This window comes from Vitis riparia, unplaced genomic scaffold (assembly GCF_004353265.1).
Source record: "Vitis riparia cultivar Riparia Gloire de Montpellier isolate 1030 unplaced genomic scaffold, EGFV_Vit.rip_1.0 scaffold781_pilon_pilon, whole genome shotgun sequence".
Lineage (NCBI taxonomy): Eukaryota > Viridiplantae > Streptophyta > Magnoliopsida > Vitales > Vitaceae > Vitis > Vitis riparia.
The window spans coordinates 1-53,819 of record NW_023269779.1 but is presented as its reverse complement, the minus strand read 5'-3'; the positions used below and the strand labels follow the sequence as shown (position 1 = coordinate 53,819).

Sequence of the window (53,819 nt, the reverse complement as noted above, 5' to 3'; positions counted from 1 at the left end):
CACCTCTACCTCCATCTTTTTTTTTTTATTTATCTCCACCTCCCCTTCTCTTTGTCTTTCTCCAACACCGAGGCTTCCACCATCACCACCATCCCCGCTAGCCTCAGTTTTCGGCCATACTATAGGGCGCCGGAGAGGTACCTGCACTTTGCGCTCACCATGGGCCATCAGCTTCGCCGTCGACATCGGGTGAAGGTGGAATCCATGGCCGGAACTTGCGTGAGCCTCTGGGCAAACATGCCATCACCATCGCCGGGGCAGTCTCCTGGTCCAACTCCACCCCCCTCTGCAAATACCACTGCGCCCTCTCCATTCTCGCCGCCACTTCTTGTTTCAGTCTTCTGACAAGAGTCCATTCAGGCATATGCGTATAATATTATAAATTGGGTACCTGCCACTTTTTTTCCTTTTCTTTTAATGTTACACGTTCACAAGCAGTGGGCATGGGCGGCCAAATGAACGGAAGATTTGCCCTCCGGCTTATAATGGCCACGTGCCATCATTTTGTTTTTTTTTTTTTTTTTATCTTTTATCATTTTTTTTATTATTTTATTATTTTTAATGTTAAAAGTTTTGTTTCTTTGATTATTTTATTTATTCTTTTATATATATATATATATATATATATATATATATATATATATATATATATATATATATATATATATTCTCCATTAACTCTTTTAAAATTTCCTAAAATTTCAAAGTCCCAAATTTATTCATTTATTTATTATTTATTTATTTTAAAAATGCCATTCTCGAAATAATTTTCTAAAATTCTAATTTTAAATTTAATTTCTTAATAATCAAAATTTTAAATTTGATTTTCCGAAAATTCCTAATCCCGAAAATTTCCAGTATTCCCATTAATTTATTTAATCATTAGTATTTTATTTATTTATTCTAAAATTCCATTTTAAACAATTCATTTAAAACTTTCGATTTTCGAATTAAATTTCTATTCCTGAAAATTCCGATATTCACATTAATTTATTTAATTATTATTATTTTATTTATTTATTCTAAAATTCCATTTTAAACAATTCATTAAAATTTCCAACTTCCGATTTTAATTTCTAATTTCTGAAAATTCCGATATTCACATTAATCTATTTAATTATTATTATTTTAGTTATTTATTTTGAAATTCCATTTTAAACAATTCTTCAAAATTCCAATTTTTGAACTTAATTTCCGATTTCCAAAATTCTAATTTCTTTCAAATTTAATATCAAAAATTCCAATTCTTAAATTTAATTCTCAAGACTCTAGTCTTCAAATAATTTTTGAGACTTCAATTTCCAAATAAATCTCAAAAATCCAATTTTCTCTCGAATAGTTTTAATTCCACTCCGATTTTTAAATAATGTTTTATTTCTTTTAATTTTTACATAAGCAAGAATGATGAATCTTCATAATTCTGAAATAATGGGATTCGTGAGATTAATTCATGTAATATAAATCGGGCTTTGGTGGGGGCCCAACATATGTGATTTCCTTATGATTGATTGATTGTTTGTTTAATTTAATTGTCATGCATGATCGATTTTATTTTGCTCTATGACATGCTCGAAATTATTCCTTAATTGTGCGCTAACCTCACTTCTTGATAGCGCTTTATGGATCACTCCCCAGGTACGCATCCACACCCACTCGGGTCATTTTCTGTATGCATGTTTAGATTCTCACATGTGCATGATCACTTTGAGTATTCATTGATTCCCTCATCAATTTCCATTGATTGCTTCATTTTATTAGTAGAGACCCCACTTAAGGGACTTAAAGGGGTGCTACGGTCTTTACCGTACCTTCCCGATAAGTAACCTGACCCCCGAACCCAATCCGGTTTTTCACAAACCGTCTTTTCCAAAATAAGAAGTCACACTTAGAGTTTTTTCTTTCTTATTTTGTTTACCCTTTAAAAATAAAACAAAAATAAGTGGCGACTCTGAGTCATTTTTCTTAATCAAATAAAAATCAATTTTTCGAAATAAAAATCGAGCTCGTCATTGAGTGGGAAACACATGAGCCGAAATGCGGGGTCCACATACGTATTCCACATTTTATGTAATGGTGAAATAATATGAAATACATGAGATTTTTTACATAATAACATCCATTGATAGAACCCTTGGAAAAAAGACCACTATATTATGAAAAAAGTATCATTTGAGGATGTGCTATTTTTTCTTTGTGGCCCATGAAACTATATTATTTTTTTTCCTTGTGTATTTGAAAGGTATGTATTTTCAATATGCAAAAATTTTAATTACTAATAAAATTAAGAGAGAATTAATATAAATTATTAAATACAATATTTTTATGAAAAATATATTTTTTATTTTATTTTATATAAATAAAAATTTAAAATTTTAATCAAATAAAATGTTAGAACCATATTCAATTTTTTTACTTTATATTAATAAGAAAATTTTCGAAATAACTGAAAAAAAATATATATTTTATTTCCCTCAAAATTTTCTTAATAAAAATAGAATTTTTTAGATTAAATATACAAAAATTTTAAATAATTAAAAACTTAAATATTTTATTTCCCTTGACTTTTTTCTTAATAAAAAATTATTAATGATTACTAATTTTAGGTGTATTATATTATTTTTAAATAAATATTAAGAATGCAAAAAATGGCAAAGAGCTTATTTTATAGGCATGGAAGAAGTCATCTCTTTCTCCCTTCAAATTACATTACTTTTTACTTTTTCTTTTTTATCCTTTATAAGTAATAAAAAAACGTTTAATATAGAAATAATTGCTATTTTATTTTAAATTGATTAATAATTAAAAATTATTTCTCTTAATCTTGATTTTTTTAATTAAAAATTCATTAATATCAATTAATTATAAAATAAGAAATTAATTTATTTTTCTATATTTTTATTCTTTTGACGGTTACATTTTAAATTAAAGAATAATAATTTTAATTTTAAAGTTTATCTCATAAAATTAATTTAAAAATTAAAACAAAATAAAATTATTCATTAAAAAAAAATATTTAATACACTAAAAAAATATATAATAAATTTTTTTTTTTATAAAATGAAATAAAATAATATATATATATATATATATATAAAGCTCCAATAAAATAAAATTCATAATTTATTTTAAACGTTCTTATTTTTGTCAAGTTTTTGAACATTTTTGTAACAAGTTAAATATAATATAATTTAATTAAAGAAACTATTAATATGATCACCTATAAAAAAAATTTATTTTTTATAAGTAATAAATAAAGTTGAAAAATTCAAATATTTATTATTTATCATATAAATAATGAAAGAGGATAAAACTAAATTAGTTTGTATTTTTAATAATAAGTAATTAAATTAATTTAAAGAGAAAATTTGAGATAAAAATATTTTTTTTAATCAATATCTAATTTAATATAAAATAGGTCATTTTTGTCAACCTACTCTAACACATGCATGTGAAATCTATGTAACCATAGGCAGGGTGGCCTGCTATGTTGTCCTAAGGTGTGCTTTGAAGCTTTCAACACTTGAGACGATAATTACTAACTATATATAAAAATAAAAAATTAAATAAATTAACATAATAAACATGAAAATATATTGGGTGAAAAGTGTTCTTAAATTGCCAAAAATGTGAAACAACTTTTGTACAAGAAAGTATGATTTTAATCATGTCAATTTACTTAAAACATTTTGGTTTTAAATCATTTATCATAATAATAGAATAAACAAAAACATATATTAGTGATCAAAAATCAAACGTGTAGCTCTCCAACTTTCAAAGCAAATATAAAGCCTATTTGAAAAATATTTTCAAAAATAGTTTTTAAAAACAAGTTGTGAGAACCATTTTTTTTTAATATTTTATAAAATAAAAGTTTGTTTGAATGCTTGAAAAATGTTTTTAATCTATTTTTCATGTTTTAAAAATAACTTTTATTTATGATTTTTTATTTTAGTTATTTTCTATATTTGTATAATTATTTTTTAAAATCATGCTAAAAAAACAAGTAAAAACAATGGCTGAAAACACATTGTTTTCTAATTATAAAACCTATTTTCCTATATTTTTGTTTTAGAAAATAGAAAACTGTTTTAAAAAATAATTGACAACCAAGGACCAAGTTTTCTAACTCTTGGATGCCTTGCATTGGTAGAAGTACCAATCTTTTCTTTACACTATCTTCAAAGGTAATCTAACTATTAATTTGAATGTAATGCTAAATACCTCATAATATAGAAAAATGCCCCTATGATTCTTTGTTTGTTTTTTGTTTTGAAAATAACTACAATCATACCTTCTAAAGGAGAGAATTGTTCACGTTGTTTGGCGTTTTCCTAAATTTCTGCATCAACCAGAATACTAAGGTCAATGATTCTAGTCCATTGATGGGTTGACATCATATCAACTAGTGCTTCTATACATATATTTCATGCACACATATAACCTCAACTCGACCGGAAGGGAATTCAAGCAGCAACGGAATCCATTTCTAGTCTGCATAATTGTGTTTTTGCACACATGTGACTGACCTTCACAGGCCACCAACTACAAACCAACCCCAACATGACCTCAAATGGTATGTCCATTGTGTAAACTAATAAACATAGATCCTTTAGAGAATTTACCAGTCATGAGTTCAGGACGTAGTGCCAATGCAGTCTGGTATCAGCACAATACACCCAGAAGTTTTCCGACTCACGAGGTCTGCATGTGCCTGTGCAGCTTGTGACAAGGGGTATGTGTGATTTACACGAACCCGTAAGACACCTGAAGCAACATTAGCAAACACCTCTCCAGCTGCTTCCAGTAGCTCATCTCGGGTTGCAGTGTATTGCATGAGGGAAGGCCTTGTCAAGAAGAGGGACTTAGCACCCAGAGATGGTAATGGTACTGGATCTGGTATACCTGATGACTGTCCAAAATTCACCATGAACCCACGAGCCCTTAAGCATGCCAATGATCCCTGGATATGATAACTTGACAATTAGAAACTTTTTACCACCAAATCTAAAGTAAAACTTGGAACTCCGGGAACTGAACTTGACCTACAAATTGGTCACCCTAGGTGGTTGTGAAATTGGCTTAATGTCACTCTGTTGGTTAAGAATCAGTTTTTATGACACTGGGTTAGTTTAACATTAAGGTTGACAATCTTCATTTAAATATAACATTCTAATTTATGTCTAAACTGAAAAAACCCCAAAAGTAAACACAGGCAGCACATGAACAAAGGGAGAAAAGAAAAAGAAAAAGAAAAAGGATAGAGTTAGCCATACGGCCAGTGGGAGCACATGAGAATAGAGCTAGCTTTCATGAGAATAGAGTTAACCTTGTGATAAACTGTAGTAACTAAAGATTTGTAGTTTCTTTTGATCATGATGATAGAATGGTCATTACCTGAAAGGTGTCTTTTCCTACAGAATCATAAACAACATGAACCCCATTGCCAGAAGTAATCTCATTGACCCGAGCAACAAAATCCTCTTCCTTATAAATTATGACATGGTGACAACCATCCTCCTTGGCTTGAACTGCCTTCTCATTTGTTGAAACAGTTCCAATTACAGTGGCGCCAAGGGCATTTGCCCACTGGCATAATAGAGACCCAACTCCACCAGCTGCTGCATGGACAAGGACTATGTGTCCAGGTTCAACCTGAAATGGCAAGAAATTTAGATCCTTAGAATGACTAAAGAGTGAATCTATGATGCAAATAATGCTATCTTCTAATTATTTCAGTAATGCAAATGTGGAGATGGAGACACAAATAACTAGCTTCTTCTTCCTTCGGTTGCTTCTCAAATGGTTCAGCCAGATACCTGACCACCAGATTCAATGGGTTGGCTCAGTTCGGTTCTACAGGGTATTCAATTCAGCCATTGCTTTGTCACATTCTGAACCCAAGAATGCAGGTTTTGGGTTCTGGGATGACCTGGGTAAACCAACCTAGACTGCAAACTGGGCCCTACATAACATGTAGTATTCTGTATAATGCATGTATGAACAGTTCCATTGTGCTATTCTCTTTTTCATGTCAAGTGCATCAGAATTTTGTAATGTAAGCCCTCCAACAGTTGTTGAATAGCATACAGAGAGAGGCTTGATTTAGCCCACGTCTTTTATTCAAGGGTTTGGCTGTCACCAAAAACTGAGAATCTTTTTGGGCTTATTTATATGGTTTTACCATACTAAGTTAACATGCTTTTTAAAGGTTTCTTGAAATGCTGAACATAAAGAACTGGATTTATTTTGGTTCTAGGATTTCTTAAGGGGTTTGTGTGTTAGAATCCTGATACTGCACAAAAGTCAGACTTTTAAGTACAACTCAAACTAAACAAACCAATCTGATCATTGTCCTGATTGGTTAGGCAAAACTGGATTTGGTTTATGGAACTCAACTAAGCAAGGTTAGTTCACTTCTAGGTTGGCTATAAACTAACCTGAACTGAGTTGCATAATAATATAAAGGATTTATTTTATTTTATCTTAGAGCAACACTTAGATTATCTGTGAAATACTTATTTTGTATTTTTTGACTTTTTTTTTTCTTTTTTGTTTGATTGAATGGACAACCTACTTACATTTTGAATAAGATAGCAGTTTTGAAATCACATTTGGCATTTCAAAACATTACCTCAGATATTAATTTCTGTAAAAATTTACAAACAGTTTTCCTTCGCTTTTATAGATTCCCTTGACTTAAAGAAATATATCAAATTGTCAAATTGCCCATGATCTTGACATGAGATTAATGTTAAATTCTTAAAATCATTAACAGAATCTTCATCATATAAGTAATAGACATGCCATAAAAAGATCTACATCATATGAAGAGTAGGATCTATATTATTATCTTAACCTGATATTTCCATACTCTTTTGGACCATTGTTGTTACCATATTTTGGTTAAAAGCAACTAAAGTTAAGTCATCCCTATGTTATATGGACTCGAGAGGTCAGCTGCTGTGCATGTGTCCCATTTGTTTAATTCACAGATCTTGTGACACAGGGACACAGAGATGAGGCTAAATAATCTAATGCAATTAAAGGTAACAAACAATTGACTCAAACCTATGTTACATTAACTCCAGTACAAGTGTCCATTGATGGTGTCTGTCTAAGCATCAAATTCGTCTAGGACACAAGGATTTGGCTAAATAATCTAATTACCCTTTTCTATCATACTAACCCATATTCAAATTGAAGTGCATTACTAAGGTCTCAAATTTCCAACATTAGCTTAAGGTTGCTTATGGTGTAATAGGGACTTGTTCTTTGTGTTTGTTGAACAACCTACTGAATATATATTCAAACTCTTGTCATGTCATGTCATGTCATGTCCAGCAAGGGCTTTACATATTTTGAAGCGTCCATGTAAAATAAACTCGTACAAATAGATAAAGTGGATTATCAAAACAAGGCCATGCAGCAAACCTGAAACAATTGAGAGAAAAAAATGGAACAATGACAATAATAGCAATAATTATCATACTTATTACTATGCAGTTATATGCACCTGCCTAAATAAAATATTTATATAATAACATGCACACGTTTGGGCTTGCATATTCTCAGAGGATTTCAATGAACACAGATTAGGATAACAAAATCAGAACTTCTTCCCATTCAAAACTTATGTCATACCCTAATTTTAATGAATTTTTGTGACCAACTCAAAATGCCATTGGATGAACATTTAACCTACCTTGAAGCAGCGGCGGACAAGAAAATGAGCTGTCATACCCTTAAGCATGATTGATGCTCCAACAGTAGGGTCAATAGAAGGAGGTACTGGCACCACCTTGTCTGCAGGAAGAATCTGCTCTTCACTATATGAGCCCATTGGGGTACCAGCATAAGCAACAACATCTCCAACTTTCCTGCCTGTTATACCAGGGCCCACAGCTGTCACCACTCCAACAGCCTCCATACCTGCAACAGAGGAAAACTCTTGAAAATTAGCTAGTTTCACTTTATAACCTAGAATCAAAATGGTAAATCCATTTCAAATTCCTGCACTAAGAAAAAATTCTTAAGATCTCCACATATATCATGACTTTTAAAGTCTCAAAAAATGAAAAAACCAATCTTCAAAAGATCCATTTGAGAGTTCAATGATCAATCCTTACAGCAAAACAGAAAATTACATTAGGATTCTAAGATCTTGCTTTCCACAATTCTTGCAAAAGCTCATGCAAAATGTCATGTGATTTGTTAAGCTAAAAATTCATGAGCCCATTTGTCTAATTTCTTTTTATTTATTTATTTTCATATAAGTTTCTGGTTTCACTTCATTGATAAAGAATGGCTCCATATTATATGGGGAACAGGTAGAAACAAACACCAAACTTATCTTGCAAAAAATAATAATTAAGGTACCAAATTTCAGTCTCCTCGTTGGCTGTCTTGCAAAAACAAAGTTATGGATAACAAGGATAATGGAAGGAGCAACTTTCCATGGAGGGAACAGTAGGACCAATATTGTGCAACTTTTTTTCCCTAATACATGAGGATTTATTGAAATAAAGAGAGGTACTAGGATGATACATCCTTTGAAACAGCAACAAAAGAAACAAAAAATATAAAACCAAGAGTGGTTGTGATGTGCAAGACTGCAAGACTAAATCATTTTTCCCAAACTGATGACTCATGGAAGCGACACTATCACAATAGTTTTACATTCAGGAAATAGTATATGCAGTTGGGCCACATTGTTCAAGGTCTAAAACAGTGATGCAAGTTCATGTTTTTGGATATTAAAAAAAACTCACCCAGGTTTTGTCACAGTTTGAAATGGGAGAAATGTGCTTAACCAGCTAGAAAGAGGATTTTATTTTTTTTTCCTTTTCGTTTTGTTTTGTTTTGTTTTGTGCCATGCAGGTTGAGAGAATCAGTAACTTTTCCAGCAGTAATGAAGGTGGATGGTCTGGCTATGGATGAGTTCAATTTAAATATAGATGAAATCAAGGTTCCTCAGTATTGACAGGAACCGCATATGGTAAATAGACATTTGATACCACAGTGCTTTGTGCAGCAAATAACAGTAAAGAACATAAATGCTAAAAGATGGATCAAAAAGGGCTCTTAATTGTCTCCTTTATAGCAGTAGGTTCAAATTGAAGAACAATTCTTAAAGTGTTAATGAGATTTGTTGGAGCATGATATATATTGTGGGGCAAGTCCTATGAAGCTTAAGCTTTTAGGAAAATTAGTTACTTAACATGGTATCAGAGTCCTAGTTATTCCATTTAATTATCTATGATCACAACTTTGTCACACACTAGTGTGTTCCCATGATGATAAGAACACTTGGGATTGCATAGGATATGAATTTTAATATGTCATTCTTTTTGTGGCTGGAATGTTTCATAATAGCTCTTATACCCTAAAAAATGCATCCTGAAGCACTTGACTGTTCTCCTGAAAAGAATATTCCTCGCGGTAAGATGTTTACCATCAGCAATTGTATCCTTATTTTACTCATCTTCATAAGCAATCATTTTATGTATCAGTCATAATACTTTCCTTTAGACAATTAAACATGGGAAGACAAAGCAATCAGAAAGTGATGCCCTGCTATATTTGAAATTTAGGCTTGCAAATGAAGCAATCACAAATGATATATGCCCTAACCAGGACGTTAGGAATCACTTAGTTGTATCTACTTATTCATCATTCTACTTTCAATCTTGATAGGAACGAGATTTTCTTCCTTAGTGAAGAAGAAGAAATAAAACAAACCTGGGGTAAATGGCATTGTAGCGGCCTTATAAACTCCTTTGCAGTAGTAGATATCAATGAAGTTAACCCCGATGGCCTGGTTCTTCACACAGATCTCACCCTCATTTGGCTCTCCTATTTCAACATCCTCCCACTTCAGGACCTATCATCATTTTGATCTTCTAATAAGTAAAAATGGGCAACAATAATGTTGGAAGCACATGCATATATGGTGCTCCAAAATTAGAGCTACTCCAATCAGAACATAATATATGGAAATTGTAGCAAATTGTAAATAAAAAGGTCAACAATTCAAATGAAATCATGATGCAGAACAGGGAAGTGAAATGCAAGGAGGGTAAATGTTTAGAATCACTTAAAGAACTCTAGGAATCACTCCTAGAAACCTTTAGGCTTCTAGCCGAAGTAATCTTTTTATCTCACAAAGAAAATAGTGGATGTTGGAAATTTTTATCATTCATTCTTTGATTCTCTAAGCAGATTGCATATCACAAGTTTTTTACTGATAAAATTGAAATTGATATAGTCCAAATTCATCCACCATATAATATCTGCGAGTTGTTACGACTAACCAAACTAAAGCATGACCCAACACCATTGCATTCCAAATACAACTAATGTTAATCATTAGGAATATATCAACGATCAACATAATCTTCCCAATTTGTCCATAATCAACATGAACCTTACAAGAAATGACCAACTAGCAGATAACCCAAACAAGGAAAAAAAAAAAAAAAAAGGGCATAACTTTTTCAAGACAAGAAACAGAGGAACTTCAATAGAAATGATGTAGCCCTGCTCTCGGTTGCTGAGAAAAACTGGGGAAAAGAAAGAAATTGTTAAAGATCTGGATTCTCAAAATCAACATCCACCTCGAGAGACCCCAGATCATAGACTGGGCTTGGTCAAGGGAAGGACTTTTTGTTTTCTCAGCAACCAAACAGAGCAAACAGGCAAAACATGAAATTGGGAATTACAGCACAGAATTGGGTTTGTTCCAAATGGATTTAATGAAGCAGGGTAACCGAGATTTTAGAAAAAAAGAGAGGGAGAAAGAGAAACAGACCTCAGGACCACCAAGTTCATGAACCCTGATGGCTTTTACCATGGTTGCAGCTGCTGAAGTGAAAAATGCCCTAGGCACTGGTTTGGCAGTGATTTTGGGTTGTAAGGAGGTGTTCCCCTTCTTACTGAGCAGTGTGTGGAGTAGAATTGGTAATGGCCTTTTCTGGTGACGGCCTGAAACAAATGGGTTTGGGAGTAGATGATCGTGATGTAATCCTTGACTTGTAAAACTCATTTTGTAAAATATTACTCATTTTGTAAACTCTTAAACCCTCCATTTTTTTACCTCATTTACCAAAATACCCTTTTTTTTTTAATAAAAAAACCAAAATTTTAAGCCTGAATACTTTAAATGATAAATGGTATTTAGGGTAAAAACAGATTATTTTTCAAATACAAATATAAGAAGTGTCAGATTCACAATTTTAGGGATTATTTTATTCTTTTAAATAATTAATTCTAAACAATAATCTTTAACTGTGTTTTTTTTTGCACAATGAAATATGTCAATGTTAATAACTGAATTGAATGAGTAATTTCATCATTTATTTTATGTCATTTTCAATCAAATATGAGATAAAGAGTATAAGTTTATTTGATAATTATTTTCAAAAACAATTTTGAAAAACAGTTTTTGAAAAAATTTCTAAAACATTTTGTATAACAAATATCTTCTAAGAAATTTGAATGTTTTTATTTTATTTTTTCCTATTTTTAAATACATTTTAAAAATATGTAGTAATTTATTTTTAATCATTTTTCATATTTTTAAAATAGTTTTCAAAAACATAAATGATAATAATTGAAAATAATTAAAAAATGTTATATAAAAACACTTTCTTTTTTTATTTTTTGGTTTTTAAATGTGTTTTTCTATTTTTTTTTCAAAGAACAAAAACTATTTTCGAACACAGTTATCAAAGTGACTTATACTATCTTATTTCCTTTTTATACATGTAATATAATAATCATATAATCATAAATTTACTATTCTTATTCATTTTCTTTATTTATTTTTATATTATTCCTTATAATAAACAAAAGGAAATTAATTAAAAATTTAAATTTATATGTAGTCTATATATAAAAAATTTTTACATTTAATCTCATCATATAATTTTTATTAATATTATGAATAAAAAAATACGTACTAATTTTAAATTATAAAATGATTTTCAAATAACACTAAACATGAGAGATTTGACATTTTTTTTAATAACAAATATTGTGATGTAGGATAAAATGATATGTTTTCATTATATTCTTTATTCTTTTTAAAAATGAAATATAAGCTTCATGCAATATATCTATTCATCAAGTATAATATTCCATTAAAAATGATATTTGGCATATCCATATACATCTAACCACATATAATGGAAGACTCGAGCAACATCCTTTTGTTCCCTTCCATAAGTTCCATAGGTTTGATCTAGTAGGTTCGGAGCCATTTTCTCATTTGAGTGAAGGGTACAAAATAAATTAGATTGATTTTTCAATCAAAATTACTATATGAAATCTTCGATTTCATTTTCGTTATATAAACGAAAATATTTAAGTATTAAATTTATTTTGGTAATGTTTTATAAAACAAAAAGTGTATCCATTGTTTAAATGATTCTTCAAAGATTTGTCACTTGCCTTATTTTTTTATCTCTCAAAATTATTTCCAACTTTAAGGGTCGGTTTGATGGTGTTTTTAAAAATTATTTTCAAAATAAAGAAAAAAAATAGTTTTCTAGAATTTTAAAAAACAAGAGTATTTGACAAAATTTTTTAAAAATAGTTTTTTAAAACAAAAAACAAAAGGCTTGTTTGAATGAAAGAATTTATAGTTTTCAAAACTATGTTTTACTTTTATTTTATAAAATTTTTATAAATTTAATTTATAATAATATGAAATCAAATTCAAGTTAAGTCTTATTAAAAAATAAAAAATAAATCTACAATTATGTATGAGTTAAAGATAAATAATTTTTTTTAATTGTCAAAACTATTTTTCTTGTTTGATCATGATTTCTTATGTTTTTTTTTTTTTTTTTTTTTGAGAAATTGTTTTTAAGTTAAAAAACCATTTTTTTTTTAATGTTTTATAAAAATAAGAATACTTGGTAAGTTGTTTTTATAAAGAGATTTTAAAAATAAAAAACAAAAAGTCTTGTTTAAACAAAAAGTCTTGTTTGGACAAATTGTTTTTTTTTTTTAAAAAAAAAAAAATTGTTTTGATTTTGTAAAAATATTTTAAATTCAATTTATATAATGTTAATTAATTAAATTTAATTGAAGCCTTATTGATTGAATTGTTGGGAAAAATGATTGAATGTTTGTATGTAAGTACCTTCAAGTTTCTAATATTCTCTCGATTTCTACATTTTCTTCATGCATAAAAAAGATGTTTGATATACTTACAAGTGATAGCATGTGTCGATCTTTTTATTTCCCTTTCGATTGCCCTTTTTTTTCTTACTATTGACATGGCTTAATTCCTCCGATCCTTCCTCTAACAGCTTCTTATGAAACACTTTCCCTTTTCTCTTATCTAGTTGCTAGCCAAATCCTCTTCTTTGCATATTTTGCATGTCCCCTGTCTTATTTTAAGCATATCACTTCCGGATAGTGTCATTCTCAAGTAGCCTATTTGTCAACTTTTTAATGGTCAAGAATGGTGAATTACAATCTATTCCTTAGCAACTGTCGCAAACAGCTTATTCGTTCTAACCTTACTTTATTCTTTTCGTGCACATGACATTGCCTTCTTCTTTTAATCCCGAACAGTAGGTCCATCTACAGCCTATGCGGATAAGATCAAAGTGGTCTTGCAAAAATCTTTTTCATTAAGTTTTTAGTATATGCCATTATGTTGATGCTAATGTCGAAGAATGTGCATTAAATTTCAATACTTGTCCTATTTCTTAGAACTAGATTATTGAATCTCTATTATTTTGTTGTTGTAAGGGACATGATTAAAAATTACTTGCAAATAATGCAATTAGATTGATAATGTTTATGTTTTCCTTATCTAAATTTTGATGATATTAGTTCATATGAAATGTAGGGGAAAATGATTGAATGTTTGCATGCTCAAGCCTTTGAATCCTTCACGTTATGATCAATACAAATGATTGTAGATGAAATTTGCTTTGATTATACTTGGTAGCAAGTCTGGTTATGTTTGAGGACTTGGTCATGGTGAGGTGGCTAACATCTTAACTCAATGCAACCATATAGAGCTTATAACAACTAAAAAGAGGCTTGACCAATTGCAAAATCAAGTTGAATATCAAGTTGGATGAACAAACTCGACAATTAGAGGTGCAAGATTGGTAATTGGAAGAGCAAACTAGATGGTTGGATAAGATTACCAATGAACATCAATGCATTGTGATATCATTGAGATCTGAGTTATCTAAGCTTAGCAAACTAATTTTGTAGGTCACAAAAGCAAAGATGCCATCATAGGTGGCCTATTCTTCATGGTAAATTGAATTTTTAATTGCATATCTTTCATAAATGTCACAAGTTAGTATTCTAGTAGTGCTTTAAGTTAGTGTTTAAGTTGTATTTATTTTGTTTCCTCCTTTCTTACATTATATATTTTATTATCTCAATGTTTTGAGTAATATATTTTGTTTGATTAACATGTGAATGCACATCTCAATATCTCATAAAATTTTTCTTTCTCTAGATGCATAATCACTTTAATGTGACCTCATTTTTCCCATATTCTTGAGCCATGACTGATATATCATGGAGAGGTAAAAGATTCCATAGGAGATTGAAAATTGTTTCTTGGTTATCCTTTCACCTGTTTTCTTTTTTACTTTTCTAAATATAGTAAGGGATGATGTTACTTGTAAATATAGAAAGTGCTTCCAAATATTAAGGAAGGCTTTTCATTTTTCTTTTTAAATTCGCTCCCAAACCAACTTTAAAGATAAGATAATTTGGCCTAACCACTTTCAGAGAAGGGATGGATATTAGTTTAAGTGATGAAAATAAAGTAGAAAATCCCCCAATTTTAGAAGACATTGTTTATAAAATCTAAGGAAAGCCCATTATTCATTCCATGAGAAAAGAAAACCTAATAATTACATTGTAGTATACATTTGCTAGTCACTTGAAAACCTAAACAATCACCAGTAAAGCATATATCATTGTACAACACACTTATTGGTAAAACAAGCTGTGCATCACATGAAGCTTGAGCCAGGGCTCAAAGGTAGTTGACCAAGGATCTATATGTCGAACCAGGCTTCCACCCATCTGGGATTACATTTTTTGCTACTAGGGTTTGTCCTGAGTACTGTGATGTCAACTGAATTGAGAAAGGAGGTTTTAATTCATAGCCAGCATCCAGCTTCCAAACAGCTCCCCATGATTGTTGCATGGCTCGCCATTTTCCCGAACCCTTTAAGGTCTCCTTTAGGGCAACACCAGCAAGGTCTCCATCCCCCTCTTCAAACTCAACCAGCACAGAGAAGGAGTTAGGGTTTGCGCCTAGGTCTACTTGGAATGCTATGGTTTTTCCTGAATAATCACAAGCAACTCTATGGACAGAAAAACAAAATGTTAGGGAATTAAGAGGAATGTGTTATTAGTATTTTGGCTCTTAAAAAATGTCGAATTTTTCATTATACCGTGCGTATCGAATTTCCAAGACTCCGGCATTGCGAAGTTTTTCTTCTTGACCGGGGATTGCCATGGCGCCAAATGCCGTGCCACTGAGGTCAAAGTGTGCAGATTGGGAGGCACAGGGACCTCCGGGGCAGAAGTCTGTTATGACCACTCTCACAGGACGGCCAGAACAGGATGGATGCATACGTTTGGTGCATTTCACCTAACAACAGTGGGCGGTGATCTTTATAATATATGAAGATGATCTAAGCATGAAAAGTTTTCTATCTTATCAACTAATATTGTATTTCATTGCTGTTTGATAAAGTCAATAATGATTGCATAAACTATTTGAATAACAAATTCGAATTACATTTTTTATTGTTGCTTTTCCTGAGCATATTGATGTAATAGTATATTGGGGTTTGTTTGATAACGTTTTTTTAAAATAGTACTTCTCAATTATTTTCAAAAACAAAACTCTATTTGAGAACTTAAACATGCATGGAAATAGTTTTCTAAGCTTATTCTAAATGAAATTACTAAGCAATTATGTATAGTATAAAAGTTTTTAATGTATTCTCCATATTATCCATTAATTGTTGCTCAAAATACTATAAAAAAAAGAAAAAAGAAAAAAAAAACAATTGAAAATATCTAAAATTTATTCTAGAAAATAGTCTACTTTTTATATAAAAAAAATTCTAAAGCTATTTTGGGTCATAAGTTAATCAAATGCATCTTTTGACTTAAAAAACAAACTTCAAGAAAAGTGTTCAAATAGTCTTAAAATTTTTTTGAGCATTTTTGATAACTATTTTCGAAAACAACTCTTTAAAATAGTTTTGAGAACAATTTTTGAAAACTATTCTTTAATTTTGTAAAAAAAAAGTTTGTTTGAAAATCTAAAATATTTTTAACCTATTTTTAAATATGTTTTAAAAATAATTTTTATATCTAGTATTTTATTTTTAATAATTATACATGTTTGTATAATTATTTCTTAAAATAACTCTCAGAAAACAAATGAAAACAAAATAAAACAATTAAAAGATATTCTTTAAAAATATTATATTTTCTGTTTTTAAGAACAAAAATAGACAATTGTTTTTGTTTGTCAAATGTGTCTTTTGTGTTTTTTGTTCTAAAAAATAGAAAACTATTTTAAAAAACAGTTTTCAAACTGACATTTGTTTCTTGTTATTATTTGCAATTGGAAACCATTGAGTTTTGACTTACTTTAATTAAGTCTTGGATCACTAATTTACCTTAAGCAATGCATCAAAGTCACCTTACTTCGGAAGGAAAAAAGAAGTCCAAAAAATCTCATTATTTATTATGAGTCTCACTTATTCATTTGATTCTTCAATTATATTTGTGTTAAATTCTTCAAATTATGAATGAGATGTATAGTTTCATCATCACGTTACATAAAATACTAAGCCTCATCCATAAATTCATTTAATTTGTTTCACCAACCTCTCATGACTTCAATGTGATATACACTTGAAAAATTTTGAGAGAATTTTAAAGCTCGATGAAGGGTACCTAAAAGGAAGATATATAGGAGCAATCTCCCATAGATTTTCAAGGAGTGGGGTCGGATTGCTAGTGGTGCTCCATTATGATATAACAACAAAGAAAAAGAGAGGTCCAATAAGACATGCAAAGCAATCAAGCCCATTCCATATATATGGTCCCCATGTTTACGTATGAATCAACAAGTGGGGCAAAATGTTAAGAAATGGTTCTGAATGTGTTTCTCAGTATATAACCTTTCTCAGATGAGAATTCCTTGAACCACTAGCCACCGAATCCATGAGGTAAGGCAATGTCAAAAATAGTTCTCCAAATGAGAGTTTGAGCTTAGCCCAATGGCCCTTCCATCGGCTGTTAACAAGAATTTTATATAGCTCCATTAACATATCATGGAAAGCTTCTTTAATTTAAACAGACCAACAAGTACTTAACTCCAATTAATATTTACATGCTATATGTAACACTTTTTCAGTTTTTAATCAGGCAGGCAAAGGGGTGCAACTTTAGTTGTAGCTCAGGTATTTGTATCTTAGTTGGAAGTAATGTTATACCTGGTAACAGGCTCCACATTCCTTGCCTGATTTGTAGAGAGATGGGCCTATTCCAGTAATCATTGAAGAGAAAGGAGGCTGTGACACTGCATTTCCATATCCACAGGATCCTCCTGCACCCATTGTAGATATATATTTCATCATTAAACAGTACTGCAAAAGGCTCTTCTAAAAAATTAACAAGCAAAGAAAAGAAATTAAATGGAGAATACCATCACTTCCAGCTCCTTCAGGACTGCCATACCAAGTGGCACCTGCAGATGCCCAGTGAGTTCCTGCCCTCGACAAGTTAAAATACTTGGGTTTGAAGCTATGGCAAGTCTCAAAACAGCAAAGGAAAGCTAGCAAAAATGAAAAGGAGAGTACAGAAGAAAAGAGAGACAGATGATCAAGAGCCCTAGCCATGGCTACACTCCTCTCTCACTCACTGCTTTACCAAACCCTAGTGAACTGCTCTTGGCTGCTTAGCTTGTGATTGCTGGTATGAATTTACAAGTATTTATAGAGGAAAAGCATGTGGTTTGTAGCTATCAGTCCACTTAGTTTAATTATATTGCAATCACCTAGCTTAACTCTTGGGCTGGGATTAGTGATTAACATGATTTTTCAGGTTGGTAGTAATTCAGTTTAATTCATATTGGTGACTGATGCATGCAGAGTTAAATCCCTAGCTATCATTCTTAAATTACTGAACTAGCTTGTCGGTTGTCTTAATTGGTGATCAACTGACTTTTAAGTGTTGGCATTATGCTATCTCATCATTTTCGTATAGAACAAACATAATAACCCCCAGATTTCTTCATTAAAATATACTGGAAAAGATGCTGTCTAAGATTATTTTGTAGGGGTATTTAAAGAAATTCTGACTTTTTCTGGTATAACCCATATGTATCATATTAAAATGGCCCATGCAACACACGGCTGAGAAGCCATGCCGTAAACAAGGTCATTCTACCTAACATTTTGAAATTCTCTTTTCTTTGAAATTTTTTACCTACTTTATATTTTTAATTATCAAATTCATGTTATATATTCTAATGGTATAGGACAGACATTGAAAGCCCTCCTTGTTGGAAACGTCTCCTTGTCGATACCCATTTTTTGGTCTGTCATATTTAATTTTATGGGTTAATTTCATTAATACCCTAAGGTTTACTATTAATACATTAAACCATTGCAGATTTCAAATTTCATCGATTAACACCTTTATAAATTATATTTTATATTTAAAATTTATTTTTTAAAGAATAAAATTTAGTGTTTAAAGAGTTAACATTAAGCACTCCTATTTAAAATATGTTAACTTAAATTCTTTTAAAAAAATAAATTTGATGAACAAAATAAATTTATAAGAGCTCTAATCGACAAAATTTGAAACCAATAAGACACCTCTCAAATCACGGGGTCTCAATGAAATTAACCTTTAATTTTATTTATTTATTTTCTATTATACATAGAGTCTGAACATACTCAATTTCTTTGGGAGGTAATAATTTTTTTTTTTTTTAGTCAAAACATGAATGAAATAACCAAGTTGCAGGTGTTCACCCTCAATAGGATGAAGATTTTCACTAAGGCTATGTTTGGTTCCCGGAAAGTACAAAGGAAAGAAAAAAAATGTTAAGGAAAATGATTTTCTCATGTTTGGTTGTCCTATGAAAAATATCAAAGAAAATAAAATATAATTAAAACTAATTAAAAACTTATGTATTTTTAAATTATTTAATCTTTATATTGATGAGTTAAAATAAATAAAATGAGTTTGAAGTAACAAAAAAAATAATTGATCAACTTTTAATTTATTTTTTTATTTTCCTTCACTTTTTCTTTCTTTCCACTTTTCCTTTGTATTTTCTTTCCCTCGCATTTTCCCTCAAATTTTCCGGGAACCAAACATAGCCTAATTGTCTAAATTTCCCTTCTACTGTTTCAGCCAAAATAAGAATGAAAAATACAGTGGAATCCCAAATTTATCCTTCAAGTTTCATTCCCCCACGAATTCATCCATTCAGATCACAACAAAGATGAATTTTAACTCATGGCTTATCTTTCTAAAGTCGATCTCTCCCTTATATTAATAGCCAAAACAAAAGCTCAATAAATACATAGCCAAGCCGACCAAAATGATGCAATCAATGGCTGTTTCTTGACTTGATTATTTCCATATGGCCTTCAAAAAGTCACTCAATCACACTCGCATAAGATTCAAAGATCTGTCGGTTGAAGTGGAGCCCAGTCGATCTTCTTATTACAAATTTTTGCTAAACAAAAATTTCCTTGGATTCTGCCGTTGATGGTGGTTGTTGGTTGTTACTTATCCCCTCCGAGATTTTTATGATGCATCGAACGGCTGGTGTTGGATCGGGGGTTCACTGTTTCAAAACTTTATTAGGCCATGAAGCAGATGGATGTGATAATACATTGATGATTTGGTTGGACATTAAATTTAATGCTGATTAAGTGTTGGATTTATTCATCTAAAACTTGATTAAAAAATCCCTTTGAGAAGGAGATCTCACCCACCATATCTTTCCCTTTCTAGTCTTACTGCACCATGCTCTGTTTATTCATCATTTTTATGTAATGGCTCTTGTTTTATCATGGGATATTTTACCAAAAAAAAAAAAAAATTATCTTATTAGTCATTGTCATTCCCAAAAGACCAAGTGGATGGCTTGATGCCATGAGACAATTCCCTCTTCTACTAATTAATCAATTTGTATATATTATGGAAGATTTTTGTTTTACCTTTTAGGATAAGTAGTATCAAATGTAAATTGTATTAGGGTTCCAAACATGTCACATATTTTATGCAGTTTGACTCATTTTCGAGTTGATTTATTGCACTATCCGATCGGGTTGATTAGCACTTGGTCTGAATGGAGTGATTAATTAATGACAACATGCTGCCTTATTTGTTGTTAGCCACAACTTGGTTACTTAAGCATACTTCCATTGTGGAATCATCCCATACAAATCATGGCCTTAAAAGAAAAATGATGAATAGAAAAGTTTTGGTTATTAACAAAGGATGAGAAGGGAAAAACATAGAAATTTTTAAGGGGATTCTTTGTCTTCCATACTTTGGATTCTTTGTCTTCTATATTTTGGTACTATCTATGAGAATAAGAATCATAAAAGTGGAAAAGTTATGTCTCAAGCCTCTAACATAGGAAAATCTAGTAGGGAGATACCTCTGTGTTTGAATATCAGGATTCCTCTATCCTAATGATCTATAGATTTATGCAATAACAACATTTAAATATTTAAACCTTAGATCTAGGTGCTCAAAAAATGATATTTGTAATCTTCTAGATTAATTCAAGTTGGTGACAAGGGTGGTGTGGATCTTGAATTCCTTATGATCCTTCACCCGATGGCTTTCTCCTAGACCTTGACATTTGAGAATAATGGAATCCTCTTTATAGGAATGGAGGCTAGGGGTTTCTCTCTTTGAAAGACAAAATGACTAAAGTATTAAACTCTTTATATAAGTTTACTTGTGGGCTTAAGTGACTTAAGCCCCTATTGAGCATAGCTTATTTAATCTAATCATTTAGGTCCTAATTAATTAGTTAGTTGTATTGTGCTCGAATTAATTAATTAACCCAATCTAAAAAGACCATTTATAAGTTCTTGTACAATGTGCCAACAAAGAATATAAGCTTGAGTATAAAACATTAGGACGTATAGGAAAAAGCTATCTCCCTTATAATTCAATTTTGAAGTTGACTCAACTACTTACTACGAAGAGGCAATTGAACTCTAGTATCTTATGATATTAGAATAAGATAAATAGAACTCAAGTCCATGGTCTACTATCCACTGTATGCAAATTCCTCATGAATTAGTGTTTGTAATATAATGAAATGGATGTTATCAACCTCTCAAGATTACCTCTACCATTCTTGGGTGTCATATTCTCTTACTATGTGATTAATGACATACTCTAACTTATGAAGGGCAGATGTTAAATTTCAATTAAGGAATTATTATGATCATATATTTCTTTATCACATGTCCTTAGGATCATTCAAGATGACACGTTGTCTCAAACTTATGAGTTATCATAGCGCCTATCTTGATACGCTTGTTGCCTTCATCAATTGTGATCTAATTCATAGAGAATATATGACCACCTCAAGGTCTTATTCGTAGGTCAAAGTCATTGAAGACTTTAACACAAACTCAATATCCTCTCAAGGTTAAGAGACTATATGGTATAATAGCTTAATGGGATTATGACTATTTAATAGCCAATGTCGTGACTCATTACAAATCTTATTCAATGTGTAACCATACATACTAGTGCACTCACCATGGAAAACCCATCCCGATGACCAAGACTAGTTATCCTTCTAATTAAGAGGTAGTGCATTACAACCTCAAATGGATTGCCCAAGTTCATGAACTAGTTATAAACGAGTCATCAACTTACAAGAAACCTATTGGATATTTTGTTCAACTCTCAATACACCTAAGTCATATACAATGTAAGTGATGTAGGCTTGAATGCTCAACATATAAAATGCATGAAAAAGACATTGAAAGAAGAACTCAAATCATAATACAAATATTACTGAAATCTATTATGGCTACATCATGTCATACTTTTCATAACCCTATCCTAACACTCTTTCCTAAAGGATCTAACAACATTTGCAAAACTAACTTAACCAATAGCATGAGCAATTTAAGTAGTGGTTATACTCGATCTCGCAACAAAATAATTAGCTTAGCAAAGAGAATGAAGTACTCTCATCACAATTAATTGTATGATTTGAAGTAAAAAAATAACATTAAATAATAAGTAAAAATAACTAATTTATTTTTAAGTCTACATCTTCATTTTATCTTTTTATCCTCATTTGCCTTAATTACCTTTATGATCTCTTTTACTACTCTATAACCTCCATTATTACTCAATCTCCTTTGCCCTAATTATATTTATAAGGAAAAATATGTTAATTTAATGATTTAGAAAAAATTTTAAGTTAGTTTTATCATTCAACGTGTTTAATTCTTAAAGTAAAAATTAAATAATAAGTTTTAACTCAATAATTTAAATATAATTCAACTTAAAGTTAAATTAAATCATTAAATAATAGGTATTAAGTTTTACCAAACACCCCTAAGTCATTCACACCTTATCCATATAATCTACATAACCTAAACCTTGAGTTGGACCCGTCTAAGTTGCACTCCTAACTTTATTTCATGGGTTTAGACACCCACCTAAATGGGTGTGATTGAAAGTGGGTTTGATTGAAAGTTGGCCCAATCTTGAAAGTTGGCCCCAAACTCATGCCAAAAGTTAGCCCAAAGGCATGGTAGAGCCATAGTCCCAAACCCATCTTGTTAGTGCTTTAGGGTGAGTCAATTTCATATTTTTCATGGGCTACAAACATTAACAAACCTTATTAAGTTCAAAATAGAAGGAAATCACATCTAAAATAAATTGCATCTTTTTACTTGAACTGTGACCATGCCTCCTTTGTTCCAACAAACAGATGGGTCTTTCTATGAAAAAATACTTTTTAGTATTGCATCCAAAAGTGCCACCCAATTATAAAATATCATGATTTAAAAGTTTTATTATTTTGCATTTTATTTTTATTTTTCAAAAAATTTAATCTCATTTCTTTATACCTTCATTGAATGATGTAAATTTAACCATTTGCTTTAACATCTAGATTACAAGTTCATTATGGTACTTGGGATTTTAACATTTTCATGAACAGATTCATCCAAATTCATCAAACTAAATGTTTCAGTACAATTATACAATGAAGCATCATCTTTAATTATCCTCACACAAGAGAAAGACTCTCAATGTATTGAAAGGCATAAGACCACCCAAATGCTAATGGACAATCAGTGTCACTGGTCTGGTAACTCTTACTACTAAAATTGAACCCTATAACCTTACCAGGTATATGCAGAGCTAGAAATGAATCCTCCTCTTTTTCTCTTCTAACAACACACAGTACTGAAAATGAGTACATGTAGTCATATTCCTCATGGTAGCCCTCTATTATGCCAGGAAATGCCAGGGCGACCCCATTAAGATCAACTCGAAACTTCACAAACCACCCAGAATGGTCTCTCTCCATCTCATACACATTAAATTGTGTTGTAGAACTTTCGTAAATTTCCACAAGATGTAAATGGCCACAAGACTCACCAAAATATCTAATCCCCCTCTCATTAGAATCATCAGGAACAGGAGGCATTGGCATTTCTCGAACAAGCTCTTCGTTCAGATCAAAATATAGTGAAGCTTCCCTTGGACTAATCCAATGTATCGCACCATTCCAGTAAACTCCACTGGGAAAATCTACCGAAATGGGTGCAGCGAAGGGAACTCCAGAAACTCTCCAAGGACCCGTTTCTGATGAATAAATCTGAATCTGACAATGATCATAAGATGATTTGCAGCGCTGAACGCAAACAACTTTGTAGGTGTGTGATTTGGAAGGGTCGAAAGCTAAATTGACCCCCAAAACCCGCCTGACAGAACGGCCACAGAGTGGAGGAAGGGTCGTGAATTGCTTGGTGGTTGGATTATAAATGTAATATTTGCGCTCAGAATCATTGTAATCAACGCTGGAACAACAGAACAAACCGTTACAAGACTGTAGAATTTCTATACCACGAGGGTGGTCCACAAAAGTGAGAGATGTGAAGGGTGCGCTAGTCTGCAAAGGGTCGAGAGGAACAAAGCTGAAAAGGGGGTTGGTGACCGGGGAAGGGCGGTGCAAGAAGAGGGCGGAGACAGGGTTAGGCTTAAGGTTTTTGCGGCGAGAGAAATGGGGATCAGTGATGAGGGAGAGCCAATGTTTGGAGACAGATTTGAATTTGAGGAGTGATTTGATGGGAAGGCGAAGAAGGAGCTCCGATAGGAGGTCATCATTGGAGGCTACAATGTGGGCAGATGATTCCCGGCTCGAGGATTCTTCTAGAGTTCTCATTCTGATTCTGATTCTGACTCTTTTGACGGAAAGCATATTGCTGGGATTTGTGAGGATGGGAGGAGGATCTGAGTTATTGTATGCTTTCTGTCAGGCAAGTTTAGTTATATGGGAGGTGAGTATGCTTAGAATTGAGAAGTGTGCTTAGGAAGAAAGATTGCTGAAGAAGCAGCTTCCCCATGACTCTTTCTCCATAGTAAGTAAGAAGTTAGGTGGCTAGAGGAATTTCATATATTTTGGTCAACCATTTGATTTCTATATAAAAATGTAGAAAAGGGCTAGTAGTATTGACTATTATATATTATTAGAAACACATAAAAATTCAGGAGCTTTTATATTGACACAATGCAATAGGATCTGTCTCCAAATGCACAAGGTATATAATGAAGGTTTAGATTATGTTTGGTTTCGGAATATTTGAGGGAAAATTTAAGGAAAAAAAATAGAATGAAAAAATAGAGGGAAAGAAAAAATGTGGGAAAATAAAAAATAGGTTAAAGTTAATAAATTATTTTTATATATTTTTTCAAACTTATTTTACTTATTTTTCTCTATTATATAAATATTAAATAATTTTAAAATGCATAAATTTATATATAATTTTAATTATATGTGATTTCTTTCATATTTTTCTTAATAAATCAAATATGAGAAAACTATTTTTCTTAATTTTTTTTCTTTTATTAGTACTTTTTGAAAACCAAACATAACCTTCCTGATCAAATAAGTTGCAAATTAGGTTAATAAGAAATTCTCTAACCCAGACTAGCTAAGAGGTAGAGAACTCGGAACCACAAATTGAACCATAAAAATTAACCCATAATTCATCGAGACCCTTTTAGCATTTAAGATTATTAAAGAAAAATAAACACAATATGTTCATTAAAAAGTTCAAAGTTTCCTAAATATATAATGAAAATTTTCAAAAAATCAATAGCAATTATATGGGCTCAACAAAGTATTAATATTAACATAATTTTAGATTTTTAGTTCAAATAGAGAATATTGTCATTTTTTTTGTCGCTAATCTTGAAAACTTTTTCAAGGAATCTTACCAACTTTTTTATAAGGGATCTTGTTAAGCTTTTTGCGGTGAATCTTGTTTAGCTTTTGTTTAAAATCTTATTGATACATATATTCATAGGTTGTTCTTTGATATCCCATGATCACTTTGGAGTACCTACTAACATTTGACCCCAATCATAAAATGGGACCGTAAAATATGTGATTATAAAAGTAAAAAGAAAAAAAAGAAAAAAAATATTAAAATGGTAAATATTACCTATTAAAAAGGTATAAATCAATGTTTTTATAATCAGATTGAAATTAAATATAAAACATCAAAATTTGAGAGGTTTCCAGCACATCATCTAACTTTTCTGGGGACACTTCCAAGTCTTCCATATTTCTTCTTCTATCGAAGATTCATCCACCGACCACACACAACCTACCTCAAAACACTTTAGTAGGGAGTTGAACTTCATTACTTCAGCCAAGTACTAATTTTTTCTGTCAAATGTGGCTTGAACTGCTACATTTTTCGGTCGTGGGAGGGCTCTTTGCCACCAGGGGAAGCTTTCCAGCACACCATTGAGGGTGGAGAGTGGTAGGGAGCAACGGGGCTTTGTAGTTGGGGGGTTGGCGACAGGGATTTGCAGCATTTTGGGGGCGAGGTTGGGAGGTTTCCAACGCGTGGCACGGGTGGAGGGGGGTGGGGGGTTTCCTAGCATCGAGGGTGTGCTGTCAGTGGGATGATGCTCTAGGCAATAGTGGAGGTACCGTTGCCGATAGGACGATGGTCCAGGCGATAGTGGAGGTACCAACCGTGCGAAGGAAGGGGAAAGAAAATGAGTTGTTGGGAAAAATAAATAAATAAAAAAATAAAAAGAAAAGTGGTTGAACTGGACGGTTCGGAGGAAACCGTTTGGTTCGCTAGTCGAACTGTCGGTTCAAGTGGTCTAATTTCGATTCAATCATTTTCTAGTCCAATTGGCTAGACTGGACCGAAACCGTGACCAGTTGGCAATCGAATCGTCTTGTCCGGTCCGATTTTTAAAACCATGGTATAAACACATACATCTCATATATGTAAAAACAATTTCAAGTATTTGCAAATATTAAGGTAATATTTGATATTTTTTTCTTATAAATGTAAATTTTTTAAGTAGAAATATTATGCTAAATAGTATTTGAATATTTAATTATTAATATGATTTAAATTTTAGAATTTTTTTATGAGTTTACCAATGATCAAATTGAGATTACATATATTTTTTCATGTTTTCATAAATTAAATTTGAGGATCTTGAAGAAGGAAAGCAAAGAATTTGTATTTCTTTAAGATAATACCATAGGAGAGGTTTCAATTATTTGCAAGTGTTAATGTAATATTTGCTATTTTTTTCATTTCAATATAAATTTACTTAAGTAGAAATTTTGGGTCAAATAATATTTGAATATTTAATTATTAATAGAGTTTAAATTTTAGATTTTTTTTAATTTTATGAGTTTACCATTAGTCAAATTGAGATAACTTAGTCAAATTTATTATCAATTGTTTTTGAAAATTTTCAATATTTTTATAACTTTTTTTTACACCTTATGGATTAAAAAAATATTATTTGTGATATTTTAATTTTAAATTATATATTTATTACATAACATAAATGTGAGAGTGAGGTTCTTGCATTTTTTGTTCACTTCCTCATATTTTTCCTATCTCTTCTCACATTATGCATTTCTCACTTTTAATTTTTTCATAATTTGTCACACATTCTTTCTACTCTCACATTGTTCACATTAGTAATTAATGTAATTTATTATTTCTTTTATATTTCTTTTAAATGAAATATAAAATAATAATCTAATGTAATGCAATAACATAATGTAATATAATATTCTAATTATTAGTTCTTTTATATTTTATTTCTTTTATGGATCATATGATGAACAAAGGAAAAGGAAAGAAAAGGAATTCATCATTAATATGAAACTTTTAAGTCCATAATGCTTAAAAATAATTCTTTTTATTTTAATTATATATTACAAGTGTTTAACTAGGTTGACAATTTCAAATAAAATTCCTAAGTGTTTCCTAACTCAATTTTCTGAATCCTTCCTCGAATTACTTGCCTAATGAAGATCAAGTATAGAATTGCTTAGGGGCCAAGGTATGTAATTGAAGTTAGAGATAAATGAAATTGAATCAACCATGTTTTTCAAATTATTGTTTTTCTTAAAATATTTTTTTAAGGAGTTAGGGAGGTTTAGGAAGCATTTTTTTTATGAAGTATTTAAATGTCTTGTTCTAGGATCGATCCAAGTTGTTATTTATTGATGATATTTTAACAGTTGAATCAAGGACTTTTTTCAATTTAAAAACCTAAAAAATTGCTTCCTATTTTGTGAGAGACACCTACAATTGTTTCCTTCTTGAGCTCTCTTCTCTTACCAAATTAAGGGTTTTTGGTTGCCAAGAAAATCCCCTTTAATCCTTGATTTTCAAATCAAGTTTCATCCGATTTTCTTAAAAATTGGTTGATTCTTCTTATTCATTCATATATCATTTTCTTAGTTGACTGAATTTGAGTGAAAACTCATTTTCTTTTTGTGTGGATTCAAGAAGAGGCAAGAAGAGGCCAAAATCAAGTTTGATGTAGATTTCAAGTATTCTTCAGAAGAAGATGGTGTGAAGCTAGAAATGGAAATGTACTAGTCAAATGGTCTATAAAGGATCAGTAAGCTTGAATTAGATAAAACCTTATATTCGGTTTTTGTTCTTTATAGTGGCCATTTTTTGTCACCCATGATTTTTTATCCCTTTAAAGATTTTCCACGTTACAATCTAGTGTTATTGTATCTTTCTCTCATTCTATTGTTTGATTTATTTTCAATTTTTTGATACCATTTGTTACTTGGGTATATAAGTTGAATAAAAGAAAACACAAATTGAAATTGATATGATTATTCATTGGATATCTTGAATAATTTTTCTATTAATTTTGGTTAATGATATCAATTAGTACTTGAAAATGAGTTAATGAGATAATTGTTCTTATGGATTAATTTTGGGAAGTATTGAAACATTTACATGTGACTTATATTTATAAATTATTGGAAAAGTGTTGTTACATTCATGCTTGCACGTGAGTTTTATCCTTTCTTAAATAGTTGTTGGATGGTGAGAAATATGTTCGAAAAGCTCGTTAAATTTGTTTTAAAAAAACACCTATTTCCTAGCCCCTTCTTCTTCTTTTAGGTGTAGTTGACTGTTGCACCCTCATGTATATCTACAACTATAAACAATGATTGCTTTGATATTTCTTTTTTTTTTCTTTTTCCTTTTTTGGTAACAAGATTAAAAATATAAAAGGAACACTAAGTTCTACAAAAATGAAAAAAAAAATCATCTCATTCACATAAATTTGTGTCAAATAATCAAAAAATAACATCACCAAAATTATCAAATAACTTTAAATAAATTAACATTATATCAAACAAACTAAAAATAAAAATAAACAAAAACTTCTAAAATAACATAGATATATATATATATATATATATATATATATATAGAAGTTAGTAAAGTTTTAAGATCATTTTTCATGTCAGTTTATAAAGTAAAAGCATCAAAATTTTGAAGATAAAAAACTTAATTATTAAATTGAGTTTAAATGCCAATTGATTTTAATTAAACAAAAAAAAGAGTGATATTTCTCAAGATTTAATTTAGTACAACACCTCATTTTTCATTATTGAATTGTCGAGATTACCTTTCTCTATTATTCCACTTTTCATGTACTAGTGACATTAGTGTAGAAAGATCAGGATAAGAATGATGGTTCTATTAGACACAACTTTAGAATTGATTATGTAGGATTCTTGACTTAAGATTAAATTCAAATTAATCTCAATAACTTTTTAAAAGTGATTAGATTACTCACTGAATTTATTATTTAAATATTTTAATTAGTTTTGGATTAGAAATTTACAATCTTATTTTATTTTTTGATTACTATTTTGAATTATTTATCATCTAGCTACTTGATGGATTTGTTAGACACTCATGTTTTAGGCTTAAGTTTGACATATAAAATAACTATGGTGCCCTTGGCCTTCGGGTTTGGGGTGTCACGGAATGACATTAGAGATAAAGGATAAGGTCCTATAGACTTATTTGCTTTGTTACAATTTGGGTTAGAAAATGTGTGACAAATCATCCCCACTTCTTTACGAAGATTCAATTTCTTCCAATAATCGAGTTATACTAATTCTAACCTATCATATTGCTTTCATTCGAATTCTTCTGCATGCCATGATTAATAGGTTATCATGGCCCTAAGACGCACTACTTCCTCCCGTGATAGTCAAGCATCAGAGCACCTTAGCTTTAGAAAAGAAAAATAGTTTTTACCTAAAGAAAAAGCCAATAAAAAAATAAAAAAAAAATAAAAAAAATATTTTTCCAAAACTTGGGTACAAAGCTTATTGGACATTAAAAATTTTAAAATAAAAAAAATAAAATAAAAGAAAGAGGTTTTTGACTACCAAAAGTTTAGATTTTGAACCAATTAAAATAGGCCTGAGCATTAACTATGAGTCTCAAAGTAGGTTAGCTTAACAAAAAAGAATTAGTCTCAAAATAGTTTGACCCAAGGAAAACGATAACAATAAAAAATATGGGTCTTAAAGTGGCCCGACCCACAGCTTTTAATTGGGCTTGTAAAAAGACTTTTAGTTTCCACAATCAATTGAAGGAAGGCCTGAATTATAGAGTCTTGGGTATTGAGCGCCCATGGAAATTGGGTCTTTATATAAATAGAGTTCATAAGGGAATTTAACCCAGCAAGAAAACTGGAAATGGTACTATAGGGCTCAAAGTAAGCCCAGGTATATAGGCCTGATAGTAACGCCCAAGAAAGGACAAATTAAAAAATTAGCCCAGGAAAACAGCCCAACAAAGAACAAATTTCTTTAAAAAAACCTTTTGTTTTTCCGTTGCCGGGACTTGAACCCGGGTCTCTCGGGTGAGAGCCGAGTATCCTAACCAACTAGACTACAACGGATCCTGTCTAATCGATTAGAACAAAATGATTTCAAAGAAAACAATATATTATAGGCTAAAATATTCCAAATCCATGCATACCTATCATTTCTATGTACCATAAAACACACCTGCTATAAATTTATAATTAATTTCTTTAGAAGTCACCCCTATGTTTCATTATTAAAAAATTTTATGAAATTAAATAAAATTAAAATATTAGATTATTGAATTTGGAATGAGAAAAATAAATATCAATTCCAAACACTCAAAACAACAACAAATTTATTCACAATTTAGGAATGTCCTTAAACAAAAAAGAGAAAGAAAAAATGTGGATAATTGAGATTGATTTTGAAAAATGACCGTTGGATGTTCCTAATTATGAAATACAAAGAAATAATATAAATTAATGTGTATTGGGGAGTATATATGAAAAAATTAATCAATTAATGTAATATCACAAAATAATAATAAAAAAGTAACCTCTAAAATATATACAACGACGTAGAGCATGGTGGATTATTTATAAAATATATCAAATAAAAATGAACTAACATAATCAAATTTGGGATTAACATTTTTATTAGTTTCTATGTTTATGATTTAGAAAAAGTGATTGTAGACCCCCATTTGGGGCATGTTTTTTTTCTTTCATTTTTTGCAGCTCACTTGCCAGCTGGAGGACTCTTTGAAAGCCAAGTGTTGCCTCCTGGTTGGTTGCTGTGGAATCAGCTTAGTGGAGCTGATGGGCGAATGAGAAAGCGACACCTATTGGAGGATATGTAGAGGATTCAGAGTCTGTTATTAGAGGAGCGCATGAGAGAGAGAAGGAGGTTTTTTTTTTTTTTTCTGTTGGAGAAAGAGCGTATCTGCAGGCCAGCTGCAGGAACGGTGGTGCTTTTGGACGCCGGAGGTGGTGCTTTTCAAAAGGGGCTTCAGGGGATTCTAGGAGCTGAGGAAGAGAGAGCAGGCTGTTTGGGCTTAGAGAGGAGAATATTCAGGGAGAGCTGGACGAGATGAGAAAATAAGGGAATGGGTTTTCTGAGTGTATTGGGTAGCTAGGAGAGCTAGGAGCAGCAAGCTAGAGGAGAGTGGTGTTTTTGGCTGCTGTTCTCTGGCAAAGGGAAGGAGCCATAGTCTGGAGCAGAGAGCTTTGGGGATAGAGAAGATTTCGGGAGCTTAGGAGTAGGCAAGCTACTAGAGAAGGGGGAGGCGGTTAGAAAGATTTTTGAGGGAGCTTTGGTTCTTCATGGCCGTTGAGAGAGACATTTTTGAGGGAGCTTCCATTGCCGTTTGAGTTGAAGGAGGGTTTCTACGGGCTGGTTAGAGGGAAGTAGATTCTAGCTAGAGAAGAGATTCTCTGTTTTGGTAGGCATTTTTTTTTTGCTTGAAGGACTCAGGTATAAACTCTGCAATCTTTTCATTTCTCCCCATTCACTGTTTTTCCTCAGATTGCTATTATTTTCTTTGACATTATGCTGTTTGGGGTGGATATTGGAGGCCACCGGTTTGTTTGTTGAGAGATAATCCTGCCTTTATGTTTGTCATTATTGATTTTAACTTGCTATGCCTCCATTTGTGATGATGAGATGCTCAAGATTCATGCCTGTGTCTACATTTGATGTGGCTCACTCACCTGCTCGGAAGATCCATGGATGATTCATGAAGTGGATTTTCTGAGATTTTCTTTATTTACTTGTTTTCTTTTATGCTCTGTTTCTCCATCTTCCTCTGTTTTCTGGTACTCATCCTTGGCATGCACCTGGTTTCTCATCCCGGCCTGAAGAAGCTATGTGAGGGCTCTCATTGAGTTTTCTTAGTTCATTCAGACTCAGGATGATCTGGTTGCTGAGAATCTCCAACTTCAGGTTCGTTTGATGTCATTTGAATAATCAGCAGGGTTGACGCAGCCATTGTGGTATGGAAGGGTAGTTTGATGATAAGAGATGTAAGTTTTGTGGAAGAGATATCACTCGTCTGAGACAGGGAAATATGTGCCAAGCAGGGAAGGTATCTAATGGATGCAACAAAGAGAGAAACTGTGGGTTGATTTGATAATGGTAAAAAAAAGGTGCTGGTGACAGTGATTCTGATTATTCATGCTATGCTAGGAAACATGTTAAATCCGGGAGTTGTGGAGATGCAACTGCTCAGGTGCTGGAAATGTAAGAAGCTCAAGAGGGGCCTGCAAAGGCTGCCACTCATGTTCTTGATAATGAGAATTTTCTGGTACCAGAGGAGACCCATTAGCCATTTCCAGTTGACTGTTTTCCCTCTCAACCTATAACTGATGCCGATAACTTGAAGTTAGTTGATGATACTCCTCAAGGCCACAACCAAGCTCTACAACAAGCCAAACCATTCCATCATCTTCACAGAACCTATTCTTCATACCCATTCCATCAATTCTCATGCACATTATTCCACCCTTCCCACTAACCTTCCACCATCCATCCAACCTGCCACCCCACTAACCCATCTCACACTAAATCCCACCACCTAGTCCACCAACTCCAAGCCCACTAAACCCCCAGCTAATTATTCTTCCTCATCCATCCCACACCCCTCACGCACATCTATCAAATTCACTTCCTACTCATGCATATAAAGTCCTATGCATGTAACCACCCCATTGGTCCCTACATGCCCATCCACTTCCTTAAGCGCTTCCACATCGCGTTCTCCTTCTAAATCTTGAGAATGGGAAGTACCGATGGAACCACTTACGAAGAGTACACCCATGAGGAGCTTGAGAAGGAACCATATTGACAATCTGAAAAGTTTCAGATCTCAATCACTTGTGCTGATGGCTTTATTGCCTTTCATATTGCTCGGCGTCTGAAGACGGAGGGTCACTATATTATTGCTTCTGACTGGAAGAAGAGCGGGCCTATGACTGAAGATGTGTTCTGTCGTGAATCCTATCTTGATTGATCTCAAGGTGATGAGCAATTGCTTGAAGATCACTATTGGGTTTGACCATGTGTTTAACCTTGCTGCCAATATGGGAGGAATTGGGTTCATCCAGTCCAACCATCCAGTTATTATGATGATCAGCTTCGACATGCTTGAGTTTTCCATGATCAATGGGGTTGAGAGGTCCTTCTATACCCCTAGGGCTTGCGTCCACCCGGTATTTAAGTAGCTGGAAATTAATGTGAGCTTAAAGGAGTCCGATACATGACCATGCAGGGTTCCAAGTTGCTTATGGATTGGAGAAACTCGCCGCAGAGGAATTGAGTAGGCAGATTCATAGATATATGATGAGAATTGGGTTTGATCCGTTTTCATTTGCTGTTAGAACGCTTGTTCACATGTACACCAAGCGCGGGAATATCGAGAAGAATGGTCAACCTGATGAGGCTTTTTCAGTTCTTTGAGCTGCTATTCAAACCAGGAACTCAGCCTGATCGCGTTACCTGTGTTGGGGTTCCTTTTGTCTGTACTTATGGCTGGTAGTTTCAGTTAAACCCCAGGGGATGAGATCCACCAGAACCTCGTTTCGGGCAACTCATTAGAGCCACATGGATAGTTGCATGGCTATTTTCCTTTCACCATTCTTTTAACCGCCGTACCCATGCCCACTACCTTTCCATACCCACACCCACCATTTATCATTCATTCCCTTCATCTCTTTTCCCCCCATGCTCATCAAGTTCATAAACACGCCCAAGTTCCCATCCCTTGTATTCATCAAGCCCATCACCATGCTTGTTCATTAATGATGTCCCCACTTACCATACCCAATGTCCTGTAGGGATACATAGTGTCTTCTAATATACAGGTCATGACTGCTCCTGCTCCTGTACAAAATGCACCCGTGTCAAATCAATCTCTCACCCAATTACTGCCTCAAGCCATGGAATTTTTTACCCATCCAACATAATTGTGGCGTGTTTCTTTTTCATCATGATACTCTCTCCAGGTGGCGTCCTAAGTCCAAGTCTCGCAATATCATTTGAGCCCTCAAGAGACTCTTAAAGTAAACCCATTGGGAGGCCTCCATTAGGTCCATCACCAGCAGGATTCCATTCGTGTTCCCGAGGCCATGGCATCAGTTGCAGCATCCATAGAAACATATTGGAATACCATGAGAATGAGGAAGAAAGTGCAGTTGCATCAACAGATCAGACAGAGAATCCCCATGAAAAAATGCCCATGTGAAGAGAAAGTCAAGCTCCAGTAGAACTGATGAACAACCTCCAGCCAAGCGGCAGAAAGATTCTGCTCAGAACCCAAAGAAAGCTGCTGGAAAAGGAAGAGTTGAATTAGAAAACGTAGTTGCACCAAATGGAGAGCCAAAGCTCAAAGCTAAAGATGACAAGCCAGGAGATATGAGCAAGAGACAAATGAAAGGCCCCAGCTATGAAAAAAGCAAGTACTTGGACTAGTGCACAGCTTTCATATCAAACCTGGACCTTGAGACAAATTGTGAACATCTACGTGATTCCTTCCGTGATGTTGGTGGAGTCACAGCTAGTTGAATATCGAATGACAAGTTCACAGGAAAATCAAGGGAACTGGCATATGTGGATTTCTCAGATGATGCCCACCTTGCCGCGGCTGTAGCAAAGAACAATGTTGGGTGAAAGTTTGTACCCTCTCTTGGATCAGTGAGAGCATGAGATGGCAGTTAAAGTGACAGGCATGCTTCTGGAGGTGGACCAGACTGAGGTTTTGCATCTGTTTGAGTCGCTAGAGGTTTGAAGAAACAATGCTTGAAATCCAAGAAATTCTTAAGAGGTTTGCAAGTCAAATTGGAGAAAGATGCAAAGAGGAGCTACAGGAGAGGACACTCACTGCATGGCCACCTTTAGCATGGCCACTTTCTAGGCCACGTGCCATCCCTCAAACTCTTTCCCTTTAATTTCAAAATAATAATTTCCAACCTCGTTTTGAAATGATTTTCCAACTTTTGGTTTTTAAAAATGTTTTCAAGTCATCAAATTTTCCATCCTTAGGGTTTTTAGATACCAACATCTCATTTTTAATAAAATTTGGTCGCCTTTTTCTTTTGGCGACTTTCGAATTTTCTTTGATTTTCAAAATTATTTAAAATAAGTGTGAATTTATTTTTCGTAATTCTTGGTGATAGAATTTACGAAATTAATTCATACAAAAATAAATGGGCTTTGGTGGGGGCCCCACATCAAATAAATTTTCATCAAAATAAAAGTGAATTTGAAATAATATCATGCATGATATTGGTGCTCCTTTATCTGGTTGGGTGATATGAGAGATATACTGTGTTCATTACTATGCACTAATCTCATTTTGTGATAGCGCGTTGCCGTTTGCTGATCAAGTACGCACCCACTTCCACTTCAGTTATCCTCTATTGCATATTTTGATACTCATATGTGCATGATTTGATTTGAGTATTCATTGATTTTCTCATTGATTGTCATGTCAGCTTCATCTCATTAGTAGAGACCCGACTTTAGGGACTTAGAGGGGTGCTACGGTTTTTACCATACTTTCCCGATAAGTAACCTGACCCCCGAACTCGATCCGGTTTTTCGTAGATCACCTTTTCCAAATAAGGAGTCACATTTAGGGTTTTTCTTTCTTATTTTGTTTACCCTTTTAAAAATAAAACAAAAATAAGTGGCGACTCCAAGTCATTTTCTTAATCAATAAAAATCAATTTTTCGAATAAAAATCGAGCTTGCCATCGAGTGGGAAACGCATTGAGCCGAAATGCGGGGTCCGTAAAATGGTGACTCCGCTGGGGATCGTTTAGAGGGTCAAGCTTGAACTTAAGATGAAGCAAACATGACATTTGATTGGTTGATCAGTGGATGCTTATCTCTTGATTGCACATTGGGAGTTTTTTATGCATGCTTGGATATTATGTTCTGACATTGATATGATTGATTATCTTGATTTGGGGCTTCGGATGTCGCTTTTTCTATACTTCATTGCTAGATTAGTTTGGTACATTGACATGCCGATTATCATAGATTGCTCATCATGTTTTGCTTGGTATAGGGATTCTGTTTCTTCTTGGTTATTCTGCTCACTTCACATACATAGACTCACTATTGTACCCCTCTTCGGTAGAGCTCACGAGTGTAAGGAATATGAACACTGAAGTGAAAAATAATGAGTGGAATGAAGTGAACTCTACCGAAGAACCAAGGAGACTTCCATTGGGATACTAGTGAAATGCAAACTCACTCAGGCTAGCAGACGAACACAAAGGCTTTAATCCTAAAAGAAAAACATATCTCAAAGCACCTCTGAAGCTACACTAAGGATCCAGGCTCCCTTTAAAACGTCCCCAAAAGTGACTCGAATAACCAATGCTAAAGTTGAGAAACGGTCGAACCACCTTAGAGTACAGACAAGAACACGTCCAAAGGAAATTGCCCTATGTGGACTACGAGACGAATATGCAATAAGCACAGGGTAATGAAATGAGGAAAACCGAGGACGAATGCAAAACCATGAAGGTAAGATGTGCAATGCCAGTGAATATGAATGCTAGGAGCTGTGACTCTGAATGACGAGACTGACTCTAAACTCCAAACTAAGAGAATAATAGCTCTGGAAGCCAAACCAAAAAACTAACTCTAAATGCTAAACTAGAAGAATAATGGCTCTGGAAGCCAAACCGAAAAACTAACTCTAAATGCTAAACTGAGAAAATAATAGCTTTGGAAGCCAAACCAAAAAACTAACTCTAAACGCTAAACTAGAAGGCCCATAGGTGAAGACCTACGGTGGTGATACAATAAAAATGCCCATAGATGCCAATCTATGGTGGTGAAACTCTCAAAGGCCCACAGATAAAAATCTATGGTGGTGAAATAACTGAAATGCCCATAGATGTCCGATCTATGGTGGTGATAATCTCGAAAGCCCAAGGATGAAAATCCATGGTGGTGAAATAACTGAAATGCCCATAGATGTACGATCTATGGTGGTGATAATCTCGAAAGCCCAAGGATGAAAATCCATGGTGATGAATCTGAAATGCCCATAGATGTCCGATCTATGGTGGTGATAATCTCGAAAGCCCAAGGATGAAAATCCATGGTGGTGAAATAACTGAAATGCCCATAGATGTCTGATCCATGGTGGTGATAATCTTGAAAGCCCAAGGATGAAAATCCATGGTGGTGAAATAACTTAAATGCCCATAGATGTACGATCTATGGTGGTGATAATCTCGAAAGCCCAAGGATGAAAATCCATGGTGGTGAATCCGAAATGCCCATAGATGTCCGATCTATGGTGGTGATAATCTCGAAAGCCCAAGGATGAAAATCCATGGTGGTGAAATAACTGAAATAAATGCTCATAGATGAAAATCTATGATGGTGAAAAACTGATCAAAGCCCATAGATGTCTGATCTATGGTGGTGATAATCTCAAAAGTCTAAGGATGAAAATCCATGGTGGTGAAATAACTGAAATGCCTATAGATGTCTGATCCATGGTGGTGATAGTCTCGAAAGCCCAAGGATGAAAATCCATGGTGGTGAAATAACTGAAATAAATGCTCATAGATGAAAATCTATGATGGTGAAACACTGATCAAAGCCCATAGATGTTTGATCTATGGTGGTGAATCTGAAAGCCCAAACCAAAAAAACTAACTCTAAAAGCTAAACTAGAAAATAACAGCTCTGGAAGCCAAACAAGAAACTAACTCTAAACACTAAACTGAGAAAACGACGGCTCTGGAAGCCAAACCAAAAAGCTAACTCTAAACACTAAACTAGAAAATAACAGCTCTGGAAGCCAACAAAAAAAAACTAACTCTAAAAGCTATACTAGAAAATAACAGCTCTGGAAGCCAACCAAAAAAACTAACTCTAAAAGCTAAACTAGAAAATAAAGGCTCTGGAAGCCAACCCAAGAAAAAAAAAATTAACTCTAAATGCTAGACTGAGAAAACAACAGCTCTGGAAGCCTAAACAAGACGACAGTAATGGCTTTGGAAGCCTAAACAAGATGACAGTAATGGGTCTGGAAGCCTAAACACGATGGCAGTAGGGGGGATGCCCTAAACAAGATGATGGTAGGGGGATGCCCTAGGTGATAACTCATAAAGATCGGAAAATGGGTTTGACAATCATGAAATCAGCACGAGACATGGCAAACCCAAAGAGAGGGGGTATGCCCTAGTAGAAAAGCTCTAAAGGGGGTATGCCCCAGTATGATGACTCACAAAGATCAAGAAGTGGATCAAGGATGAGAAAAATCACAAAAGAATCTAACAAACTCAAGGATGGGGGTATGCCCCAGTGTGACGACCCATAAAGATCAAGAAATAGATCAAGTAGTGAGAAGAATCTGCAAAACATCTGATAAACTCAAGGATAAGGGTATGCCCCAGTGTGACGACCCATAAAGATCAAGAAATAGAATGAGCAGTGAGAAAATCCGCAAAAGATCTGATAAACTCAAAGATGGGGGTGTGCCCTAGTGTGAGATAGTAACCAACATAAGATACAGAATGTCACCAAACAAGACACTCTGGGATATGCTCAATGATGATGCAATGAAAAACACATACAAAGACTCAATGAACAAATGCTAAAACAAGTCCAAGCATCATCGAAACTATGCTGACAAAGCAAAACTAAAGTAATGGCCCAAACAAATGTTGACCAAAACTCTAAGTCTGAAATGTAAGCGAAACAAGTCACGACATGTCAACTATCAATAATGAGTACATCATCCCAAATGCATCAACAATCTAACAAGCCCTACCATCATGGAAAATGTCGAACCTGATGCCCAAAGACATGTGAAAACTCGACCAGAAAACCCGAGACTGGTCTGCATCCTTCTCTGATCACAAAAGAAAGGGATAAGGTCATGCAAGACGATGAAATATGTGGGCTCAAAAGATGTAAGGCTCTGATAAGATGGGTGCAGGTATAACAGTGTCCAATGTAGGATGGATGAGTGTGTAACAAAGATAAGTGAATATCCAAATCAAACTAGGTATGCTGAGAAGACTGAGCCCAGGGTATCAATGACTCTATGATCCATCGAAAGCAGCAATCATAAACACGAAATAGAGTCTCAATGTCAAAATCAGCAAGGCAGCTATGCCCCAGTGTGAATGCATCATCTCAGAATGGGTAAGCTCTCAGTGCAAAATGATCTCTGGAAAGTAAGTGTCCGGCATAAACTGTCATCTCACAAAATCATCATCGATGAGTGGGCTATGCCCCAGTATAAGCATCTCCAAATCAAACGTCGATGAGAGGAGTGCAACCAATCATACCTCAATCTCCGCTCCTTGAAGTCACCATGGTAGTGTGAAGAGAGTATCTGACCTCCTCTCTAAAGAAAAAGCATGTCCCAATGTGAACTGTACCAAGCAAGGTGGTATGCCTCAACAAAAATGCTCTCAGACATGATCATGCCTCGATGTAAGCTGGTGTCTCTAATATCAAACGCCAATGAAAGGGTTATGCCCCAGTATAGGGCAAACCCTAAAACGACTAAACTCCACTGCAAGCGCTCATAAGTGTCCGTGTCCTGATCCCATCATCTCAAAAATCTGCCGACAATGATGAGAAGGGTATGCTCTCGTGATCACATCAAAGAAATCATCCAATCATATCTCGTACTCCAATGTGAAATGAATCTAATCGCCTCCAAGGAACAACTATGCCTAAAAACCATCATGGACCGAAAGGGGTATGCCCCTATGTAAAGTACACCAGATGAAATGCGCCAATCATGTCTCATGCTCCAATGTGAAAAAAAGACATCTGATATCCTCTGAAGAACAGACATGGCTCAAAAATCCGTCATCGACTGAGAAGAGTATGCCTCGACATAATGGTCATCCGATAAAAAAACTCTCTGAGATGGATATGCCCCAGTGTAGGGCCATACCATAACTCCTGGTCCATCACGAACAAAATGCTCCCGAATCAATCCCAAGTATCACTCACATAAGAGCTATCAAACACAATGTGTGATGTCATGGCCTCAGGGTGGTCTTAAGACTCAGGACGTAACGAAGGCTAGGGTGATAAGGTGATAGAAATGAAGGGAAACTAGGCCCAAATACCCAATGATCAAAACCCATGCCCTCATGTATAAAATGCAACATGTATAGAAAATATCGTGAGCCATGGACCTGAAGATGCCTACTGTGAATCATAGTAACAGTGATGATGCAATGAAGAAAAACCGAACTGATGGCGAGATGTATAATGATGATGCAAAGAGAGTATCAAACTCGAAAATGAGGTCACTGTAATAACGGAATAAGAGGTGAAATGAAAATGATGAATCAGAAGTGAAAACGAGGATGATGGTGAAGCATAGAATACGAGAATGAGTGATGATCCACTCAACTCAAATATGAAAGGAGGTCACGTCAATAACGAACACAATGATGGAATGGACAATGACTCAGAGCTCCTAAGAGAATGTCGCTCATCTCGCTCTCAAAACGTACAACAAAATGAATACGAAGAATGAAAAATCTCGGGGAGCTCACATACGAACTCCTATCAATAGACATATCCAACAAAGCGACCCTCGAACACTAATATACACATACTCAATGATAGAGAATAATACACACATGTGCCCCTTTTTTTTTTTTTTACATATATACAAATATACATGCTCTGAACGCAAACAAAGAAAAAAGCCCCAAATATGAGGTCAAAAAATGGATAAACGTGCTCTCAAACTCTGACAAGATGACCTTCTCAAACTAAGGATCCCTGAATCAACGTCCGTAGGATGGATAGTGGAAAATGACATGACTACCCTCCATGTAATGAACTGAGGAGGATTACCACTCGAGGTAGAAGAAGATGAAGCGGAAAAAACGACAGATATAATAAAGAAGAGGATGAAGAACCAACGAGATGTGATGAAATGCAATGACACAATGATAGGAAAAGATAACGAGAAAAATGCGCCCCTAGGTCCAAGGCTCATGAAACTCCTAAACAATGCATGCATACACTGAAGGGCCCCTATCTCGATGTAGAAAGTGAGCAAGGCTATAAGAAATAAAAGGCTATGATGCTCATGCGAGGCTCAAAGGGCTAGCAATGGTCTAGATGTCCATAGAGGTAATAGAGTGTGAGCTAACCGAAATGAAGGCCACCCATCCTACGACCACGGTCTCATACATAGTGCTATCAAACCCTCAAATGATCAATACTAGAGATCGATGTCCATCTGATATAACCACGTCAACCCTCTAGAATCATGCACCAACCATACTCCAAATGCTCCATAATAATCTCAAAGATGATCCTCCCAAAGCAAAGTAAATGGTGATCTCATCAGGCACGACTGCCCATTACAAGCCAACTCTCATCATACAAGATCAATCTCTATACTCACGGTAAAATAAGTGATAGTCTCATCAAGCAATCGATCAATCCTCACATCGTAAACCACCCAAAGATCATAAGCTAACCCTCGTCATGCGAGATCAACCCTGGGCTCAAACTCCTCACATTCTACCTGGTCGAATTAGAGAGGGGATGTGAAAAGCTAGAAAAGCCGAGGATGGAAATGTCATATAATGGTCTCAAAGGTGATGCTGTGCAAAGCTCACAATGGATGGATGTAGGTCAAAACAAAGTCAAAGTGTGGGAAGTGAGCAGGGTACTGCTCTAATCATAAGAAGATGGATCACAATCTCGAACTCCCTAAGTCAAATATCTGATCCTAGGCTAATAGGCTCAACATCCTCTATGATAGGTCAAGCCTCAAGACCACAATGTGCAAGTGAAAAGCGCCTCAAGTCAAAAGTATAACACATCATATCACAAAACACAAACACATGTCCATAAAGGAAAATGCATCCGATGGGATAAACCGATGAGTACATCATGCAAAAGAAGGATAATAAAGACAATACTCAAGAATCGAGTTATAGTCTCCAAAAGTCCAAAGCAAAACAAGACTAAACAAACAAACAAAAACAAAAACAGTGACTGGTTCTGTCATCACATCTCTAGCCACAGAGGGAACAAAATCTGAGCACCACTGTACCAAGGTAAGCCAATCATGAGTCAATCGCCCATGTCAATAAGATCAGGGACTACTGGTGAAGGAGCGTCTGCATGCATGGCCTGAGCTGAGGTAGGAATAGGAAACATATCAGACTGAGGATGCCCAAACGTCCCAGAATCAACAATGTCCTGTATGGCATGTCATAGAGCAGTGCAATGATCAGTGTGATGTCCTGCTGACTGATGGTACATACAATATAAATCAAGCCGAAACTGGGGAGGCACGGGATCTGGAAGTGCCCTAGGAGCCAGAGGAGCCAAAAATCCCATGGCCTGGAATGTCTCAAAAACTCTGCTCAGGGGTGCGCTCGAATCTGAAAAGTGTCTCCGACATCGTCGACGAGGGTGAGTCGCTCCTAAGGAACTATAATAACTGGAGGGCCCTGAACCCGGGATGGAGGTCGTGTCGATGTAGCCAATGGAATGGATGAGGAATGCTGCTGGAGCACTGAATGTAGGTGAGGTCGTGGATGCGAGGCACCCAAAGTAACAGATGCCGATGAAGTCAAATGTAGCAATGAAGGCATTACTACTCCTGGAGCTCCTCTCGATGACGATGGGTACTCCGACAAAATAAGCTCAATCCTCTCAACCCTCCATGTCAAATCCACCATCATCTCGTAAAGAGTAGTAAGAATAATGGGTGCGATTTCGTCCGACATGGTGAACCTCAACTGAAGAAGTCTAATCTCAACGTGCTCTGTATCATAACCATCATACCATCAATATCTGCTCGGGGACCAGTCACGACACTAAAACTGTCCAAGACTCTAAGGCAAACACATGCAAGAGACAAAACAAAGCAACACACGATGCTACTCAAAACAACAACACATAAAATGCATGATACGAGACAATGATAATAATAAAAAGAAGACAGAAACACATACCCAAGAAAACAACAATATCACTAAGTGAAATGAGAGTACATCATGTGAAATGATAAGACAATAAGGTCTACTCTCGAAACGTAGGGTACGAACTCGAATCACTAACTATAAATCAAGACTCAAATATAAAGTAAAGGAGAACAAAAACTCAAATGACCAACTAACAATGTAGTCCCAAAATACACCAACAAGGTCGGCAATATCAAAGTGTCTGGTGAATATCAGTGCCCTGGGTGTCTCAAACATGATGGTATAAGCCTGAGAGAGGAAGAACTGCATGTGTGGAATGGGCTGGAAAGGAATCAGCAGTCATATCTGAACCAAGATCAATAACTGTGGTCGATAAGGGGAAGCTAACCACATCACTGTCAATAAGATCCTGTATGGCATGACGTAGAGAAGCACAATAATCAGTACGGTGGCCTGCCATCTGGTGAAATGCACAGAACTCATGAGCATGAAAACGCGAAGGTAAGGTACTCGGGGGTGGCTAAGGGGCCAATGGTACTAAAAAACCAGTAGCTCTGAGTCGCTCAAAAGCTCTATCCGAAGGCATCCCCAAATCAGAATAAGTCCGCTGATGTCGCCGATAGGGACGAGACTGCTCATGCCGTGGGATACTAGTATGTGGATGCTGAAACTGGAATGAAGGTCGCACCGTGGCAGTATGAGGATGCACAGAAGGACACTGCTGAACTGACTGAGGATGACGATGCTGCAAGGGTGGGAAATCACCCCTAGGTATCTGCAATGATCTCGCATAGGGATGAAAACCAGGTCGTCGATGATGAAAGTCCACAGAACATACGCATCCATAGCTCTCAGATGATCCAACAACTTCTTTCCCCTCAGTATCTGGGGAATGAGTAATATCTGACCATAATCCTCTAGATATGCCATCATCTACATCGAACAAAGCCTGAACCAATGATCTGAAATCCTGGAATGGGACTCCTGTCAGATGTCGAGCGAACCTAGGATGTAAACTGCTCAAAAACATGCTCATCTGATCTCTCTCGGTAGGTCGCTCAATCATCTCCGCAGCCTTCTCCCTCCAGCGGGAGATAAAAGAAGAAACAGACTCATCTGATCCCTATCTAAGAAACTCAAGCTCTCTAAGTGTAACGCTCGTATCACCACTGAATGAATACTGTCTCAGAAACTCCTGTGCTAAGTCCTCCCAAGTTCTCCGACGAGATGTCTCTAATGAAGCGTACCATCTTTGTGTCATACCGCTCAATGACAATGGGAACAAAGTAAGCAACTGTGCCTCATCTAGACCAATAGCTCTCATAACTGTGCTATAAAGTCTGAGATGAATACGAGGACATCCAACTCCCGTATATCTCTCTATATCAGGCATCCTAAAACCGATTGGCAAAGTGGCCACTGGCACATCGTCAGTGTCATCCCACGAAATCATCTCATCAGGATCTCTCATCTTCTAATCCTCCGCTCGAATCTGTCCATACGAGAACGAGGATCCTCAATAACAGTAACTGGTGTGACAATAGGTGGAATGACAGCAATCTGATCATGCAAAGTCTGTGCAAATGGCATTTGAACAGGTAGAACAGGTGGTGGCACTAAATCAGATGGTGTGTCCTCGAGCACTACATGCCTACTCTGCTGAGTATCCATCCTCTAACTCAAACTGGTCAATGTCTCCTGAATCGAAACCACAGAAGCAATAAGCTAACCAATCGAAACTGACTATGAATCCGTCTATAGTAGCTCAACAATACGAATCATCCTCTCTCTCACTCACCCAGGGCACTGAACCAAGACGGGGACTACAAATAGACTCCTACAAGAGAACCAAACAAAATGACTCAAACACGACTCATGCAACGACACGGGATGCAACGAACAATGACCAATGCATGATAAAATACAACCCAATACATGACACGGTGCGATACACAATCATATGGTGACAATCAAAATTTGGATATACGATAGAATCTCTAGAGTCACATGAGTGTCTAGTGTGAGATAACCACAAATATGACTAAAGAATTTCTATTGATGATCCAGAAAATGATCGAGGTGTGAAGAAAGTGAATGGGGTGTGAAGAACGACACTATCACGAGATCGATACTCAATCTAGACCAAAATATCCTTGATTCAACCTTCAACTCGAGCTCCATAAGGGAAGAAAATGATAAGGCGATCAAGGCAAATCTCTCAAAAAATGGGTGAATATGAAAATGTGCCTTTCACCTTTCTGTAATGAAAATATGAGCATCGAGTCGAAAATCGAACCAAGGATCAAACAAAGAATGAGGTACTAAGCCCGTGATAGGTGTACAGTGTAAAAAGATGATCATGAACATATCCCAAAGTATCGAGTGAGTGACGACAAAGTGAAGGGGCATGTCCCGAGCCAAGAAATGAGAACGAAAACCCTAGGGAGAAAACATGCCAAACTCATCAAGTGAAAAGCACAAACCAAGGCGACAAGACGAAAGGTGATCCAACCGATACTCAAACTCATACCGATCTCCGAGCACTCTCAACTGGAGACTAAAAAGAGGGAATACTGGATCCGAATTGTAACTAAAGAGGCTCTGAAGGCCCTCAGATGCACCCACGTGTAGGGAGAGAGTCCTAATCGAAGGATCTACGGCTCAACCTACAAGGTCATGGTGGCTCTAAATGGATATGGGTGGACTTTAAAGGATCCCTAGCAGAAGCGATCATACCCTCCGGCGGCACGCAACCCTCTGCACGCCTCCGAAGAGACGGGGCGCTTCCATGCAAGGTGGTCATCACCTCCACACATGCACTACCTCAACATCCTAGGGGGTTTCCTATGGTGAAACCTCTCAAACTCTCAACGCTCAATAGTCAACTAGAGTGCACATGATGGTGTGGGTGCATCCGAAAACCCTATGAATCTAAAGCAAAAGAGGAAACACACTGGTCGCACAACTATCCATGAAACCTAGCTCGGGGCTATACAGGTCTTCAATGATCGGACTCCAATCAACATCGATATGTCGCTCTCCTCCAGAATGCTCCCGTACATTGATATAGCCCGTCGCTAGACCCTACTCCTAATCTTTGGCTCGGTCAGAAAGCAAGCAGACAGAAGGCCTCACACTTGCAATAGTGAGAACCGAGATGAAAGGAATGACCGAAACCAAGAGAGTTAGAGGTAGGGGGATAGAAGTGCGACCCACATAGACAGGCGACATGCAATCAAGCAGAAAAAGGGCAGTCATGCGACATGCAGTCAAACAGAATACAGGATATATCACTCATGTCTACACAAAAAGCTATGACTATCAGGATGAATAGCAATACGAACATCATGCTCAAAAGACGATCAAGATAATATGCAAGCCAGGGAAAACAACACAGCAAGTCAATCGATGTACAATATTATTAGTTTCTATGTTTATGATTTAGAAAAATTGATATTGACCAATTATTAACTAAAAAGAATTTTATGTTTAAAAAAATAAAATTACTTTTATTACTACAAAATAATGAATATAACAATTCATCAATCACCAAAAATATTTTATTCGAGTATTATTATATTATTATATTTTAATTTATTTGAAAATTGTGCATAAAATGTTACAAAATAATTATATTATCAAATTAGCAATTTATTAAAAAAAAAGCAAATAAAGATAAACTTAATTTTAGATGATAATTATGTACCAAAATAAGGTTATTTGCAAATAAGGTATAATAAGTAAATTAAACAAGAAAACAAATTTAACGAATATTAACTAAAAGAACTTATTTTATTTGACCCAAGTTACTTTATTGAATTTTTGTCTATGTAAAATTCAAACACCACATGTCACAAATATATGTGTTAATGGATGGTAAACCAATTTGGTAACTTAATAACTTAATTTAAGTCATTAAATAAATTAAATATATTTAGTAAAATAATTTAATGGTATGACTTGAAATAAAAAAATAATATCAAGTATAATTTAACTTAAAATAATAAGTTTAAGGTTGTTTGATAAAATTAATATAAAATTTATTTTAAATTATTAAATTAACATTTTTATTCTCATAAATTATAAATAGGGCAAAGAAGGTTGAGTAACAACAAAAGTCGTAGAGTGACAAAAGAAATCGTAAAAATAATTAGGGCAAACACAGATAAAAAAATAAAATAAAAATGTGGATTTAAAAATAAATTAATTATTTTTACTTATTATTTAAAGTTGTTTTTTTACTTTAAATCATACCATTAAGTTTTTTACCAAACATACATAATTTATTTAATGACTTAAATTAAGTCGTTAAGTCACTTTATGTTATTAAGTTGATTTGTCAAACAACCACTGCATCTTTTGAAAAATAACTAAGAAAGATCAATTTCTATATCACAAATAAATAATCTAATTAATCTAACTTTGAAAATATTTATCTAAAACAAACTATTTTATCAAATATGGGCTCTTTTAAAAATTTCACATAAAATATTATAAGAAAATTGATACATCCAACATGAGTTATTAATTACACAACAACTTAAATTTTCAAACATGATTTATTGATCAAATAATAATTTAATATTCTAACACAACTTAATAATAGAGGTATCCAATAGGTCGAGCCACCCATTTTGGTCCATGGCCTGGCACACCAAAAGACCAGGTCAAGCCAACATGACCAAATTATTGTAGCAGGCCAACCAACATGGCCCAAATGAGCAAGTTGTGTTGGGCCTAAGGAGACGGCTCGTCGTGCCATCGTGTCGACTCGTCATGCCAGTCTATCATACTGGCCCATTGTGCCAACTCGTCTTGTCGGTCTATCGTGCCAACCAATCGTACCGACCCATCATGCCGACCCGTCGTGTCAGCCTACTTGGCCTTCTCAAATATCATTGCTTATTTTTTTTCCTTTTTTCTTTTTATTACATATCAAATATCTATAATACCTTTCTCAATAACTATATAACAACTAGTTTAAGGGCTAAAAAAGTAAATCAATAGTTATTTTTACTTTTTTCATGTTAAATATCTATATTGCCTCTCTCAACAACTATATAACGACTAGTTTAAAGGATAAATAAGTAAATCATTTACTATTAATATTTTATGTCAAATATCTATAATACCCCTCCTAACAACTATATAACAGCTAGTTTTAAGGGTAAATAAGTAAATGACTCATCAATAATTCTCTATAAATACCCTTCATTTTAATTCTTTCTCACACAATTCTTTATTCTTTCTTTTTATATTGTTTACAATGCTCTTTAATCTCTCTTTCCACAATTTTCTAAGTTTAAATTTTTCTACAAGTGCTCTAATTCAAGGTGTAAACTGCAGAGAAAGAAAATGAATTTCTGTATTTTTATTCATAACATAAACATCTCTATTTATACATGCTATGCTAGTCTATCTAAGTTAAGTATCCTATATTTACATCCTATAATCAAGCCTATAATCAATACATAAATAAGGTAAGTCAACTAATTGATTCTGATTTTGTAACACTCCCCCTCAAGCTGAAGCATAAATGTTAATCATGCCAAGCTTGTTACAAAAATATTCAACCCGAGTTCCATTTAACGCCTTTGTGAAAATATCTCCCAATTGTTCTCCAGTCTTCACATAAACTGTGGAAATACGATTTTCTTGAATCTTCTCACGAATAAAATGACAATCTACTTCAATATGTTTAGTTCTTTCATGATATACTAGATTTGAGGCGATATGAATAGTTGTTTGGTTGTCGCACCAAAGTTTTGTTCGCATGGGAGTCTTTATTCCAATCTCAGTTAGAAAATGATACAACCACATAATTTCACACGTGGCTTGCGCCATGGCTCTGTATTCTGATTCTACACTAGACTAAGATACCACATTCTGCTTCTTGCTCTTCCAAGATACAAGAATCCCACCAACAAAGGCACAAAAGCCCGTAATGGATCGTCTATCAACTTTGGATCCAGCCCAGCCAGCATCTATAAAACACTCAATTTGAGCATGTCCATGATTGCTGTACAATATGCCCAGACCAGGAGCTATTTTCAAATAACACAAAATCTGCTCCAAGGCTGCCTAATGCTTCATTGTAGATGCAGACATAAACTGACTGACAATACTGACTGCATAAGCAATGTTTGGGCGAGTCACTATAAGGTAATTCAATTTCCCAACCAATCTTTTGTATCTTTTTGGATTATCAAATGGATCACCATCATTTTTCGTCAAATGTACATTAGGGATCATCGATGTGCTACATGGCTTGGCTTCCATCTTTCCAGTTTCTACAAGTAAGTCAAACATATTTCCTTTGTGACAAGAAGATTTCCCTTTTTCTTCTTGATACTTCTACTCCTAAGAAATATTTTAGCTCACCCAAGTCCTTTGTGTGAAACTTGGAATGCATAAACAATTTGAGAAAAGAAATTTCTGCGCAATCATTTCCTGCAATGACAATGTCATCAACATAAACAACGAGAAGAATAATACCATTTGCTGACTGTCTATAGAAGACTGAATGATCAACTTTGCTTTTGTTCATCCTAAACTCTTGAATCACCTCATTAAACTTGCCAAACCAAGCTCGGGGACTCTGCTTCAATCCATAAAGAGATTTTCTGAGATGACACACTTTCCCATACTCCCCCCTAAGCAACAAACCCGGGCGGTTGCTCCATATATACTTCTTATTGGAGATCTCTGTGGAGGAATGCATTTTTTATATCCAGTTGGTGCAGGGGCCAGTGTTGAGAAGCAACAATTGATATAATCAGGTGAACTGAAGCAAACCTGGCTACTGGAGAGAAAGTATCAGAATAGTCCTCCTCATAAGTCTGAGCATAGCCTTTAGCTACAAGTCTGGCTCTCAGTCGTGCCACTGAGCCATCAGGATTAATTTTAATTGCAAAGACCCACTTATATCCCACAACATTCTTTCCTATTGGTAAATCAACTAGATTCCATGTGTGATTGACTTCTAGAGCTTTTATCTCCTTAAGCATTGCATTATACCATCCAGGGTGATTTAGGGTTTCCTTGACAGTTTTGAAAATAGAGACAGAATCTAAAGAAGCAACAAAAGCGCTCGAGGAAGGAGATAAGTGATCATAAGAAACGAAATTAGCAATGGAATAAACTAATTTGCACTGACGTTTACCTTTACGAAGACCAATGGGGAGGTCAAGGTCACTAGGAGGATCAGATAACGAAGAAGTTGGTGCAGGACATGTATCTTTTGTCTCCTGAGGCCTAGAGAATTCTTGAACAATTGGTGGCTTAGCTGGAGCAAGCAGTAAGTCAACAATAGCGTGTGGTTGCTCAAAAGAATCAGTGGAAGTACTTGGGATGGTTTCTTGATATATGAGCCAATTTTCACCATCCCCCTCACTTTCTTAATTTGAGGGTGAAGAATAAAAAGGCGTATCTTATGAAAATACCACATCAGTCAATACCACATACTTGTTGAGATCAGGAGAAAAGCATCGATAACCTTTCTAAAGATGAGAATACCCTAAGAACACACACTTCAGGGCTTTGGGATCTAGTTTAGTCACAGATGGCCTTACATCTCAAACATAGCAAGTGCTTCCAAAAATTCGTGGTTCAACTAGAAATAGAGACTTCTTTGGAAACAATATACCGTATGGGATTTTATCATTGAGTACCGTAGATGGCATGCAATTAATCATAAAGCAAGCAGAAATTGCATCAGCCCAAAACTGTTTAGGAACCTTCATCTGAAACAAGAGTGCTCAGGCTGTTTCTAGTAAATGTTTGTTCTTCCTCTCAACAACTCCATTTTGAGAAGGAGTATCCACACAAGAGGACTGATGAAGAATCCCGTGTTGAGTCATGTAAGTCTGAAATGAGTTAGACATATATTCTTTTCCATTATCACTTCTCAATGTTCGTACAGAGACATTAAACTGTGTTTTAATCTCAACACAAAATGCACAAAAATGAGAGAAAACTTTAGAACGATTCTTCATAAAATAAATCCAAGTCGTTCGAGAAAAATCATCCATAAATGTAACAAAATATCAAAATCCAGTTTTAGAAGTAACAGGACAAAGTCCCCAAACATCAGAGTGTACTAACTCAAAAATAGATTCAACCCTCTTATTAACTCTTGGGCTTAATGAACTACAATGATGCTTTGCAAAATGACATGATTCACAATTAAACGAAGGTAAACTATGAAACTAAGGACATAACTTCTTTAACACTAGTAAAGAGGGATGTCCCAAACGACAATAAGCTTCAACTGAAGAAGCGATGCTAGAACAAGCAACTGACCGAGGTACCCATGCATCAAGAATGTAAAGACCATCATATACATGTCATTTACCAATAATCTGCTTCGTCATAAGATCCTGAAAAAGGCAATGGTCAAGAAAAAATGAGATACAACAGTTCAGATCTTTGGTAAGTTTACTAACAGATATCAAGTTAAAGGCAAGCTTAGGTAAACTTAGAACATATGACAAAGTGATAGAGGATGTTGGTTTGATAGTCCCAGAACCCACAACATTAGAGATTGACCCATCAGCAATGGTAACAGGAGAAGTGGTTAAAAGTGATCGAAAACTAGAGAATGTTTTAGGATTACCTGTCATGTGATCAGTGGCACCTGAATCAATTACCCATTTGTTTGAGAAGGAGATAAGACATGTTTTACTTTTCTCAGCAAGAGTAGTAACCGGAGTAGAAATCTTCAATGATTCTTGATATTAAGAGAATTTTGCAAACTCATCGGCTGAGACCATGACCGTCTTATCAGAAGAACTTGAAGAAGTACTAGAGGCGGTGGCAACATTAGCAATCTGATTTCTTTGATTACGATTTTTTAATTTCTTGCAGTATTTCTTGGTATGGCCCAGCTCATGACAGTAGTAGCAAACAATGTTGCTTGAATCATTGTTGTAGCTATCAGAAGTCTTGCTTCCTCCCCTGTTGTTTGATTTCCTCCTAGTATCATTGCTTCCTCCTTTGGAAACAAGAACATTATTAGTCTGCTGGATAGATAAGGTACCTTCAGTACGCAAAATTCTACTGAACACTTCTTGAAGTGAACAAATCTCAAAACTGGAAAGAATTTGAGATTTAGCAGTCTCAAATTTAGATGGAAGGCTAGTTAAAAAATTCATTACCACTATTTTTTCTCTCTAAGTTTGTTGCACCTTGATATCAGTACTGAAAAGTAAAAGTAGATTCAACTCCTCATAAGTCTTCTTAAAATCCATAAAATAAGTTGTGAGAGATTTGGCCTCCTTTTCAGCACGATAGAAGGCTTTGCACACATCATACATTCGGGACAGATTCCCTTTTCCATAATATAAGAACTCCATATAATCCATTAATTCTTTAACAAACTCACAATGATTAAGTAGTACAACAATTTCACTATCAATAGAATTCCTTATTTGTAGGAATAAACGTACATCATCCCTTATCCAAGTCTTTCTAGTTTCATCATCAGGGATTTCCATGGTCAGGTGGTCATCTTTTTCAACACTACGCAAATAAACTCTAATTATCTTGCTACATTCCAAATAATTAGTGCCATTTAATTCATGATCAGTTATGTTGGACAATGATGGAACTATTTCAGTTATGGAAGCTTTGTTGTAAGTTATTTTAATTGATATTCAATCACCACAATAAATATAATTCCAGTAGCAAACTAGAAACAGCCGATACCCAAAATGAATTTCCACAAGGAATCAGAAAACAAATCAAAGGGACAAAACTTGCCAAGAAGGTGTTCCTCTCAATGGTTGATCGAGCACTGAAGTGCCACCTGAGAATGACCGGAAAGAGTTGGGAAATGTCGGAAAGTCAGATCGGTGAAGAAACGGCGGCCTCATGCTCTCCCACGAGCCGACACGTGAATGTTGCTCCCGAAGCTTTGATCGGGGTGTGAGAATCACGCGCAACTCGTCTGGCCACCGAACTTTGTGTACTGGCCGAAAACAAGAATGCGCTCCTCCCTGGGTCGGCGGTGACACAATCCAGACTCAAAAAACGTAACAGGTTATTATTCCAGACTATTATGAACAAAACCCAAAACCCAAAAAATTCCCTTGAGCCAAACGTGGCTCTAATACCATGTAAACTGCAGAGAAAGAAAATGAATTTCTATATTTTTATTCATAACATAAACATCTCTATTTATACATGCTATGCTAGTCTATCTAAGGTAAGTCTCCTATATTTACATCCTATAATCAAGCCTATAATCAATACATAAATAAGGTAAGTCAACTAATTGATTCTGATTCTGTAACACAAGGCATCAAGTTATCTATTCTCCACAAGTATTCATTAGGTACAAGTTCTTTTCTGTTAAAGAAATCATCTAACTCTATAAGTGGTCATCATCGCAAGGTTGAGGTATTATATTT

General features: G+C 34.6%; 3 protein-coding genes, 1 non-coding gene and 1 pseudogene across 4 annotated transcripts; 1 reads left to right on the top strand and 4 right to left on the bottom strand.

Annotated features, from left to right (window-relative positions):
* Window positions 1-4,357: 4,357 nt before the first annotated feature.
* Window positions 4,358-11,021, bottom strand: LOC117910569 (2-haloacrylate reductase-like). Its single transcript, XM_034824672.1, has 5 exons — window positions 10,808-11,021; window positions 9,739-9,880; window positions 7,703-7,929; window positions 5,395-5,652; window positions 4,358-4,960 (listed from the first exon to the last, which is right to left on the bottom strand). Exons 1-5 carry the CDS (start codon window positions 10,847-10,849, stop codon window positions 4,634-4,636), a joined length of 996 nt encoding a protein of 331 aa, XP_034680563.1. The 5' UTR covers window positions 10,850-11,021; the 3' UTR covers window positions 4,358-4,633.
* Window positions 11,022-14,837: 3,816 nt separating this feature from the next.
* On the bottom strand, window positions 14,838-17,967 carry LOC117910568 (expansin-B15-like). Its single transcript, XM_034824671.1, has 4 exons — window positions 17,723-17,967; window positions 17,511-17,623; window positions 15,444-15,643; window positions 14,838-15,353 (listed from the first exon to the last, which is right to left on the bottom strand). The coding sequence occupies exons 1-4, from the start codon at window positions 17,913-17,915 to the stop codon at window positions 15,020-15,022; spliced, it is 840 nt and encodes a 279-aa protein (XP_034680562.1). The 5' UTR covers window positions 17,916-17,967; the 3' UTR covers window positions 14,838-15,019.
* Window positions 17,968-23,320: 5,353 nt separating this feature from the next.
* On the bottom strand, window positions 23,321-24,494 carry LOC117910565 (F-box protein At5g07610-like). Its single transcript, XM_034824669.1, has one exon. The coding sequence runs from the start codon at window positions 24,479-24,481 to the stop codon at window positions 23,321-23,323; it is 1,161 nt and encodes a 386-aa protein (XP_034680560.1). The 5' UTR covers window positions 24,482-24,494.
* A 5,979-nt stretch (window positions 24,495-30,473) lies between these two features.
* Window positions 30,474-30,546, bottom strand: TRNAE-CUC. Its single transcript has one exon. It is a non-coding gene; the product is annotated as a tRNA-Glu (tRNA).
* A 2,645-nt stretch (window positions 30,547-33,191) lies between these two features.
* LOC117910564 lies at window positions 33,192-33,907 on the top strand (annotated as a pseudogene).
* The last annotated feature ends 19,912 nt before the right edge of the window (window positions 33,908-53,819 follow it).

What these genes read in the sequence shown, in the direction of transcription:
- LOC117910569 (XM_034824672.1), bottom strand. Translation starts at nt 10,849, where the DNA reads ATGGTAAAAGCCATCAGGGTTCATGAACTTGGTGGTCCTGAG. An exon ending in TTGTCCGCCGCTGCTTCAAG is followed by an intron (nt 5,653 to 7,702) that starts GTAGGTTAAATG and finishes TTGCCATTTCAG; the next exon opens with GTTGAACCTGGACACATAGT. An exon ending in TAGGAAAAGACACCTTTCAG is followed by an intron (nt 4,961 to 5,394) that starts GTAATGACCATT and finishes TATCATATCCAG; the next exon opens with GGATCATTGGCATGCTTAAG.
- LOC117910568 (XM_034824671.1), bottom strand. Translation starts at nt 17,915, where the DNA reads ATGGCTAGGGCTCTTGATCATCTGTCTCTCTTTTCTTCTGTACTCTCC. An exon ending in TGAAGGAGCTGGAAGTGATG is followed by an intron (nt 17,624 to 17,722) that starts GTATTCTCCATT and finishes CAATGGGTGCAG; the next exon opens with GAGGATCCTGTGGATATGGA. An exon ending in TTGGAAATTCGATACGCACG is followed by an intron (nt 15,354 to 15,443) that starts GTATAATGAAAA and finishes TTCTGTCCATAG; the next exon opens with AGTTGCTTGTGATTATTCAG.
- LOC117910565 (XM_034824669.1), bottom strand. Translation starts at nt 24,481, where the DNA reads ATGAGAACTCTAGAAGAATCCTCGAGCCGGGAATCATCTGCCCACATT.